Here is a 50,687-nt window from a genome sequence, read left to right on the forward strand (position 1 = left end):
ATGTATATAGTATATTTTTCTGTACAACATAAGCTGTTTTATTATTCCCCTGTTTATATTTTTTGTGAAATTAAAGTTATTTTATGTGAAGTAAAGTATGATTTTCTTAATTTCATGATATTCAGGACAGGAGGTTCATATGAGGTTATTCATGAAGTTAAGCGAAGAACAACTTTAGTCATGGATCGGTGACAGATCTTTTCACTGATACTGTCAGTTTGTTTCTACAGGGAAATTCAGCAACTCACTTCCAACCAATTTACAAATATTTAATCATGAAAATCAGGCAAGGGATTTAGTTGCTCATTGAGTTTATACAGCAAAATTAGCCTGCTGTTACTCGGCCAAGGTTTTGGTAAAATAATATACCTCCAATATTTGACTGTGGCGTTTTTTAGTCTGTTGGGATTTACATGTTATACTGACTTTCAAATCATATAGTCCTAATATTTACATGTTCTTCTGAATCATTTATGCTGCATATTAAGACATTGATTATGGTGTTTTAAATATGTCAATAGCTGTACCGTTTTAGTTTTGTCTGGCTGGTCAATGGAATAAAGCCAGTGTGATACAAATAAGACCAACATTGAATATCTAAGTATTTTTTTGTAAAGGTGTTTGAGGGAATGTGAAACTCGTGTTAAAGTGAAATATTTTACCTTTTTAATATTTTTCCTCTTGATCATTCCTCTCGACACATTTATTGATTGTATCTGGTTATTAATAGGGGTACTTTAACATAAAATTTGTCACTGATTTTAATGTTCAGATTAAAGATTTTAAAGGTTCCTAATTTTGTTGCAAGGTTCATTTCGGACCTTCATTGCAAGGTCCGAAAATAAGAATAATTCTCATAATATATATTATCTTATATGCATTAAACATTATACATATAACATACATACAAAATATGTAATTATAAAGAATATACATTATTATTTTTTCACAGTGTCTGAAACAGGTCGATCATGGATTCAGTAAACCCTGCCTTTCTGACAGTTTGCTCTGATTGGTCAGATGACCCAGACTGTTGGGATTGTTCTACTCTGCTCTGATTGGTCAGATGGCCCAGTCTGTTGTGATTGTTCTACTCTGCTCTGATTGGTCAGATGACCCAGTCTGTTGTGATTGGTCTACTCTGCTCTGATTGGTCAGATGACTCAGTCTGTTGTGATTGTTCTACTTTGCTCTGATTGGTCAGATGAACCAGTCTGTTGTGATTGGTCTACTCTGTTCTGATTGGTCAGATGACCCAGTCTGTTGTGATTGGTCTACTCTGCTCTGATTGGTCAGATGACCCACTCTGTTGTGATTGGTCTACTCTGCTCTGATTGTTCAGATGAACCAGTCTGTTGTGATTGTTCTACTTTGCTCTGATGACCCAGTCAGGGGCACGTTCAAGTTTGCATGCAACGTTTGCAACGGTTTCCGGGTTGAACATCATGTTTCCTGGAAACGGCGTGCACCGGTGTGCAACAGGGTTTGAGATACATTTTCTCTTGTTTGGTGGATGTCAGAACTGCAGTCCAATCAGCAGCAACATGTATATAAAGCATGCGGTATTAAAGTGAACTCGCACGATGGGTTCAAGGAAAGTAATTTACAAATGTGTTTTATGCAGCTCGGTATACAAAACAACTGAGGATATTAGAATACATGTTTGTCGTAAGTTTTATTGTAAAAATATAGGATATATACATAATGATGTCGTTGTTTATTTTTTTAGCTTCATTGCAAGTGTAAGACATTTGGTATAGAAATAAACAATGGTAATTAAGTGCTTTTCCTAAAAATGAGAAAGAAAATACAGGGTATTAAAACAGTATGAACTACAAATAAAGTCAGTATGTGAGGCTAAATAGCCTAGATGTGTTTTAGTCTGAATTAGGTAAGATGTGTGCTTCCATTTCAGTTTCAGCAATTCCTTCACTCGATTGGGATGTTCTGTTGTGTTCTGGGCGGCAGGTGCAGTAACTTCAACATCGGGGATATTAGTCAGATGAACCAGTCTGTTGTAATTGGTCTACTCTGCACTGATTGGTCAGATGAACTAGTCTGTTGTGATTGTCTACTCTGCTCTGATTGGTCAGATGGCTCAGTCTGTTGTGATTGTCTACTCTGCTCTGATTGGTCAGATGGCTGTCTGTTGTGATTGTCTACTCTGCTCTGATTGGTCAGATGACCCACTCTGTTGTGATTGGTATACCACTTACAACACGTGTTGGCAACCAAACCCCCATTACTGAATTATCTGAACTTCAGCTCTGGATCTTCCTCAGCGTGTTCAGTGCGTTACTGTTCACAAACTGGTATGAACAGTAACATTGGTGTCGGTTTTGCTGTATCAATTCGAGAAAGTCCTCATCCATTGGATGGCATGTCACAAACATTGGTTTAGGGGGGGTCAAAGAAAAAGTTGTTCGTAGGGAGCCAGTGAAGAAGCTTTATGCAAATTTGTTACAAACCTACTGACGACTCTTTTCAGGCAATTCAGAATAGTTTTTTTAGGACACAATACCTGCACAGAAATACTTGAAAAAGCATAATGCACATATTTAGATGTTGTCGCAGTGTTGAATAATAAAGTCCCTGAATAATATGTCAAACATCGTTATTCATAACGACCTATTGGTTGATAAAGTAGAATAATTTAATATGAATTAATAGTTTATTGCCATATGGCATTCCATAAAAGGATAGTTCACCCACAAATTAAACTTCTGTCATCATTTACTCACCCTCAAGTTGTAACATATCACACACACACATACACAAAAGATTTTGAAGAATGTTTGGAATTGAAAATATCTTTGTGTTTCACAGAAAATCATACAGGTTTGGAAGTACTTTAAATTAACAAACACATACATTAAGAAAGCACTTTTCTCTCTGGATAAACTATCCCTTTAATAACATATTGGACGGTGCATCACCATCCTACATGCTGAACTCATCTCGAAATGTTAAAATTAACCAGTAAACACACACTGTTTTTAAGTGTGGCATGTTTTCCAATGTTACCCTACTATTATATTGACTTAACTGTGACTCTTGTTTTTTTTTAATCAAATGCTTGAGAAGACAACAGCATTTCACATGAAGCTTCATTATGGCCGTTCAAAACCAAAGGCTTCAGAAGCAACAAATAAAAACTGAAACCAATTACAACAGAAGAGTGCAAATGCACATTTAGTGTGCATGGTGACAAATGCTGCTTTCAGTAATTTCTTGACAATGCATCAACACCACATTATTAACAAATCTCAATTAAGTGTAAAAAAAAAAAAGCATATAAATAAAATAAATATTTACCCCACTTTCATAGTTAACAAAAAACAACAGAAAATGTAAATATAAAGGAACAAAAAAACATTGTCTGGAGTTGGCCTACAGGTCCCTCTGCAGGTTTGAAAAGGCCATGACAACTGAAGCAAAACCAAAAATGTTCTTTAAACATTGTTACCCTTAATACCATAATAAATAAATGTGCAATACTATCACTACTTATCAAAAATAAGCATATCATTACACTGCTGTAACTCAAAGCCAATCACCTGTATTGACAACAATAATAAATGTGCTTCCTGATCCATTTAAATCAACTCAGCATTTCACACACACAAAAGTTTGAACGGTCATTTTCAAAATCTTAAAATATTTAACATCTTAATGTATAATGATGAGAATTAGTTTAGCAAACAAATACAAACTGTTTCCATTTATTGGAAATTAATTGTTTGAAATGGGTACAGTGAATGTAGACAAAATGTGACAACGAAGATTAAATTATTGATTCAATATTTCTGGGCACAACATAACCCCCCCAGTACGCGATTGAAAATATAAAAAACAAAGTTTACCAAAGAATTATATATATATATATATATATATATATATATATATATATATATATATATACACACACACATACATATGCCAACTGCAACGGTGCACTGTACTGTAAAAGCTAATATTGAACAATGTCTGATTTATTATTTGACCTGGAAAAAAGCAGAGGTGAGCTTTAGTCCAAGATCTGAAGCTTCCAGGAACGTGTTTGCACTTCACATCAATGTTGAAGTATTAAAACAACAGAATAAAAACAAAATGACCTGGTGGAGCAGGATTAATTGCCAAGAAGCAGAATTGCAGTTTGTATACAAAGACGGTTAATATTTGTTTTAATTTAATAATTTAAAAGTCCCAAGTGGTTTGGAAATAAAACCCCAGTTGGCAAGTATTTACAGTTTTCCAAAGCCTGTGGCTAAAAAGGCAGCAATAATCTTCAGTAACAACAGAAAGTATTTCTGTACTGTTTTAAAAGGTTACCCGATTCCTTAAGGAGTTTTCCATGTTAGCCGTGTTTTTCAATCACTATAGAGAGAAACACATCCTTCAAATACGCCTACAGTGACCTTCAACTGCAAATACACAACACAGAATCACCTCGCACAAGCATTAAGACCATCAACACACATCCATTCCCAATGCCTATTCCTGGACGCATGACACATCATGAGTCGAGTATGAATCCAGCCTTGTGCCTGTGGTTCCTTTGGAAACTCAATGCAATAAAATGGCATAATTTGAATAGACAAGTCTAAGCTAAATATAAACAACACAATGCTGAAACTTTCAAATAAGTTTTGTAAAGGTGCTTTCTGACCATCTACACTGGGGCTGGGCGACAATATCCAATATTCACAATGATTCTGCCTCCAATATTAATTAATCGCACTAGATTTAAAAGCACTTTTATTTAGCCATTAAGTTTAAGTCACTTCGCAATCCTTCATTTTCTCATTAGCATTAATAACATTACGACTTTTAATCTTAGTAGCAACAGGGGCATTAATGAGCAGTAATAGAAATCCAAGTGATCGGGAATTGCACAAGGCTGAAAGATTTCCCAAAATTTTCAAGTTGATCAAACGGATTTGGCAAATTGTCCAACAGAAAGATGCTCGTCTTGAAAGCGACTTTAATGGGCCTTTTTTTGGTTGTGCCACAATTGATTTAAAACTACAAATCAGCAATGTGTTTGCATTATCACTCAAATCGCTCACTGAAGCCTTTGTGTGGTGTCTTAATATACAGTTAGTGGGTAAATGTTTTATTACTATTGTTATATTGGTTAAAATTAATCAATTATTAAATTCTAGCCAACATTAAATATCATCAACTACTTTAAATAACCATCTTTGACCATCTTTTATATATATAAAAATAAAAAAAATTGTCTACATTTGAAGTTGATCAAAAAAAGTTCATCAAAGTTGTCATAAGACAGGAACGGGTATTGTTCAAAATTCATGTATAACTTTAGTGAAAAGTTTTGATCCACTTCAAATGTTGTGTGTGTGTGTGTGTGTGTGTGTGTGTGTGTGTGTGTGCGTGTGCGTGTGCGTGTGCGTGTGCGTGTGCGTGTGCGTGTGCGTGTGCGTGTGCGTGTGCGTGTGCGTGTGCGTACACACACACACTGAAAATATTTTATCAATTGGTCAAAAACCTGCTAAAATTCTTAATGTCACTTCTCTATTTGCTCGGAGATAGATTTTTATAAGAAATATTGTACTAAAAATGCTGCAAAATAGATCTAAAATTTAACTTCGCCCAACGCTAAACCTCACCATACTGTACATATTAAAATTTTCACAGTCTTCAAAGTCAATGCAACCTGATTTCACACTGATACCCTGAACAACTACAGTAGTTAAAAGTATCAAACAGACTGGAAATCTCTGAAAGAAAAAGGACAAAGTGTGTTGGAATGGCAAAGATGCAGAGAAGCGCTGATGAAAATATTTCCAGTGCCATGTTTGTGCAAACATGTAGGAAACAAACAAACAAACATCCACAATTAAGACAGTGTGTCAGACGTCTATGGCGACTCCATGTTTGGTGGAGATCACGTCTCTCGTGCCGGTCAGATACATGAGCACAGAGCACAGGTGAGGGAGGGTGGCTGCGATGGTGACGTACAGCCAATAGGAGATGGGCGCCGTGTTGCCGAATGGAAACACCCAGAGGCCGCGGCGAACGCCGTCGCGGATGTGGTGTGATGTCAGCGAGATGAACAGCATCCAGGGCAGGGAGCACCAGGAGTCCTTGAGCCGACAGGCCCACATGAGGAGGCGCAGAGACACGCACAGCGCTGGGATCAGGCTGGAGCAGTGCAGAGGAGGCCTGTGAGGCAGATTCACAGCAGCCTGGAGAGATGGAGAGGAACAACACAAACTTAGGATATTAGGATAAAGGTCCGTGTTTTGGTTTAAATTGCAGTGAAAATGTAGCAAAAGTTTTAAATTACTGATGTCACTGTAGAAACGCGGTAATTGCAGTCGTCAACCATGATTATTTCATCCCGTGAGCAAAAGTGATTAAACTGGTCAAATCCAGATGCACATTTAATGAAAAACTGATTTTTTTTTTTTGTTTTTACTCAGTGGTCACTTAAGCCCTATTTGCATGGGATAAGTATAACCTGGTGACCTCTAGTCCTTTGTAATAATTGCAGAGGTTGTCTGTGATCTTAATCCCGTGTTAATGAAATTCAGATGTGGGTGGGTAATTTCTAATTCACACGAGGTCCGCAAATACTAATCCCATGTGAATAGGGCTTTAGTCATCTTTAAATATATTAATATATATATAATTTAAAAAAAATCTAAATTAAAATGCTAGAAAAAAAAAACTTAAGATGTTACCTGAAATCTTTCAAATATTGTATTGGACAACAGGTGGTGTTCAAGTCAAAAATGTCTAAAGTCATATTTACACCATGGAGTTAAAGGGATAGTTCACCCAAAAATAAAATTTCTGTCATTAATTGCTCACCTTCATGTCGTTAAACAAATGAAGATCTTTTTGATCAAATCTGAGTGCTTTCTGTCCCTCAATTGAGAGCTACGCAAACATAGGCGCCGATACCGTGCTCCGGGGGTCGAGCACCCACGGAAAATACAGAGCACCCACGTGTGTGCCAGACTGCCAGTAGGCTACATTCATTTAAAGTTAAACATTGCAGTTGGTGCTATGTGAAGCGTCTGTCACACTCTGATTGGTTATGTCGCTGTCAGTCGCCTGCTCCATATCCTATCCACCAATCACAGCGTTTCTCGGATGAAAACGCCTCTGATCACGGTTAAGTGTCAGTTAAACTTTTGATCTCCAATCCTGTCTGTATTTGTGAGAAGTGCCGCTGTCCTGAGCTCTGGTCCTGAGTTGAAAGATAGCCTACTTTACGGCTTTATTATCAAGTAAATGGGTGTGTGCGTTCGCGTCAGCCGCTGTCCATTTCCTAAAAGGGGTCGCACACCGGACGAGAAGCACAGCGCCGCGTAGTGCCATGTCTTTTAAAATTCGAAAACATTATTCTCTATGAGTGTAACTTACACACACCGGCGGCGCCCAGCTATGGCTATAGGACCTTGTTCAAAATCCTGCCGTGCCACAGAGCGCGATGTACAGTTTTATATTAAATTTACATTTATTTGTCTCAAATCGTCGTTAATGTACTGACTTCAACCTGTGCTGCAATATACATTTATTTTACATTCATTTACAGAAATCAGCTGCTTGAATGAAAATTGCTGAAGTTATCTGATTTTCAGGTGATATTCTCAATTCATTCAGTTAACGGACCCCCGGTTGTATTTAATTGTACAATTGATCGGCTGGTGATCGGAATCGGCCGATTTTCACGTGATCGGCCACGACGGGGGACCGGCCGGTCAGTCTGATATATCCCGATTTTTTGCCGGTCAAATGCACTCGGGCGCCGCATGATTAACATCGCGCAACATCAGCATCACACATGCACATGGAACGCACATGTAGGAAACCTTGTGAATTACGGCCGTTTCACACCACAAGCGTGAACAGCGCGGGGTTTTTTTCCGGCATGCATGTTAATCAATGATTGCATTCACACCGAGAGCAGGAGCAGCGCGTGAGTGTCGAGCAGGAGCGTCGCGTGAGCAGCAGTGAAGTGCGGGTTTCGGCACAGTCTATTTTTGCTGCGCTGCTCACGCTCAATTGAAGTGAAAGCACACTTTTGTTGGACAAAATAAATATGATTTCACCCAAAAAGTGTCCAAAATGCACAGAATTTGCATGTCTGGTGTGTTTTAACAAGAACTGGAGGAGGCTATGTCAGAAAATAAATTATTTTTATTATTTCCCTGCACTTGCTCCACTTGCCCGAGCTTAGCTCGTGTTTAGCTGGCTGGACATGTGGCAGAGAGAGAAGAACTGTTTGCGAAATAGAACTTGCCATTGATGAACAAGTGATTGCAATAGGCCTGTGTGTGTGTTTTGAGAAATATCTTTATACTGCAAGGCTATATTTATTTTATTGCCATTACCTGTTTTCATACAGTAGTTTAGTTTCCTAAAGTAAATATATCAAAAATTTTTTAGTTGAATATTGGAAGTGAAAATGGTTCTTCCATACCATAACACTGCACTTAGATATGTGTGCATTTCCCACACCAGGAGTAATAATTTATATAGTTCTATTTTATTTTATTTGTTCAAAAAATGCTCTATGTTCTATGTAAAATGTTCTATTAAATTTGTGTTTGCTGTAAAGTGGTTAGAAAAAATTAAATCGGAATCGGCTAAAATCGGTATAGGCAGGCCAAACTCACGAAAAATCGGAATCGGCCTAGAAAAATTGTAATCGGTGCATCTCTAGCAAATACCACTTTGACTTCAAAAATTTTCATAAAGACATCTAAAATTAATCCATATGAATTGAGCGGTTTAGTCCAAAATGTCTGAAGAGACTTGATCGCTTTATATGATGAGCAGATCTATTTTAGGCTTTGATTCACATTTAATCATTGATCAGCGAACAAACTAAATCTCAACCGAACCTGCTTGACATGTGAGAACAAACCTCATTGGTTCCTGCTGAAGCTCAAACGTGTTGCGTAACACGAGAATGAACCTCATTGGTTCTTGCTAAAGCGCAAATGTGTTGCGTAACATGAGAATTAACCTCATTGGTTCTTGCTGAAACTCAAACGTGTTGCGTAATATGAGAACGAACATCAGTGGTTCTTGTTAAAGCTCAAACGTGTTGCAAAATATGAGAAAGAACATCAGTGGTTCTTATTAAAGCTCAAACGTGTTGCGTAACACGAGAATGAACCTCATTGGTTCTTGCTAAAGCTCAAACGTGTTGCGTAACACACGAGAATGAACCTCATTGGTTCTTGCTAAAGCTCAAACGTGTTGCGTAACACGAGAATGAACCTCATTGGTTCTTGCTAAAGCTCAAACGTGTTGCGTAACACACGAGAATGAACCTCATTGGTTCTTGCTAAAGCTCAAACGTGTTGCGTAACACACGAGAATGAACCTCATTGGTTCTTGCTAAAGCTCAAACGTGTTGCGTAACACACGAGAATGAACCTCATTGGTTCTTGCTAAAGCTCAAACGTGTTGCGTAACACACGAGAATGAACCTCATTGGTTCTTGCTAAAGCTCAAACGTGTTGCGTAACACACGAGAATGAACCTCATTGGTTCTTGCTAAAGCTCAAACGTGTTGCGTAACACACGAGAATGAACCTAATTGGTTCTTGCTAAAGCTCAAACGTGTTGCGTAACACACGAGAATGAACCTCATTGGTTCTTGCTAAAGCTCAAACGTGTTGCGTAACACACGAGAATGAACCTCATTGGTTCTTGCTAAAGCTCAAACGTGTTGCGTAACACACGAGAATGAACCTCATTGGTTCTTGCTAAAGCTCAAACGTGTAGCGTAACACACGAGAATGAACCTCATCTGTTCTTGCTAAAGCTCAGTGTGTTGCGTAACACACGAGAATGAACCTCATTGGTTCTTGCTAAAGCTCAAACATGTTGCGTAACACACGAGAATGAACCTCATTGGTTCTTGCTAAAGCTCAAACGTGTTGCGTAACACACGAGAATGAACCTCATTGGTTCTTGCTAAAGCTCAAACGTGTTGCGTAACACACGAGAATGAACCTCATTGGTTCTTGCTAAAGCTCAAGCATGTTGCGTAACACACGAGAATGAACCTCATTGGTTCTTGCTAAAGCTCAAACGTGTTGCGTAACACACGAGAATGAACCTCATTGGTTCTTGCTAAAGCTCAAACGTGTAGCGTAACACACGAGAATGAACCTCATTGGTTCTTGCTAAAGCTCAAACGTGTTGCGTAACACACGAGAAAGAACCTCATTGGTTCTTGCTAAAGCTCAAACGTGTAGCGTAACACACGAGAATGAACCTCATCTTTTCTTGCTAAAGCTCAGTGTGTTGCGTAACACACGAGAATGAACCTCATTGGTTCTTGCTAAAGCTCAAACATGTTGCGTAACACACGAGAATGAACCTCATTGGTTCTTGCTAAAGCTCAAACGTGTTGCGTAACACACGAGAATGAACCTCATTGGTTCTTGCTAAAGCTCAAACGTGTTGCGTAACACACGAGAATGAACCTCATTGGTTCTTGCTAAAGCTCAAGCATGTTGCGTAACACACGAGAATGAACCTCATTGGTTCTTGCTAAAGCTCAAACGTGTTGCGTAACACACGAGAATGAACCTCATTGGTTCTTGCTAAAGCTCAAACGTGTTGCGTAACACACGAGATTGAACCTCATTGGTTCTTGCTAAAGCTCAAGCGTGTTGCGTAACACACGAGAATGAACCTCATTGGTTCTTGCTAAAGCTCAAACGTGTTGCGCAACACACGAGAATGAACATCATTGGTTCTTGCATCAAGTGGCAAAGGACCACTATTTAACAGTTACGGTGCACTACACCAGTGATGGCCACATTAAGCAGAAGTTGCTAGACAACAAAGCTGTGTATGAGCCACAGACATCTAATACACAGAAATACCAGATAAACACAAATGTTGTAGCTGCTACAGTAGACAATGCCAGCAATATGGATGTTTCACTGAAGATTGTGAAGCTTTCAAAGGTTGAGTGCTTTGCCCATCCCATAACCTGGCAGCACAGGTGCTTTACAGCATCAATGCCATTACAAAGTGGTGTGCCAGACTTCGAGCTATCATGGTGTGGCTGAAGAGGTCCTCCATGGCTAAGACCGTCCTGCGGGAGATGCAGCAACTTCTCATAGCGTAGCCTTATAAATCTCAAAAAGTTGTGTTTGTTTCAAACATTTTCAGTAGATTGTAATTCAAAATGTGCCTTTGTGTTTCACATATGCCAGAAGACAACATGATTCTGGATGTCAGAACAGGGTGGAACTCCCTTTTTCTGATGTCGGAGAGATTTTTGGAGCAGTAACCAGCCATTATCACTTGACCAATGACTTAGGAAACCAATGGAGAAAGACAAGTGATAGACAAGAATATCATAAGTTGTGAAACAATGAGCAAGAACATAATAGTTGATATTTTATTCTCATCTTCACATCTTCTTTTTCCCCCCCAGCCTGGAAAGGCACAGATCACAACTTCCAGAGTAAACACTTGTAAAAAGGTTTACGCTGAAACATGCAGCGCTCATATTTATTAAATGAAATCATAGTCTTTTGAAGTTTAAAAATCGCATTAGGCTGTATCGCAATTCATGTTTGTCCATCCCCAAACTTAATGCATTGTATAATGATTATGAAGACGTTGTACCATTTAAGACTTAAATTTAATTTAAAAAAAAATTAAGGACTTACCTACACATGCTCCTAACTAAACATTTAGGAATCAGCGTACATAAGTAAATACAGTTTCAGTACAAGTGAAAAAAAAAAAAAAATCTGTTTTCAGATGCTAATAAAAGACACAAACAGGTCTCACTTTGAGCGACAACGATCCAGCCATGTAGAAGTGGTCCAGGTCAATGATAGAGGCCAGAAACCCAGCCAAGACGACTTCATAGAAGTCACTTTTCTTCCTCAACCCAATCACAATGGCCCAGGACCAGAGTCCAATGATGCCATGGGTGGCGTTATCAAGGACAGCCCTGAGCCACAGATGGTTTTGGATGAAGGGGAGCGTCAGAAAGTGGTCGGCGAGGAAGCAGAAAGCACCAAGGCCTCCGCTGGCTAACAGAGAGGCAGTGCTGAAGGTCTGGAGCAGGGCCTGAGCTTTCTCAGTCTCCACGGCCAGGTTCAGAGGCACAGACATGCCCAAAGATGAGGTATCCAGCTTGGAGTAAAAGCCCCTCATCGCTGACCTCTTCCATAGAGGGGTCAGACACCTGATCTGCTGGAAGATAAGCATACACAAATTAAAGCGCACGCCCTTGCTGATGAGATAGTGTTTAGGCTAATAGTTATGATGCTCTAAAAGTTCTGACTTGACTAAGGGCGGATGAGTGTTCAGTTTCAGTGCGCTTTCAGTTTTTCCTCTCAATTGCTGTTTTAAGTCATCTCATAACATATCACAAACGATTTTTAAATAGACAAAACTGTCACCATCAACAGATTGTCCAGGACTGTTTAAATAATCCATTAAACTGTGGATCATGACCACATGATCTTTTCATGACAACATCATCAATAAAGGCATTAACGGATCAAACATGTGTAAGAATATTAATAGCAGATTTATATACACATAGGCCTACGTAAACACATATGCATGTTAAGTAATATATGTGTGTGTAATATATATATATATATATATATATATATATATATATATATATATATATATATCGCTAAAAAGAAAGAAACAATACATATCGAAATCTTTGCATTAAAAGTACATGAAGGTTGCCGAGAATTGTAGCGTTGTTTTTTAAAGTCTCGCAAAAATGCACTACAATGGTGCTTTTACATTTAAATTGATAAATAAAATCAGCATTGCGATAGGATATATTTGCCAACCTTGGTTTATTTTTTATAGCATTAGCTTTGCTGCTAACTAGCTCATCAGCTAATTCACTGCTCAAAGCAAGTCACAACATGTATTAGCCAACATTACATATAGATAAAAACCTAAACATAGGTTACACTTTATACAATACTGCGAATAACACAAAAACACCCGATAGGCCTATAGTGTAACGTTATATTAATACATGCCGTTTCCTCACCTCATTTCATTCAGCTCACCGGTCTGACGGACGGACTGTTTGTTCTTTTAGTGATGTTTGATTCGTTATCGCGAATCACCGAATCGGTTCCTTTGAATTAAATTGCGAGTCGAACTGGAATTAATCCAAAACGACTGAGGGTGAACATGATTCTTTCCAATTCGACTACGTATAGCTTGCCCTCAAAGTATGTCGTGTTGTGAGAAAAAAGTAAATACCGTTATTTGTTTAAAGGGGTCCTATTACTTTCCGACTTTTTCAACTAGTGTGTTGCTGTTTGAGCACAAGACATCTGCAAGGGTAAAGCTCACAGTGCCCTACAGGAGAAATTTTATTTAACAGAATCCACTTTTCAAGAACTACAACAAAGTCCCTGTCATATAGCCTACTGGCTGACCAGTCTTGCAATAATAAAATTAGATAAAATATTCATGAATTAAAATTACACAACTTTTATGTTTAAAGTTTATGCCAAACCATTGTTTGTTTTTTTTTGTTTTGTTTTGTTTTTCTTCAGGTGATATCCGGACAGTTGGATCACCCTGACATTTTTGATAAGACAAATATCAAAATTAATTTTAATTCAGTAATTTAAATCATTATCCGTGTGGAAGCTGGTAAGGCCGGATCCAGGATGATGTACTGATCGAGAGACTCCCAGTTGACGTGGTTGGTCTGAGACTGGTAACCAGAAGAGAGGCTGACTGACACACCTAGGAGGGAGAAGAATGCCTTCCAGACTTGGAAGATGAACTAAGGACCTCATGCCTTCAGGAAGACTGGAGTGTCTGAATAGGGGCTTTTGCACCAGAGGAACCTTTTCATAGTTCCTAGAACTATTGGCGGAAGTTGTATGTGAGATCAGGCTCTGGCGTTCTCAACAGCATCAAAATAAAGGTCAGCCGCGCCGTCAAAATAAAAGTCACAACAACAAGCTCGACTTACGTCACTTCAGAGTTTCTACTGTTGGTGTGAATGCAACCCTATGGGAAACCATTAGTTCTCGGGAAACCACCCGTCTAGTTCCTAGAACTACCCGGTGCGAAAGCCACTAATGACAGAATAGCGCTTTCTTCAACCTCTAGAGCTGTAGGCAGTCTTTTCAGACATATTTCAGACACATTTTCAGACACATTTTCAGGCAGTCTTTTCAGACACCCGGAGGGGAGCCAACAGCAACAACCCTGGTGACATAGCTACGGCCCTGTGTGACCAGGGGTGATGTGGGACAGGCAACAGAGAAAGCTTGCTCATTGGAAGGTGGTAAGGAGACTTTGAGATTGCATATTCAGGGCAGCACTGAACTTCCTCGGACCTACAGGGCCACAAGTAACAGTCACGGAGGAGCGAGTGTGGGGTTAGAATTGTTCCATTATTCCAAATAAAAAGAAATGTGTTTTTTGTCACAAACAAAACTCTGCCTGGCATTCATTTGTGGATCACTACTTGTGGATCACCGCACACATTTGTGGACTTTGAAACATGTCTAGCATCAAGATATGCACACAGATCCACTAAAACCCCACCGTCGACTCAAGCCAATCAAATAACGGCAACATTGTGCTGACCAATCGTAGCACATTCTCACTACAACCAATCACATTTTGTTTAACACTTGGGGTAGGAACAGATTCATTTTGTATTCTAAGGGCACTTTGTTTAAATTGATGATCAATTTTTGTCCCACAAATGCACAAGTGATTTCTTTTTTTTTTGTGAATCTCTTGTGGATCATAATCTATGTATATAATGGAACAATTCTAACCCCATAAGTGAGAGTGTCTGATGGAAAAAGGAATTAAAGCCTGTTCACCCCAAGAACGATAACTATAATGATAATGACAAAGATATAGATCTAAAATTTGCACCACAGCTATAACGATAACGGCACAGAGAAACAAGATCGTTGTAATAACTTTCAGAACGATTTTATTTCTAGCCGACAAATGATAAAAACTTTGACAGCCAATCTGAATCCATCCTGCTTTAAAAAGCTTGAGCATTTAAAGTGACAGACAAGCATGTGCTTATAATAAACAACAATATCGTCCGCTGGTGTGGACGCTAATATAGTTAGCGCTATAGTTATCTTTATACCAGTTATCTACTTATCATTCTAGGTGTGAATATGCCTAATGCCCACCAGGCCAGGCGAGGGTTCAACCATCACACCAGAGATATTTGAGGTTTAGTACTTCATATTGGTGGGCCTCATTCCACAAGTCGGGCTGTTGGTAGGGTATCCGGGGGTCCGGTGCAGGTTGTTGGTAGCCTGGCAAGCCAGACCCACATCAAGATGTTAGGTCTGGGAACTCACCATTGGCATGCCTCAATCCGAGGGGCGGGATAAACGGTTGTCTTTCAAATTCCCTCTGCACGCAATAGGATAGCGCTACAACCAACCAGAGCAACGAAAGGTTGTGGCTAAGTGAGTCCCATGCGTTTTCCCACCAGCGGAGCTAGATGATATATTAAACTTTTGCCGTGTCCGGTCGGCAAAACTCCGAACATATCTTCCTTTTTTAAGAATGGCTTAAGTGCCGTTCTTTGTTCTTTTCTCAAAGAAAAGCTTAACTCCAAGTCCTCCAGAGTCGCGATCAAAGCCATTTCGAAAGACCGCTGCTCGTCATCTTCTTTGTTTTCAAGTAGCAGGGAATTCACGCGGAACCGTCACAACTATGCAGTCATTATGTTAAGCTCGCCCACCAACTCTATACACGATGTGATTGGCCTGACTAGAGTTTGGTTTTTCCAGCTCGAAAGCCAACGGAGAGTTGCTAGACTACCCTGGCTGCAAAATAAATTCTGCTGCCGCTAGGGTGCGTCTAGATTTCGAGGCTAGGTTGTTGGTTGAAATAGTGGGAATCGTCACCTCTTTTCTCCACTCTACCACACAAGAAAAGAGCGAGTTCTGCTTAACAGGTAGTGTTGGTGGACCAACAGCCTATTGATCCACGTTTAGACCCCCTTAAGCATCACTTAGCTGGACTAAGCCTATATTGTCAGTGGTTGGAGTGCATCTAATTGTAATGTTGCTGTATGCTGTTACAGGAAATGCCTATTATGCCTGCTATATGAAAATTATACTTAAAATATTTTTATTATGAAAAATAAATGCAATTTTGGACTGAAATATCCATTCATGCTAAATGAAAACAAATATGCTGCCATCTGTTGGGGAAACATTTGTTTTTTTTTAATAGAACTGGGCAATTTTCACATTGAATTTAATTGATATCATAGATTGTGACTTCCTGTTTTAATCATGATTATTATAAACTGTAAAATGGATTGATTTGTATAAAACTATAAGTGCATCCTCCCAGACTACAACAAAATACATTAATGTTTTTCATTACACACTGTTTTGGTTCTGATCAGAATCAGAAAGACCTGTTCTAAACACAAGTAGCCCATAATGTAACACAACATAGGCACCCATTGTACATAAACTTAGATATATGCAGTATCTGATAGTGTCACTTTTAAAAGCTTTCTGTTTATCATTAACCTAAATACACATGCAAATCAGTCAGAGGGGTTTTAATAGTTCATCGTCAGTTCAAGTCCTTAAAGAAGCTTGTAGAACAGACGAGCATTTTAACAGCATTGAGCCCTACTGCGCTTAGCTTATCACTGCGACTGACCGACATGACAGGGTTAACTGAGGTTATCATAGTCCTTATAAAAGAGAAGTATTCATCTGATATACTTGATGACATAATTGATCTTAGAGGATGAGTTTCGCATTTACTCCCTAATATTTCCCTGACAAAGTAAAATCCTTGGGCCTAATGAGCACAATTTCTAATGGGTGTAAACCATTCAAATCAAACAATACATATTACGCAATGAATATAATACCCTAGTGCATCACACATTGTAATTACAAAGGCTATATGTCATCACTGGTCCGAAATGCAGTCACATACAGACATGACCTAAGGCCAGATGAGATAACTGAACTATTACATTGCCACTAAAAAGTGCTGTAGAGATTATTGTAAACAAGGCTAAATGATGGTATTTTATAAAGCACTGGTATATATATATATATATATATATATATATATATATATATATACAAAGATACACATATAACAGATATATATATATCTGTTGTGCTCTGTCAGCATGTCCTTTATGTGACTCTGATTGTTTTGTCTGGGCTGCCCGCACTGGGTAGTGTGGGTGTGATTTTTGCAGCTCATGTTCTAGATTGTTTTGTTTTTAAATGTGGCCTTGGTGAGAGGTATTTGGAAGTCACTGTTCAGGACAAATGACTGATTATCCTCCTGGGACCAGCAAAACATGTTTTGGGATTTAGAATTTGTTTTTTGTTTTCTTTGAATAAACTATATGAGGGCACCATATTAAACACACACACACACACACACACATATATATATATATATATATATATATATATATGCAAAACTTAACTTTTTCATTCAGAATTAAATGTTAAGTTTTAGTTTAGTTTAATTTTTAATCTACAACATATGTAATACTGATAAAAACAAAACATTCTATGTGATATGATTGCTGCATGCAATGTTCTTTAATGTTGATTAAAGACCAATTAATACAATTAAATGTTTTTAGTACTTTGACACAGAAAATCTCAACTTAACAATATTAACTCAGCTACTTTACATCAACCAAACTTCGTACAAATTGTACAAACACAGGGCTCACAAGTGTCACGCATTGAGCGTGACAGTCACTCATTTCGGTCTTTTGTCACGCTCTCCCGCCACACATTGTATTTCTCACGCTGAAAAACTATTTGTAATACAGTATATTTAATATGCCAAAACTCTGGTCGCGCCGCTCTCACTGTGGAACCGGCAGGAATCAAGCGCGTCTCCTCTGGTGTTGTTCGTCGAGCTACACAATAGCCAATCAGAATATAGCACTATTGTATCTGGGTAAGATTTAACCCAACAACCAATGACAAAAATGTATCTGTCGGCTGGATGTCACTCTTGCCTGTCTTCAAAACTTGAGAGCCCTGCAAAAATTACATACAAACATAATAATATGTAAGCAAATATAATTAAATATACATATTTTAAACAATGTCACCCATAATCAACATATATATATATATATATATATATATATATATATATATATATATATATATATATATATATATATATATATATATATATATGTGCCTATATATATTTACTTTATATATCCTACCGTAATTTGTTGTAATGATGCATCAATAAATTCACCCAACAGAGGACATGAGTGAATTTATTTGTTTACTTTTTATTTATTGTTTTTTTTTTATTTATTACATACATACATACTATAAGTCTTAGTATCTCCATGAAAAGCCCTGAATTTAAAACGATGGCATCTCAGAAAAATAATAAAAATAAGTAAATAATAAATCTATGCCCCAAAAGAAATGAAATGTTAATCAGATATGCAGTAAGAATAATGAGCAGTGAAATTTCCACTCAAGTGTGGTTAAAATCTTTGTAAGCTTCACCTGTAAGTAACAGGAAGTTAAATTACATGCCGAAAAGCTGTCTTAAGTACTGACAGCAGACCGGCAGCTTACGGCGTAAGAAGATTAGGCCTACCATTTATTTCCTCATTTTCTGGCCTAAGACAGACACACACACACACACACACACACACACACACACACACACACACACACACACACACACACACACACACACACACACTGACACACACACACACACACACAATGTTTCCTTTGACTCACCGTTTGTGAGTATTCACCCTTGCAGGCTCATTACATCATTGGGCGTCACACGAACTCCACCCTCACTGGCGGGAAGGGCGCGTGCGGCACCAGGACGCGTCACGCATTCCGTGTCTACATGGCAGGATTCTCCACATTCCCTGGATCATTCTCTCAGAGATCACGCAGCCGAAGCCATGGATGTCTGCTTTCTTCTCCTCGTGTCTTTTCTCTCTGTGTTTCACTTCAGCACTGCTGACCAGCCTTTGGAGGAAATAATAGTTGTAGCAAGTAAGCTTGTTCTTATTACATTGGATTATTCACACAATTTCAAATGTTGTACGTGTTTTTTTTTTTTTTTTTTTTTTTTATCGTCGTGTGCATTAAATGTGAATATTTTAAATATTTAAAAAAAGTCAGAATTGCGAGATTGCTCAATTTCGAATATAGTACTTGACAGAATAGTTTTCCTATCTAAAAACACGGTATAATTGCAACATGGATAAAAAAAATCGTTGTTGTTATATATAATTTGTAGTAAAGTGCACGTTTATCGTGAACACAAACAATGCAAAAACATTTCTTTAAAACCAAGTGCTTTCATTAATATCCCCCCTCCGTGTCTCACAGGAAATGTGGAGCTTCTCGGTGGCTGGAAGGACGCCAACCCAGAGAGGGAAGATGTGCAAGAAGCTGCTAAAGAAGCTGTAGATGCATTCAACATGAAGTCCAAAGCAAAGAAATACTTCAAACTTATCAATATCACATCGGCTCGCACTCAGGTACAGATTTCATATTTTTATACTGTTCATGTATATTATGTGTACTAATCAACATTGAATAACAGTGAGTGAATGTTTCTGTGTAGGTAACAAATATGATACACTACAAAATAGAGGCCACTATTGGAAAGACAAAATGCCGCAAATCAGATGATGCAAATATTGGGGCTTGTGGAATGGCAAAAAAGGTAATTTATTTTCGATATACAGTACTTAATTTTTTGGTGATTGTTGCCAGTGTAACAAAAATGTACCGTTACTGTACTTTTCGTTTTTTTTTAGCAACTGGCATGCAAGTTTGAGGTAACCCTTAACCCACTGAATGATGACCACGAGGTGCAGAAGATGACCTGCAGAAGATCCTCTTGAATTTCTCATGGACACCAAGTTTCCACAGTTTTGCACTTTTGGATAGTTGACCAGACCACACATTCTTTTTCTTGACATAAACGATTTTTTTTTCTGATATATAGCTTATGTAGAATGGATAACTTTTGTAAAAACTTATAATGTGGATAAAAAAAACTCCCTTTGAAAGGAATTTTATATTTTGTCAAGTACCTAAAGTACTTAAGCTTTTTTATAAAAGGTGAGGATTTTATAGTGAAATGGGATCAGTATGTATATGTAAACTATTCAAAAACAAATTATGTAATGCAAAATGATATGTGATTTTAAGTGATACATTTTGCCAAGAATGGTTTTAAAGTTAAGTTTAGAATCTGCCGTTGATAGATGTTTTCCAGAATTCTACAGTAAGCCAGTTGGAACTTTTTTTTTCTTTTTAACATTTCCAAGAATACAATCTTAAAAGCAAACCACAGTATAGCAATAGAGCTATAGTTAATCCACAAATAAACTGCAAATCAAATACCAGTATTTTATTTGGTTTCTCGCATGATAAATATTGTAATTACATTTATGTGAAAAATATTTTACATTATATTTACACTACAACCACAAACTTAACAGTAAACCCATGTTTGAAATGGCCTGTATGCACTTTTGAACATCTCACAATCCTGATTTCTGTCCTGAAGACTCCAGTTCCCATCTTATTTTCCATTTCTCTTTGTACCCTGAGACTTCATGTGGAAAACAGTTTTCCATTGGCAAGACTTCATTTATACAGTTGTCTCGGTTTTGACCGGCATCCTTTTTTTCAAGCACTGCGACAACATATTCCGTTCCATTTCATACCTGTATGATAAAAACACACGTAAGCTTATCTGCCAACGCTAAAACCATTGGAAAAAAACATTTTCTTTTTCTTACTTTGCGATTATTCTTTGCTCTTCTTGATGCTCTTGCTCTTCCAGCTTCTGCAGTATTACTCTCAAAATGGGCATCTCTAAATTGAGGTACTGAGCGACCTGTTAAAGCAGTGGAAACAGGACATTAGTTTAACTTTATTTGAGTAGGAAATACAAATTTCTGTCTTGTCTGGAGAGTGAGTCTTACATCAAGGCTAACTTCCTGTTCGTCTGCATCCATGAGGAACATTTTCATAATTCTGTTTGATGGTCCATGTAGAACACGTTCCCACAGTGGCAGGTCTGAACTGCTCAACCTTCGTTTCTCTACCAACAATGGATTTAACAATCAGAAATGTGATTCTGTGAATGTCAGCAAAGTCTAAACTCTAGGACAGAGAATCTTGGAACAAATGTTGGATGAATGATGACATAATTCTTAACTAAAACTATTTTGTTCCTTGTGAAATTTTTTTTTTGAAAACATAAAACTGAATCTATAATTCTACATTACCTCCACTTTGATGAATGCAGTAGAGAGCAAATTCATTTGGACTGTTTTCTACCTGCATTTTAAAAAAGGTTATCTGTGAATTTGTCTATCAAAATTAAGGGTTGAAATCAAGAACAACAAAATGACTAAAATGACTTAGCAAAATGTAATTTTAATACCTACTTTAAATTTCTGAAGCAGCTCTGTAATGACTTCTTGTGTTGTCATCTTGCTGTCAATGTGCACATTTGTGGTTGCTCCATATGATGGAGTGAAAATAGATGTCTGCATAAACAAAATAAACCAGAATTCTATAAGAAGAAACAAGCACAATCTTCCCCTTTTGTATTCATAGAAGAAATAAATGTGTACAAAAGGGTGAAATAATAATGACTTTTCATTAATGGGGGAACCTTTCATTTAAATAGTTGGTCTGCTTACAAGACCCTTTTTTTTGTTGATTCTGTCATATTTAACTGGGTTTATTTTTAAGTACCAAAAATTAGTTCAATTTGTTATTAGCACATTAAAGGTGCATGCAGTAGTTAATGCTGATTTTAAAAAAAATGATCTGCTTTAAGAAATATTAAGCGTAGCATCAGTTCTGGCAGGTCACGTTAGTCAAGCTCGCATCAGCTGACTCTCAGCTGATCCACGTCTACCTATAGGAATATGACGCCTATCACAGTATAGCTATAAGCTCCTTCAGTATTATCAGCAGCATCATGTTTCTCAGGAGCTGATTACCCTCCTCACTCCCCAGCTCCTCCTCTCGTCGGTCAGTATGGCATTCTGATTCCCCTTGAATTTTTATTTTCTAGACAGGCTGTGACAAATGGACAATGGAAACTCCAAGTCAAGTCACCTTTATTTATAGAGTGCAATATACTATATACAAGATTGTTTCAAAGCAGCTTTACAGTGATAACAGGAAAATAATGCAACAAAGTTTGTTTCAGCTGTACAGCAGATCTAGAAGTAGTATTATGATAGTCCAGCTGAAGTTCAGTGATGGTTAATTTTTGTTATAAAAAAGTGATTAATTTAGTTAATTTATCTATGCAGCCGCTTTGGAGAAAATATTGATTTCACTCCGACACAAACACAAACTCCACTCCAACACCCTAAATAGGATTTTTTCAGTGCTGAAGTTTTTGCAGGAGAAGTTATCAGCAGGCACATGCCCCACCACTCTCAGGGTTTTTGTGAGCGCCATATTGGCTTGCCACGCCCAGATTAACGGGATGCCAGTCAGAAAGCACCCTCTGATCACACGTTTCATTCGTGTGGCCAGGCGACTGAAGCCTCCCGTTAGAGCAAAGATCCCTTGGTGGGATATAGCCATAGTCCTCGAGGGTCTGGTCGAGACCCCCTTTGAACCTCTAGACCCTCTAAATATGATTTTCCTCATGGCTATTACTTCACTTAAGAGAATTGGGGGTTTGCAAGGTCTGTCGACCTCAACATCCTTGGTAGACCTTGCCCCCGGAATGGTCAAATCTATTTTGCATACTCTAATTATCTACCTAAAGTTCCATTCTTGACTATGCATCCGATTATTCTTAAAGCCCTCTGTCCTCTGCCTTTCACTACACAGAAGCAGGAGAAACTTCAACAACTGTGTCTAATCCGTGCTCTTCAGACTTATGCCCACCACACTAGCCAGTGGTTTAAGTCAGAGCAACTCTACAGTTGCTATGGGTGTCGTAACCTGGGGGCGACCTCCACCAAGCAAAAATGTCACACTGGGTGAAGGATGCCATTACCCTAGCATACAAGATGTGCGGTCAAGCTTCCCCTCTAGGAGTTAGGGCTCATTCTACCAGAGGAGTTGCTTCCTCCAAAGCTTTGGCAAGTGCGCCCCCTTGCCACAAATATGTGATACGGCAGGCTGGTCCTCTCCACACACGTTCATCAGATTTTATAGCTTGAATGCTCATGCTGCTTGAGTGGACATTCCAAGCTGGCGTGTTTGCCAAACACTCACAACTGGTCAAACAAAAATGTTTTTCCATAGCGCTAAGAGTGCAGCATCTCGTTCCCACTTTTTCAGGGAATTGGGTTACAGTCAAATTACCTGAGACATTATTTTGTTATATTTTTCTGTCGATCTGAAAAATCAGGTGCATTTAGCAATATAGTGGGTGAATTATGTATATGATGTATTTGACAATGTTATGATAAACTAAATGCCTTTCTCCACTGACGTTCTAAGTTGTTCGAAGCGTTTCTAAGGATACTGCTTTTTAGATTTTTTTTAGATTGTGTTACATTATCAACACATTATTAAATGTTTGATAACGTAGTCAAGCAAAAGGCTAATCATATTCATTACTGTGATGTGCCCTATGCTGTACAGAGCAATACATAAAACGCATTACCATTCTGATGCATTGACGAGCCTGTAGTTCAGTCTTCCACTACTTCTTCTGAATCAGTTTCTGGTTCAAACATACATGGCTGTATGTATTTCCAAGTATTTCCACAAGACATTGTGCAGCTTTTTCTACAGTAAAGTTGGCCAAGTGGATGAGGTATTCTGAGCTTGTGTGATTGCATGGAGGCGGAGCTAATTTGCATATTCATGAGTCTGCATATACTAAATGAAGCATTCAATGTTAATTCAATGTTGACAAGACATTATTTCACCCATGTTGAAAGACAAGATGGTTCAACCTAAGTGCCTGGCATTTTCACCTGGCTTTAATGATATTTCCTCAATAAATAGGCAAGAATAAACCTGGTGTCCTCCATGATTCCTTTTCTTTCCGACAGCAAAGCACTTGAATACGAGTAGCTTGAAATCGCAATTTCAGAAGTGGGAAGTAGGAAATTTCCGATAACACATGAAGGCAGCACGATTTACATAAAATTCGACAATCATGTTAAAATACATTGATAGATGCTAGTACAAGTACAAATTTAAAGTTAAAAAGTTCACAAAACATGTTCCCCTATAGTGACTTTTACAGATGTATGTATGTGTATTTCAAAAGTTAAACTATATGAAATACCTATCAAAGCAATATAATACTAACAATATTATTGATAATTAACATCTGGCTTCAATGTTGGTTATGGCAGATAAGGTACAGACCTTGTAGTTGTAGAAGTGTCCATTGATGGAGAAGCGATTATTTCTGTTCCGCTGACTTTCTACCATCTTCTTACTTTTCACCCTCATTTTCACCAACGAGGCATCACTCACAGTACGGGTCAGATATGACATTTCCTCAGGGATAGGCACAGTCCGGGAAGGCCTGGGAAGGCCCAAAGTCTTGCTCTCGTATGTGATGTAGCCTTAAAGAGAGATTTTCTTAATTAAAGGTGTAATGCCATTTTTTTAATGCAGAAATCAAACTGTATGATATTAAGTAATTATAATTTATTTGTATAATATAAATGTATTTTCTGTAAGAAAACGTGTTTACAAACACGTTGCCATAGTGCTAATTCCACTGTTATCAAATAGATGGCAACAGTCGGGTTCCCGAAGTAAAAACTCCATTCGTTTTTTTCCATAGACAAGCAACATGCGGAAAAATATCTTGTTAGCTCCGCCCACTCCCATGAAGCACTGCAAATGGCTTAATTGAATCGATCTCCATTCGCTCTCAAAATGCTTAAATATTTGTTTTTAAGCATATTTTGCAATAATCTTAAAATATATTGTTTCAACATTTGTGATTGAGTAATTTTATATGTCTCCATTGTTTTTAATTAAATTGGGATTGCAGTTCTTTCCCTCACTAAAGCCGTAAAGTTCACAGTCTTGTACCTTTGTATTTTTGTTCGCATTTCAAATACTGCTTCAAATTAAAGCCTGTAACCAGTTGTGATTCACTTTGTTCTTGTATTGGTTCATGGCTTACAACTCTTTAACAAAGACTTTAAAATCCCTATTGGGAAAAATTAATGGAAAAAATGCTTCCAGAGCCAGCGCTTCTGAAAAAGGGGGCTGGCGCTGATGCACCTATTCTGACTGTACTTGGAATACAAGTATAAGAAATGGAACCTTGAGTAGGATTTTCAGGTTTTGTGGATTCAGCTTCCTCCAGTTCATCAATACGAAGATCATCAAATTCTCCCCATCGTGTCATACCCCTAATGGAACATAACATTTTATTAAATCACAAGCATATACTCTAATGAGAGAGCATAAAAAGACAAAATCCTCTGGGGTCCTTCATTTCAGAGTCACACTCAGGACCTTCGGGTCCAAATGGGCCGGAAGGGTGGGATTCATATTTATTAAAAGAAAATCATAATATTTTTTTTTACTTGTTTTTTATAATATTTTTTCTTTGCTTTTTTGGTGTTTTGATAATTTTATGATTCCAGTTTCCCCCCATTGAATATAGTAGAAAATTAAAAATAATAATAATAATAAAAAAAAAAATTGTTTAAAGCTGTATTTCATTTTAGAGTCAAGCCTAGACCTCATGAAAGCAATTTTTGAAATGAGATGGATGCCATCTGGTGGACAAACTGAGCATTTTAAAAATGCAAAACACATAGGTAATCTGAATTTATTAGTTTGTTTATGTATAAAAATGTGTTTGTGTGTGTGTGTGTGTGTGTGTGTGTGTCTGTGTGTGTGTGTGTGTGTGTGTGTGTGTGTGTGTGTGTGTGTGTGTGTGTGTGTGTGTGTGTGTGTGTGTGTGTGTGGATGTGTCTGTTTTGCTCTCTTGATGTTTTATAGATTCACCTCTTCACTGTTGTGTGCTTTTTTTCTGGATCGTGGCTGATTTGCAAATTGTACGCACAAAAAAACTCGGTATTTTCACATTTTAGACAATTTGCCATTCATTTCCTATCTGGGTCCATTTGGACCCGAAGGTCCTGAGTGTGACAATTTTTTTTACAACCACTTAGATTATTCAAATCCTGTCCCCAATTTTTTTGGATGTTCATATACCAAGTACCAAAAAAGTGACCAAATTTCAGACCATTCCGATGAAGCTATGATTTAAAAAATAATAATATTTAAATGCGTCGGGTCCATTTGGGCCGAAGGACCCCACAATGATTTCTAAGTCATTTTGTCATGACTAATACAAATGGCTTAATCATCTAAGACAGAAAGTTTGTTTTGTGTCCCCTGGCTTCCTGTTATAATCTTGCCTCACCCATTTTATTCAGACTTAAATGTTCAAACCTTATCTTCCCACTGTAGATATACTCATTGTTTAGATAGTTCTGTTCTGTTGAAAATTGGACTACAAGATTGTAATGTGAACCCTGATTCAATTATATTTGAACTTAATTCATGTAATAATTATTTAATGACTCGATTTTTAAAAGCAAACAACTCTTGTTTGGTAAAAAAAAAAAAAAAAAAAAAAACTGACGAGTTTATTTTCATCATGTAATTTACATTCAGAAGTGATAATTCAGTCATCATTTACTCACCCTCAAGTTGTTCCAAACCTGTATGATTTCTTTCTTCTAATTTGAAGAATGTTGGTAACCAGGCAGTTGATGACCCATTGACTTCCATATTATTATTTTTTTCAACTATGGAAGTCAATGGGGTCCATCATTGGGGTCTGGTTACCAGAATTCTTTAAAATATCTATTAAAATATCTAACAGGAAAAAGAAACTAGTACAGGTCATTTACATATGAGTAATGTTTTAACAGATATTTGAAAGTGTATAGTCATTCTCTTTCTGGAAATAAACCAAAAATATCACTCATCAAATGATTATCCAAATGTTGTTCTATCAAATGCTCTCTAGTATGAGAATGTCCCTCCCCTAATTCCACATACAAGAATCAAATCAATTATTCCAAATGCAAACTAAAACTAAAAACTAGGGATTATGTCTTCGATATGTCCCACTCCATCTTTGTTTCAGTAGAAAATACATCAACACAGCATCACTTGGTTACATGGGGTCTTTAAAGTCACCATGAACTCAAAATTGACAATTCTTCTTTTTTTATGAAATATTACAGTTAGTATAAATAATTATCAATTCATGTGCCTTGTAGTCTTTAATCAAAATCACTCCCTTCCCTCCAGCAACATCTCTTCTCTGATGATGTGTTTTTACTGGCGTGAGGGCGGAGCAACCTGTCACTCACATGAGATCCACCAATCGCAAACCACAACCATCGAATCAATTCCCCACGGACAAAATCAAGTTGTTCTTGTCTGAGAATCAGTTTCACTCGTATATACGGCACATTAGAGAATAAAAGACTCTTGCAACTTCTGTTTCATGCCAGATTTAAACTCTGGCCCCATAGAGATCCATTGTACAGTACAGGAACGAGTCAACTTTCCATGCCACTGATATTGTCAATAAGAGTTTAGGCTTCATTGAACCTGAAATATTCCTTTAAATAGACCAGAACATCTTAGCATTATTATTATTATTTATTTATTTTAACAGCTTTTCCTTACAACTCAAAAGATGTTACATGCAACACACCACTGATTTTTACATATAAATAATGGAATGTATTTTTTTTTTTTTAAATAATGCAAACCTTTTATTTCCGAGGGGACTCAGGGGGTCTGGTGACTTGACTGACGACTCATTTGTAAATATCGGTTTCTCATCTTGTATTTGTAACTGAATGGGTTTCTTCACACCCCAGGAAATGCCAAGGATGCCTTTAAATGTCACCTTCCCTTCATTCTATAAAAGCAGACATGACGCGGTTAATACTGATCTGCTACTGTTCTGTCCCAGCAGAGGGCAGTACAATTGCAGTTTAAGGAAAATTATGATTATAGGCCCAAAGTCCACACACAAGTGCAAAACCACATGGTAAAATCAAATAGTCAGTCAAAACAAGTCAAACTTTTTTCACATGTATTAATTGAGCATTAGTAATGTAATGAATGCATTATCTACATACAGATATAAGTATGATGTTTTACCTCATAGACAGTGAGCTGCAAGTGTGTTGTGTCTTTAAGAAAGCAGTTGTAGGTGTTCAATAAAGAGGAAAACTGAGCCCTTTGAATCCAGAAAAAAAAAAATTGCAAGAAAGTAAGAAAGATACTTATTTCGATACTCCACTTTAGACATTCGGTTGACTACATGTCAACCTATTCTATTAACCCAAACTCGAAACAGCTAAGCCTATCAGTCTACTAATACTCTAATGAGAGTTAGCTGACGTGTAGTTGCAAGGTTACTTATAGATAGTAAAATGTCTAAAGTGGACCATTGAAATTAAAGTGTAAACAATAATAATAATAAACGTTTTGAATGATGAAAACATGAGTAAAACAAAGAAATTTATGTGTGCAAGACTACTCACCTGGAGCATGATTTTCCGGCACCAATTAGAACAACAGAGTTTGACTGACCTGCATTCATTTCAACAAACCAACCCGGCCTATAAAGAAAGTATTTTTTTTTCAAGCACCATTAAAACATACTAATACACATTCAAGCCATGAAGACATACAAGTCAAGACTGCTGTATCCCTCTCAAGATATTTATTCAGATGAGTTCCAACTCTGCCCAAACACGTTTTCTTGTCAGCATTATTAGTCTCTGGTATTTGAGTGAAGGCAGCTGATGCGTCCACGTTAATGTGTTATTAGCAATCAGACCCTTTCAAAACACCATGCTTTAAAAACACTAAAGCCTGAGGCCATTGGAGGGAAAAATAGACCGGCGGTCTTGTGTGTTTAGGATTGTTTGAGTTGTACTTTCACTTTACTTGCTCAGTCCGACCAGGAACTTTGAGTGAATTTGTGCATTAGAGGGAGTGGTGTGGTTTTTCAAGTTAGAGCACGCTCTCTACAAACCACAGATACAAATGCAAACAGCTTTGACTGACAAAAGATCTGTGCATCTGTATGTAAATACGTTTTTCAGCAGTGCTTTGCCAATGCAATCACACAAACAATGGCTTGAAGCAACACTGCAAAGCCACAGTGTGTTTGATTCAATTCAGAATTCATTTTAGATAAAGATTTGAAGTCCCTTGTGTATATTCATAACATTAGCATGTTTTTAAATGCATTTCTTACTTCCTAAGTAACCTGGTAATTTCATAACACTTAAGGCTACTTTCTTATATATTATATTATATATATATATATATATATATATATATATATATATATATATATATATATAAGCATACTTCTCATAAACAAACTTGATTTAACTCGGTAACACTATTTTACATTACTTGTTTCATATGTTACATGTAGTTACTGTAGTAATAACTATAAATAATGCATTATTGTTGGGCAAGTAACCCTAAACCAACCCCTATTCCTAACCCTATGGTAAGTACATATAATTAATTTTACTCAGTACTTAATTACACTGTAACACGGAAACCTTAAAATAAAGTGTAACCGTAACTCTTTAAAACACAATACTGTAGTGGCACATGAACACTCTCACAGTTCACTCACCTGCTGTCTGCTTAGATCCAGTGTCAGTGGACTTTACCAAGGAAGGGGTCACATATCTCTTCCCAAACGGCCACAGCTATAGCAGTGTCACAGCCCGGGACAGAATGAAGAGCTACAGTCCCTGTCAGGTGTTTTCCTGGAGATTATGACAATGTTATGCTGTAACTTGATCCAACTCACCTCTTCTAAGGGCTTTCTGGGAATGCCTGTCAATGCAGTGAATGCATGAACACACCCATAGGTATGAATCCCATAGGTTTGAATTTGTCGGCGGAACAGGAAGTTTTTGATTTATTAGTGACGCAGTGGCTTTAGATGTCAATAGCGGGCTGTTTCTTAGTTCTAATTTGATTTACCTTAATGATTTTTGTGCAGGGTGTGAGATTTATGGGACATTAATTTAACGAAGAGGTCTGGAAATCTATTGCACACTTTCTTTTGATACATTTGTTTTGATTAATATAGTCTTTCAAACTTATTCACAAAGCTACATATTTGATAGGGTTATCATAATAGTAACATTTCCTCAGTCAATAATAATACCAGAGAAACAAATTTTGTAAAACACACTACCGTTCTAAAGTTTGTGGTTGGTAAGTTTCTTTAATGTTTTTGAAAAATGTTCCTTATGCTTATTAAGGCATCATTATTTGATCAAGCAGTGAAAACATTAATATTGTGAAATAGTAATATTTAAATATTTGTTTTCTATTTGAATATATTTCTAAATTATTCACGTAGAGCAAAAAAAGCAACAAAAAATAATAAAAAACAAATAGAATAAAAGTTATTCAGGGAGACAGAGATTATAAAATAATTATAAATAATAATAAAAAGTAAAATTAAAATACTTAAATTAAGGCCATACTTTTAATTGGTAACACAGAATTTTTTTTTTTGTCAACATAAACAATGATCAATACATTTTTAATATAATGTTTAAAAATGTTCATAGTTAGTTTAGTTCACAGTACATCAACTAATGTTAACAGATACAACCTTTTAAAATGCATTAGTAAATGTTGAGATTAACATTAACTAAATAAATGCCGTAGAAGTACAGTTCATTATTAGTTCATGTTAACAAATGAAACCTTATTGTACAATGTTACAGTCTTATTAGATTTGTGCTATGGTTTTAAATAATAAATATAACTTAAAATCATATCTTTCAAGTCATGATATAATACAACCCAATGATATATTGTATTTTAGACTCTTCAATCTTTACATTTAAATTGATCTTGACCTTACAAGTTCCTTTGCCTATTTGTAAAACTTAATAACCCTCTTACAGGTGAGTGAGTGTGTGTGTGTGTGTGTGTGTGTGTGTGTGTGTGTGCAGTTAAAGTGTTAAGTTCTGATGTATAAAACAAATAGACACTCCCAAAAGCTGCAATATTCAGAAAGAATGACAAAACACAAGTGCACTTTGACCCTCAACCTTTGTCCAGCCTTTTAAAGACCCATCGACAACTCCACACTATTTCAAAATATTGCGCAGAGGTTTGCAATATACCATGTTTTGAAATCTCTTGTTCACATACTCACTATGATTTTGCTTTAGCCATGCATTTTAATAATTAGAAAGTTGCTACATTACATAACATTTAAACTGCAATTGCTTCACACACACAGCTGCTAAAATGTAAAAAGTAAAAAAAAGCTGTGCAACTGATTGAACTTCATATTTGCACACATTACAGATTGGGATCCCTTTTGAAATCTATGAATTTGAAATAGGAATGTGACATTACTAAAATCTCTTCTCCAACTGTACAAGAGATGGCAGTATAACTTAAGTGATACAAAGACCTACAAGGAAACTATAAGGCACTGTGTTGGAGTTTTTGTATTTACTTACTATTTTCAGCCTTTCAGTGATTTACAGCTGGATAGATAGATAGGCCAACGTAGATTTGGACCTTTTGAAGGGTAGGTTTGGAGTCAAACTCTGGTCTAGTTCTGCCTCACTCATATTGTATTGCAGAATGTTTGTTGCGTGATCATTGTAATGTCTCAATGTCTGCCAAAACTCTGGGTGACTGTTAGGGTTACGAAAGGAACATCTGAGGAATCGCAGCTGTCTTCAGCCTCCAAATGATGTTAACTTTGCCGTTACAATAGACTCCATTTCATGAACCTCAGTACATACACTACTGTTCCAAAGATTGGGCTCATAAAGGTTTTTCTTAAATTAATACTTTTATAAAACAAAGATCAACTGCTCAAAAATTATTTTCAAATCATCATATTAGAATGATTTCTGGATCACGTGAGACTGAAGACTGGAGTAATGATGCTGAAAATTCAGCTTTAATTACAGGAATAATTACATTTTAAAATATATTACAATATAAAACTGTTTGTTTACATTGTTTTTTTCAATAATATTACTGTATTTGTGATAAAAAAAATGCAGAAATAGTGCAAATTCTTCCCTCTTAATTGCATGTATTTTTTATTTCTGGATATATTTTAAAAAATCTCAAATGTTAAGACTTTTGAAGTTTGAGACAACACTGACAACACTGGTATATTCACTGCCCGGCAAAAAAAAAAGTAAAAAAAAATAAATTAAAAAAAGTCGCTTTCTGGATTCGATCGGTTCATTATTGCAGTGATTATTATGTTTCTAGCATGTTGTTTGGCAACAGTTCTTCTAACCCTAATTGATGGAGTGTCTAGCATGAAGACACATCATGGTCTTATTCCATGACGACAATGTCAAGATTTATCAGGCTTAAACTGTGAAAGAATGGTTTGGAGGGAGCGTGAAGAATCATTTTCACACATGAATCGGCACCTCTGAGTCATCACCTCTCACGGTTTAAAATCTTGCTGTGGTGGAGGAGACTTTACAGAGTGCTGGACTCTTGTACTGTCAATACAAGTTCTTGACCAAGCATTAATACACCTCTTGATGGAAATAAATGTTGTGATATTATTTTCATCAAGAGTGATGCTTGTTGGCTGCACATCCATGATGAGAATCTCCTGTTCCACCACATCCCAAAGCTGCTCTATTGGATTGAGATTTGGAGACTGTGGAGTCAGTTTCAGTATATTATTGTCATGTTCAAGAAACCAGTTTGAGATGATTTGAGCATTGTGACATGGTGTGTTATCCTGCTGAATGCAGCCATCAGAAGATGGTCCACTGTGGTCATAAATGGATGGACACGGTCAGAAACAAATACATCAGAAGCAAAAACAACTCAGGACGGATGTGTTGTTTAAATTATGCTCAATTGGTACTAAGGGGCCAAGAAAATATCCCACACACCATTACACCACCAGCAGCCTGAACCGCTGAAACAAGGGAGCATAGATCCAAGCTTTCATGTTGTTTACAACCGATTCTGCCCCTACCATCAGCACTCATCAGCATTTTTCCAATCTTCTATTGTCTGGTGAGCCGTTGTGAATTGTAGCCTCAGTTTGTGATACAGGTGTGTCTTCTGCTGCTGTAGCCCGTCTGCTTCAATGTTTGACGTGTTGTGCTTTCAGAGATTTTTGTGTGTTCAGAGATGCTCTTCTGCAGACCTCGGTTGTAACGAGTTACATTCACATTAACATTTAATCATTTAGCAGACGCTTTTATCCAAAGCAACTTACAAATGAGGAGAACAATAGAAGCAATCAGACCAGCAAGAGGACAACAGTATACAAGTGCTGTAACATGTCTCAGTTAGTCTAACACAGTAAATATAGCAAGGTTTATTTTAATTTATCAGAAAAACAAATAGAATAGTATAGAATATAAAAGGTAAGCGCTAGTATTAATTGGTCAGGTGCTGACGAAAAAGATGTGTCTTTAGACTTTTTTTGAAAATGGCTAAAGACTCAGCTGCTTCGAATTGAGATAGGCAGGTCATTCCACCAGCTGGGAACAGTCCAGGAAAAGGTCAGTGAGAGTGATTTCGGGCCTCTTTGGGATGGCACAATATATTGGTGCAGAACAAGTGATTGTCTTGTAGGCAAACATCAGTACCTTGAATTTGATGCAAGCGGCTATTGGCAGCCAGTGCAAACTGATGAAGAGAGGTGTGACGTGGGCTTTCTTCGTCTTGTTGAAGACCACCCTCGCTGCTGCATTCTGGATCAGTTGCAAAGGCTTGACAGTGCATGCCAGAAGGTCCGCTAAGAGAACATTACAATAGTCCAGTCTGGAGAGAACAAGCGCTTGGACAAGGAGTTGTGTGGCGTGCTCTGATGGGAAGGGTCTGATCTTCCTGATGTTGTATAAGGCAAATCTGCAGGGCCGGGCCATTGTAGTAATATGGTCTGTGAAGCTTAACTGATCATCAATCACAACTCCAAGATTCCTGGCTGACCTGGAAGGAGTTATGGTTGACGAACCTAGTTGAATGGAGAAGTTGTGCTGAAATGTTGGGTTGGTTGAGAATACAAGCAGCTTTGTCTTAGTAAGGTTGAGTTGAAGATGATGGCCCTTCATCCAGTAAGAAATGTCTGTCAGGCAGGCAAGCTGAGATGCGAGCAGCTACCGTCAGATCATCCGGCTGGAATGAGATGTAGAGTTATCTCTAGTCAAGTTTCTGAATGACAGATCCTAGTGATGACATGTAGATGGAGAAGAACGGTGGTTCAAGCACTGATCCTTGAGGAACCCCAGTAGCAAGAAGTTGTGACTTAGAGACCTCGCCCCTCTAAGACACCCTGAAGGACCTACCTGTGAGCTAAGATTTGAACCACTTATTCATGAGGGATGACAGGAGAATCTGGTGGTTGACTGTGTCAAAAGCAGCAGACAGATCCAGCAGGATGAGTACTGAGGATTTGGAAGCTGCTCTTGCCAGTCTCAGAGCTTCAGTAACCGAGAGCAGGGCAGTCTCAGTTGAGGAGCCGCTTTTGAAGCCAGATTGGTTGTTGTCCAGGAGGTTGTTCTGTGCAAGAAACATGGAGAGTTGATTAAACACAACTCGCTCAAGTGTCATTGCAATGAACGGAAGAAGAGATATCGGTCTGTAATTTTCCAAAAGTGCTGGATTTAAAGTGGATTCCTTAAGCAGTGGGGTTACCCGAGCTTGCTTAAATGCTGTGGGAAAGGTAACAGTGCGAAGATAGGTGTTGATGATGTGAGTAAATGCAGGTATAACTGAAGAGGAAATGGCCTGAAGGAGGTGAGTGGGGATAGTATCAAGCGGCGAGGTAGTAGGATGATTGGAAAGGATAAGTTTGGAAATTTCTGCCTCCGAGAGTGGAGAGAGGGAGGAGAGAGAGTGTGTATTTGTTATGATGTGTTTGTCAGTTTGTGGTGTGGAGAATTGTCAGCTGATGGTTGTTGCTTTGTTTATGAAGAATGTTGCAAAGTTATCAGCTGTAAGAGTAGATGAAGGAGGGAGGGGGGTTGACAAAGAAGCGAATAGAAGGTTTTGAAAAGTGTGAAAGAGTCAGAACAATTGCTAAATTTGTTGTGGTAGAATGTTGTTTTAACTGTGGAGAGATTGTTGAGAAGGAAGAGAGAAGAGATTAATATAAACTAAGGTCAGTAGAGTTTTTTGATTTGCGTTACTTCCTCTCTGCAGCCCTGAGTCTAGAGCGATGTTCACGGAGAACATCGGACAGCCATGGGGCAGAGGGGGTGGCGCGGGCTGGTCTGGATGAAAGTGGGCAAAAGTTGTCTAAACAAGATGTTAGAGTGGAGCAAAGAGTGTAGTAGCACTGTTAGAGTCCAGTACTGAAAACGTCTCAGGTTACGACTGTAACCTATGTTCCCTGAGAACAGGGAACGAGACAATACGTCAACGACGCTATGGGGAACGCCTCAGGCGTGACAGGTGTCTGAAATCACTATCAAATCACGTCAATCATATTGACCGGCGACAGCCCGTGAATCATTAGCGTGAATGATTAACGTGCGACCTGGAAGTATAAAAGGGCGCCTTGCAAACATGACAAATCACCTTATCGTCTGAAGGGACTGTACGGTAGGCAAGCACCGCGGCATGGCAGGGAGACGTATTGTCTCGTTCCCTGTTCTCAGGGAACATAGGTTACAGTCGTAACCTGAGACGTTCCCTTTCGAAGGGAACTCAACAATACGTCAACGACGCTATGGGGAACGATATACCAACGCCGCCATGCTAAGGGGAGTGCATGCCAAGTGGCAGTGACAACTGTCAGAACCAGCAACTTCAAATGAAACGCTAGAACCACTCACCCTCAGGTCACACTGGGCTGTCAGTGACAGCATTCCCTACGGTCATAGCCCAAGCTACAGCCTCACAGAAAAACCTTCATAAACATGGTTAAATGAAAGGTCTACCTGGGCCGGCTCCGGGCCTGGAACCTCAGCTTCCAATTAGAAGGGGTCCCTTCTAGGGAATGTGGCTAGGGAACCCAAGGGAACCCCAGCCAGTCACTATTCAGGGGAACGTACTCACCCCGAAATGCCACCAGGACGGCCTGACCTGGCGCCAGTACATAGACACTTAGTCAGGCCAAATCCTGTCTGTCTGAAGACAGAGCCTCTGGACAAATGCCTTAAGTAAGGCATCCAACCCGAGGGACTGCGAAGCTGGCAGTGAACCACTCGGCCCGGATCTCAGAGACGGGATATCCCGGAGAGTATGACTCAGCATAGTGCTTTCCGACCCTTGCTAGCGAGGGGAGTTTCTCTACTCGATCCACGGGTCAACCCAGTGTCTGTGTTTCAAAACACTGAGGAGGCCTGTGAAGGCCTAAGGGCTGATCTAACTGGGAGGCCTCACGAGAGGCCTACGACCGTCTGACCAGACTCAGGAAGCCGCATGCTCATAGAGACCCTCGTGAGGGGAGCACAAGGTCTGCCTGGTAGGCAAACCAGGCTGTAGGCAGAAAAGGTTCCGGGAGGGAACCTTTAGCAGAGAATGAACACTTTAGCGAGCCAGGGCGCAAGCTCGCCTTCAGCAGCTGCCTATTAAGGCTAGCTGAAACTGATAGCAAGAGACCACTAGCTTCATAAACCCAGCACCACTAGGGAGCGTTACAGGGAGGCCCGGAGAGGCCTACTACCTGATCCTTTAGGGAGGCACGTGAGGCCTACTACCTGATAACCACAGTACGTGGGAACTCACCTTCAGGGAGGCCCGGTGAGGCCTGCTACCCTACGACCACAGTATGTGGGGAGCTCACCTTCAGGGAGGCCTGGAGAGGCCTACTACCTGGTAACCACAAACTGTGGGAACTCACCTTCAGGGAGGCCTGGTGAGGCCTACTACCTGACCGTTCTCAATCAAGGAGGCCTGGAGGAGCCTACTACCTGATAACCCCAGTATGTGAGATGCTCACCTTCAGAGAGGCCAAGAGAGGCCTACTACCTGATAACCACAGTACGTGGGAACTCCTCCTTCAGGGAGGCCCGGTGAGGCCTGCTACCTTACAACCACAGTATGTGGGGAGCTCACCTTCAGGGAGGCCTGGTGAGGCCTACTACCTGGTCACCACTATCTGTGGGAACTCACCTTCAGGGAGGCCTGGTGAGGCCTACTACCTGACCGTTCTCATTCAAGGAGGCCTGGAGGAGCCTACTACCTGATAATCACAGCATGTGGGAACTCACCTTCAGGGAGGCCTGGTGAGGCCTACTACCTGACAGCCAAAATATTTGGGAGCCCACATCCAGGGAGGCCCAGAGCGGCCTACTACCTGACAGCCACAATATTTGGGAGCTCACATTCAGGGAGGCCCAGAGAGGCCTACTACCTGATAGCCAACGTAAGTGGGAATTCGCCTTCAGGGCGGCCGGGTGAGGCCTACTACCTGATAACCATCTTAAGTGGGAATTCACCTTCAGGGAGGCCTGAGTGGCCTACTACCTGATAACCACTGGTAGCTTTGAGCCCTGAGTCCGGGTGAAAGTATAAGGTGGCCTGCTAAGGCCAGCCAGCTGGGGACTCGCCTATCAGGGAGGCCTGGTCGGGCCTACTAGCTAATAGCAAGTCATATTCTGCCATAAAGTACACTGTTGGAAACCATACTACACAGCATAATTCACTAATGGGCTTCCAGTAGCGCTATAAGGTATGTCCCACAATGTTGGGACTCACCTCCGAGGAGGCCTGTTTAAGGCCTACTACCCATCAGTGAGTCAACTGCCCGAACCACCAAGGCCAACCACGTAAAGTGAGCTGGCCTACAGTGCCCTCTGGGGGGCTGTCCAATCAAGGAGGCCTGCTGAGGCCTACTACCTAATGGCGCAGCCTTCGTTGGCAGAAAAACTGTTTACACAGCGCCTACAGCATCCTGGTGCCTAATCACATTGCCCATGGCAGTGTACTCCGCAAGAAAGCTAGCACCCTTAAAACAAGGGGAGTACAACATACACCACTCTGCCTCAACGGAGGCCCCAGTTAGCCAGGGGCCTACCATCTATGCATGGGCGTCAGCTCAGGGCAATGCTCTGGCTTCAGGGGAGCGTACTTCGACCAAAGAAGAAGTGAAGCTTACTTCATACTCGACCCGAGCCATAGTGGTGCGAGGTGGGATAAAACAGAACTGGGAGTGAAGTGCTCAGACCTACCCTGTATCACAGGGGAATACTCACACCTCACCCTGAGGTTATCAGGGTGCGGGCCTGCCAGCGGCTCTAGGGGTGACAGAAATGTATCTGTGCCCAACCTAGGGGAGTGGGGCTTGAATGAAAGCCAACCACCTACAACCTAGCGCTCGAGCAGTAGCTCAGCGAGGTGAGTGAAGCCTAAACTGGCGGCCTAAATCCGTAGGCCAGTTCTGCATGGCAGGGTCGGGCAGGAAACCCAGTCTTCTTCGTGAAGCGAAGACGGCCTAACCCTGCTCAATAAAGACATATGTACCACGGAGGCCTGTTTGAGGCCTACCATGTCCTTACAAACCATCCTCAGCACCACGCTGCATTACTCTAGTCACCCCAGAATGCAGAGAAGGGGGCGGGCCTTGGCCTAACGACTCCCACGGGAGGAGGCTGTTTATACAGGGATGCTAGAAACCAACATTCACACAGTGAAGGGTCAGAGGAAGAAATGCTAAAATTTTTAGGAGAGCGCCTCTATTATCCCTGGCACAGCCTAGGCCAGCTACAGAGGCGGCCCTGGTAAGGGCCAGCCTGCAAGCATAGACCTATCTGAGGGCTCGGAGGAGCCACAGCCTTACTAAAGAATATAGTCTGTATTATTCCATACAAAGGGCTGCAGAATCGCTCAGCCTAATGAAAACCCAAACAGAGCTCAAGGGGCGACATACTCAGGAAGAAGTCAAACGGACCTGTGGGCCGGACATAAGATCTATCTGAAGCTCTAGCGTCAGTCAACACTCTAAGTAAAACAATTTAAAGAGAGAGACCAACCACTCTACCCTGAGGTGGCTAGCAGCCCGAAGGCTAACACAGTTACCGTTCTGGCCACCTAACGGGGAACTTCAGGGCCCTGATAATCCAATAAAGTTCTCTTACCTTATTACCTTGACATGACCCCATGACTCTATACAGGGAACGAGGTCTGTAGAGAGATACATTTCGGAATTTTAATTCACAAAAATTTACTCTTGAAAAGACCAGACAGCTCACCTGCGGCGTGCGGAGTGAAGACTCGCCAGATAGTTCTTTATGAACCTGGGGTCCACCACTTTACATGCCTGAAAGAGGCGTTTCTACTAACCAAGCCTAGGCGGGCCATTGGAACATCGTTCTTATCATAGGCCCAGCGCCAGGCCTGATGTAATGAACGTCTGGGGAGTCAGAAGAGAGGAGAGGGCTGGATTCTCTTTTTAATGAAGCCCTCCGGGGAGATTATCCATCAGCGACGCTGTATGCGCTTGTGCTGGATAACCTCCCTCAGATCCCTCTTCTAGCGGGAGTCACGCCTTTCCTGCGCAGTGTTCCTCCACAGAGGGGGCGCACGAGAGGCGACACTGGCTCTCTGGCCCTGTCTACGGTCCTCAGATCGTGAAGGGCCAGGCCCTCCCGCCTGCCTGGGCGTGGAACCGGATCTCAGCGGTATGTAGGTTTTTTCCTAAAAGCAGCTGAGCGCGCCTTCGCCTCCCTGAACTTCCCAAGCCCCGCCTCCACGGCGGGGCCAAAGAGTTCAGAGGGCGAAACCGACGAATCGAGGAGAAAGTCCTTCTCTTTCTCCTCAACGTCGGCCAGGTTTAACCAAAGCTGTCTCTCCGTGGCCACCATCGCCGCCATCGACCGACTGATCGTGGCAGCAGTTTGTTTGGTGGCCCGGAGCGCAAGAGCCGTGGTTCGGCGCGGCTCAGTAACTGCCTTAGGGGACAACCCTGCCCCCTGGTCGAGATCCTGCAGCAGGTCGGCCCGGTATGCCTGCAGCACCGCCATGGTGTGCAGGGAAGCACCAGCCTGAACTGCTGCCGTGTATGCTCTGCCATTCAAACGCGCTGTTGTCTTTAGCGGTTTGGATGGCAGAGTTGGAGCTCTCAGTGTCGACGCCTGCCCAGACACGAGATAGTTTGCAAACGACTCGTCAAATGGGCGGCATCGACACATACCCATGCTCTGCGATCCCATCAACATCAGCGAAATTAACCCGCTGATGTCAGTGAATACGGGCAGAGCATGGGCTCTTCCATGCCCTCTCGATCTCCGTGTGAAGATCAGGAAGGAATGGAAGGCTCCCTGAGCTGATGGTGTATGGCCGGGGAGAAACCGATCGCCGAGCCTACCGCGAGCGGTCTCTCCTCTAGCGCGTTGCCATGGCAGCTACAGCCCCACAACATCCACCAGACCTGCATACACGGGGCAGGGTGGCTGAGAGGGTTCAGGATCTACCTGATTATAAACCTCCTCAGCCATCTCCTGCACGTCCTGAAGAGCAGCAACTGCAGGAAACCGTCGGTGAAAAATCCTCGTCATCGACCTGCAGTTCGCCCTCGTCAGCCGTCGAATCATTTGAGAGGTTTACAGCACTCTCAAGATGATCGACGAGCTCTATCTGGAAGCCCATGATGCAAGCCGCCGCTCTGCCTCGGCACGAGCGGGACCATGAGAACCAGACGTTGAACCCCCTTCACTCAAGAAGAGGGCCAGACGAGAGCGAGCGTTTTAAGAGAAAAACGCTCACAGTTCACACAGAGGATTCCCTCGAGAATCTCCCGTGCGCGCTCTTCTCCCAGGCAAGAAAAGCACACTCGTGTGCTGTACATTTAATTTTCTTACCGTTTCATTGAATAGCGTTTTCAAACAGACAGTCCCTGAAGACGATGAGATGGTTTGTCATGTTTGCAAGGCGCCCTTTTATACTTCCAGGTCGCACGTTAATCATTCACGCTAATGATTCACGGGCTGTCGCCGGTCAATATGATTGACGTGATTTGATAGTGATTTCAGACACCTGTCACGCCTGAGGCGTTCCCCATAGCGTTGTTGACGTATTGTTGAGTTCCCTTCGAAAGGGAACTGAGTGGGTGGAGGAAGTAAGGATGAAACCATAGATACGCGAAAGGGAGAGTGTGAGCATAGGAGTCAGTTTGAGGTTAAAAGTGATGAGGGAGTGGTCTGAGGTGTGCAATGGAGTAACTAAAGTTTTCTTCAAATCTTCAAAATAAATAAAAGTGAACAAGAACGTTCAAACTGTCAACTCATTGTTAACAGGCAAGTGTATTCAAGGACAATGATTGTTTCAGTAACTCCGTATGTATTTTTCACGACTTCACACATGAAATCAGATATAGTAATTTATGCCTATTTGGCGTGCTGTCCGGGAGAGGGCTCCAAGCTCAGAATTTTTCCTGAACCCAGAGTACTCCCCAAAAAAGCCATGTAAGCGGAGGACAGCAATTTTAAAACGACGAATTAACCCCCCAAAAAAGTGAAGGGTATGAGAAGGTATTTGCAAAACCACGCTTGACCTTTCAACCGGGAGGACTCTCGCATTATTAGGGCTCGCGGCATCAGACGGGTAAGCCCCGCCAGCACTTGGACTGTAAGCTCTTGAGTACTGAGCGAGATTATACAAGCGTGATTCAGAATTGAGTTTAGCCGTTCGACCGGGAGGGCCCTCGCAGTATCCGACTGGAGCCTGAATGAAGTGCCTGCGGCATTGGACGGGGTAGGCCGGCCTGCAGTCGAACAGAGGGTGCTCACTGTGTTCAAACGGGAGGACTTGACCTGTGCTTTGAAGGGGGCTGGGACATGGGAATAGACCCCTCGTTGGCCAACGAATGGGGAGCCCACATGGCGACACAAACGCGGTCTTCCGATGACAACTAAGTCAGGCTCTCACTGCTATTCGAACGTAAGGGCTCAAGCAGCGCTTCGGAAGGGGGACTGAGCACAACCCACGGACGGGGAGCCCTCACTGCTTGCGAACAGGGGAGCTTGCAATTGTTTGTAAAAATACACTGAAGCAAATTACAGATTTTTGTTTTTGCAGGCGTAAATACGTCGAGCAAAAATGGGTAACACTTTTATTTTTATTTTGAATGAATGAATTAATTAATTCAAGGATGGAATTCAGTGATGGGAATGAACAATTTAATTAGTTACAGCTTGGTGTGCGTTTCTGATGTGGAAGGGGCTAGATCTGATGTAGGTTTTGAAGGCTTCTGATGACCAAAGACCAAGGGTTTGAATTTGTTGTTGGGTAAGACCTTATTGGGCGACTGTGGTTGCTGCTCCGATACGAAAAAGAATGACTTGAAAATGTATTTGCTGCGACCCCGGACAGGATGAGAATTGCTTTAAGATGTTTTTGGAGTTTGTGGCTGGATGATTGTAGTCGTCTGCGAAGAGTGGATCGAGTGGGGATTTGAACATGTAACATCCATACTGCAGGTAATTTATAAGAGAATGGTACGGTTATTAAATGGGAGTTGGCAAATTGAAAATGTGAACGAAGTGACCTTTTTTAGCTCGATCGTTTTTACATTGTTTAATAAAGAAATATATGGTTTTGTTATCTACAATCTGTAAATCTGAAATTTTAGGCTGGATATTCGTGTCGAAGTTAGATGTGATTCGGAGCAGCGAAGATAACCGAAGAAAGTCAGGATGATCACTGCTGTGCGGGCGGTGTTGGTGGAATGGTATCCGAGTGTTGAAATACATTTGGTGAGTATGTAATTTGTAATAGGTTGTCTGGTATCTGGGTGGGTGGGATGGATTTTTTGAATTCCTTTGATGAGAAGGGAAGTTTGAGAGTTATTTATGGTGGGGGCAGGCTTACCGTAGCCTAATTTATGGAAAAATGCTGCTTAGATAGCTTTTATGGACCTGGCTTGGATACTTTTTTTTTCTGTTAAAGTGAGATATGAAGGACGTATTGGATAAAAGAGAGAAATCGGGAAACGGCAGGTTGTGAGAGAGGTGAAATGTTTTGAAAGATTATTATGCTGAGTAACACATTTGGAGGGTTCTAGGTTAAACTCCTTGGAGGATGGAATTGATAGAAGTGTCCAGAAGGGATTTTAGCTGATGATTTATGGGAAGATCAGCTGAAAATAATGATGGACTGGGGTTGGAATTGGATCCGCTTCTGACGGGCATCCTGAATTTCTGAAAAGAGAAACTGGAGAGAGAGTCTGCGATTTGATTTTTATGAGCCTGGAACGTGTTTGGCAGTTATTATAAACTGCTTGCAAGCGGAAATCCAGATTAGGCATTTTAGAAGTGGCATTAACGCAGGTGAACGAGAATGGCCTTTTTTAATGCAGTGCACAGTTGTTTCGTTGTAGCAATGGACCAGCCCAGCTAACAGGGAACGCTCCCATAACTTTCACTAACATGTAAAAGTTATGTAAATGTTAGTAAAATATGTTCCTAAAATAATGTTTCTGGAACAGTCTAATAATGTTTATATAGTTAAAAAAACCATTCTCGTAACGTTGAAAGAAAACGTTCTTAGAACAACGTTTTTAGAACGTCTTTGTGATGTTATTTGTTCTTGATTAATGTTCTCATAGTGTTGAGTGAAAACGTTCTTATAACAACGTTCATGGAATGTCCTTGTGACGTTATTTGTACTTGACTGATGTTCTCATAATGTTGAGTGAAAACGTTCTTATATCAACATTCATGGAACATCCTTGTGATGTTTTTTCTACTTGACTGATGTTCTCATGATGTTGAGAGAAAATATTCTTATAACAACGTTCATGGAACGTTCTTGTGATGGTATTTGTAGGTTACTTGAATGATGTTCTCATAATATTGAGAAAAAGCGTTCTTAGAACAACATTCCCAGATACCAAAAAAATGTTCTTAGAATGTTTTTCTAACATTCCCATTAAGTTATGAAAAAGTTATTTCTGAATGTTTTCTGGACGTTCAAAACATCAAATTTTTTTTAAAATGTATTAGGAACGCTTTTATACTCTGGAAAAATGTAAACACTCTGGACAAATGTGTCAACAGTGATTTTGCTTCAAGGAGGAGGACTCCATTCTTTCCGGACATCAACGAGCATGTGGTGAAGTCGTGGTCTGCACCCCAAGCGGTGCGCACTCACTCTGCCACGCCGGCTATGTTCGCCCACGTGGATGGGGCGGAAGCCTACGACTACGTGTGCATGTCCCTCGTCGAGGAGCCACGGTGCGCTTCTCCGAGACGCAGAAGTGCGCGAAAGTGATGACCCACGTGATGCCCCGTCGCTCGCTCAAGCCCTCGTCTAGATCTCACTCTTCCTTGGCGCCTCGCCCCGCTCAGGGACCGGCTAGACAACCCGCTGCTGGGAGGAAGCATCAGGGTCAGAGGAGAAGTCTGCGCTGCGAGAAAGTCAACACGCCATCCTCGGGTACCAAGCCTTCATCCTGACAGATCGGTCAAGAGGAGGAGAGAGTTCACTGAAGGTTCCGCCCCCAAGCATCGTGTTCTGCATCATGTCCTCTATGTCCCTGCAGGTGAAAAATGCAATGTTTGAGTAAATGCTGTGTCTGTTTGTGTGAGTTCCATTAAAAAAACACATATCCCTTCACAAAAAGAGCCAAAGAGCCCCAGAGCAGCGTGGAGTCGCAGCCCATAACTATAATGGCCCCCGTCGTGCACGACACTGCAGTGTTACTCTCCGGCCGAGACGGGGCTACGTGCCTTAGTCACTCTCTACACCGTTCAAAGCACAGGTTGTTTCCCTGCCCGCTTTGTCTGCTGAGCCATCATCCTCGTGTGACGCTGATGCTCAGAGGGCTGTTTGCCCTGTCAGGGCTTTGCGGATGAATGTGAATCGCTCGGCCATCTTTCGTCAGTCGGACCAGCTTTTTGTGTGCTTTGATGGATGTACTAAGGGACGTGTATGCAATGGTTACCACTATGTTGTTGACTCTGTACAGCATATGGCTACTAGCGTTTAATACAGCTGTCACAGCTACCACCATTGATGCTGTGTTTATGCCTCATGATTGAGTAGTTGTGTTGTGTCTGCTCTGGATCAGTGCAGCCTTCACTTTCATTGCATTTGGATATGTACATTTATTTAGGTTCTTTTTTATAGCTGATGTCTCATTGGTCTAATTCCACCTATCAGATGTGAGCCTTCCTAGTGGCGCGGCTATTGGCTGACTGTCTGTCTCTTCCGTGGTTGGTGTAGCTTGACCCCATTTCTCTCGGCTTATCATCACTACTGTGGTAGATTTTTTAATTATCAACTAATATATATATATATTTTTTTTTGCAGGAACAACATTCATATGCTTTTGAATTTGAAATGTATGTTTCTCCTTTAGTTGAAAACTCAAGACTTTGGTTGTGTGATGTAAAAATAACACACATGGGAAATGAAACTAGACAGTGTCACAGATCAGAACGACACAAACACACAGGTAAAGTAGTATAAAAGTTTATTAACAGCACGGCAGGTAAGTTGATGAGATGAAGGTTGTAAATGGATGAGGAAATGGATGAATGAATATGACCGAGTCTCTTATCTGTTACAGGATGAGCGGAGATGAACTAAGCAGAAGATGGCAGGCAGGCTGAAGACAGGTGGACCGGAATAGCAAATCGGGGTTCTCATGAAGAGCAGGTAAATACACAAAGCAGGTAAGGTTGATAGCTGACTGGTAAATGTCTCAAAGGAGAGAGTCAGAAAGTCGATGGCATATCGACAAGACCAGACAGTGAACTGAATGAACTGGTGGTGTATTTAAGGTGTGAAGTGAGTGCAGATTGCCGGCAGGTGATGATGACAGATGCAGGTGATTAATATTCAGGGGATGCGGAACGAGTGGGCGGAGTGTGGAGGTCTGGCGCTGACGATGGTGCATCCGTGACAGACAGGTGTCTAAACTTGAAACCTTGTTATTAATAATCATTAACAGAATTTGCTCCTACAGGATAGTTTGCATATGAAGAACCAATCAAATTGGGGGGAAATTATGTAATGTTTCATGTCATTTTGCCATACCCTTATTCTATAAAAACTGAGGTATTCATGTTTACTGGTGGGATTCTCAATGGAATTTGTCTGAGATCCTCCGGCCTTGCTTCTTCTTGGGGGAGATTCTCTGAGAACTGCTCGAGTACTCTCCCGGCCGTGATTAAAGCATTTAAAGGACATTTGCTGAAGTCTGTTTGTCGATTATTCCTGCGCAGGAAAGCAAATAAGTTAGTTAGAGGAACAAGTGATAGTATTAAACGTCGATTGGAGACGTTCTGGGAAGTCGATTGGAGACGAGACCCAGATAGAATGAAATGTCGATTGGAGGCGTTAGGGAACTTCAATTGGAGACAAGACCCGGGTAGCAGGTACGTAGTTAGGTTTAGGGAAAAATCTACCACACTACTCTCAAGGCAGGATTTAATACACTTCCCGCAGCGTTAGCTACGCAATGTAGAGTTACCGCTCTCGAAAGGGAACGTCTCCGGTTACTATCGTAACCTTGGTTCCCTGAAAGGTGGGAACGAGACATTGCGTTAGCAGCCGTGTTAGCTGTTTGATCAGCTGTGCAAGCGTTCAGTCGTGATTCTGACGCAATTGTCGCATCCATTCATTTTATACTGTCAGCGAGCCTGTCAGTATTTGCATACTTTATAACAATTGGCCATCTGTTCCAAGATGGCGTTAGCCCATAAGATTTCAACAAAAGTGGAGAAGGGAGGAGTTCCCGTAACGTTAGCTACGCAATGTCTCGTAATTAAAATATATTAAAATACAAAACACATACACACTAAAAAAACAAAAAAAACATAAAAAAACTCATTCATTAATTTGTAAAATGCCATCTTCGGAATTACATAGAACATCATTCAGAGCCCAAGTAAGATTGAAAGTATCAAGATCTCCAACCATTTTATAATTTGTAAACTCAACAGTAAGCCGTGCAGATATCAGACCTCTTAAAGTCATATTAACATCAGTAGAAACACCCCCATTCAGCTTCGCTTTTCTTGTTAGCCACACAGCTAACTTTGCTTGACCATATAAAAAAATTAATTAACACATCTCAACACCGGCGATATGGACCCTCTATGGTGGACGGCACTGATCCTCAACAACTCGTCTCAACACCGGAGTGATTACTTGGACTTCTAAAAGATGGAAATGGATAAATTTCCTAATGTTCCGATCCAATCTGCCTTGTCATGCTGCCCGAATCATAAATCATGCACTGTTCCTTCGTTGGCCAGAGGAGAACTGGCCCTCCGACTGAGTCTGGTTTCTCCCAAGGTTTTTTTCTTCATTCTGTCACCTGATGGAGTTTTGGTTCCTTGCCACTGTTGCCTTGGCTTTTGGCTTGCTTAGTTGGGGACATTTAATATTCAATAATATTATTGATATGCCTTACTTAAGGTGGACGTTGACTCAATTTTCTTTTAGAAACAAACTCTGTTATATTATTTTCATGTTATCACTGTGAAGCTGCTTTGATACAATCTGTATTGTAAAAAGCGCTATATAAATAAAGGTGACTTGACTTGACTTGACATCTCTTTTCTATGTTTATACTTATATTTAGGCCCATAAATAATGTAAATTTTAATGTAAATTCATAATTTTTATTCCATTCTTGCAACAATACAAACGTTGACTTTAATCTTTCACACTGCAAGAATAAGTGATGCACATCTTCAGACTCAAAACAAAATGGGCATTCATCCTTTACTGTAGGATCGATATGGGCCCAATGTCTATTGATTGTTATTACTCCATGTATTATCTGCCATTGGAGGTCACCAGTTCTCTTATCAATAGGATCTTTATATAAAATCCTCCAGCTACCTTTAGGGGATAAATCAAATTCCCCTATTTCTTGCCATTTAGAGTCTGAAACAGATTTTAATTAATCAAAATGCATCACTTTTACACAAGTATGATACAGTGCTCGCTTTCCAGTATCACCGAACAAACTAAGTTCTGGAGTTTTAAAACTCAATAACTTTCCTTCATCCTCTGGCTGTGTCTCCACAGCTGCCCCTACTCCTAAACTTGGAAATTCAACCATCTATTAATATATTTTTGTTGTTTCTCCTCCTCCTTCAACAACTCTGTAAATGTTGATGGAATTACAGATAAAAATTCAGTCTTTATGTTTTCTACTGTACGGAGTGATTTAAAGCAAGCTTTGCTGCAATATCCCGTGAAGACAACCAGTCACTCTTACTCCAAAGATGAGAGACTTTTATAAACCGGGCTTTCTCCATAGCAGCCTGCATTGAATGAGAATTCAAGATTTTCACCGGTATTAAAGGATTGTAAAGAAGAGGTTCCTCTTTAATCCACAATCCACTACAATTCCCTTTTCTCGAATAATTCCATGATTTTAGAACTGTCTTATAAAAAGGAGCTAATTCAACTAATGCCACATCCTTCAAATTCAATAAAAACAATTTGCGGTCTAGTCCCAGTCGTCCTCCTCTCCTCAAGAGACCACAATCCACATCAGCCCAACTGTCATCTTTCCCATACAAATGTCTCTGGGGAGCTTGTAGCCTAAAGCAGCAATCCTACATGCTATGTCAATTAGACCTTTGCCCTCCTTCATGAAGAGGCAGGTACAGTACAGCAGGTCTCAACCAACGCTGACCAGTCCAAAAGAAGTCAACAAGACATCTCTTAATGTCCTTAATGACAGCAGTAGGAGGGTCCAATACAGTCTTTTTATGCCACAACGATGAAGCAACACGATTATTGACTATTAAGACCCTTCCCCTATAGGACAGCTGGGGAATTAACCATTTCCAGTTAGATAACCAGGGACATACTTTTTCCAATAGTCCTTCCCAGTTTTTTTCCTTGTATATCGCAGAACCTAAAAACACTACTAAAAACTTGAATCCATCTCTTTTCCATATTACATTATTAGGCAGCTGTGGGACATTTGACCTTTCCGAACCACACCATAATGCCTCACTTTTTGTCCAATTTATTTTTGCTGATGATGCTCGTCCATAACATTTAACATTTTCTAAAACACTTTAATATCATTACTGTTCCTAATTATTGCAGTTGCATCATCGACATCATAGGTGGATCATTTCACATCATTTGAAAAACTTGACCCCTCAATATGTAATCCAGTCAACTGCTCTCTTAATTTGCACAATAGGGGATCAATTGCAAGGCTATAAAGTTGTCCTGAAAAAGGGCATGCCTTACTTTAATAGGAACACTTTAACCTCCAGCTATTTTGACCATAAATTCAGCTTCATTGTACAATAAATTAACCCATGAAATAAAACCATCTCATCATTAGCCTTCAGTAAATCAAACAAATAAGCGTGGTCCACTCTATCGAATGCTTTTTCTTGATCAAGAGATATCAACCCTAAATCATTATCATTACACATAGCATAATCTATTATATCTCTTAATAAAAATAAATTATCTCTAACACATCGCCCCTTTACACAATATGATTGTTCTTTCATGATTAATACACTCATATAATTATTTAATCTACTGGCAATATCTTTTGAAAAAATATATAATCCATACACATTGATGCAACAGGTCACCAATTCTTCAAAGAATACAAATCACCTTTCTTCGGTAACAAGGACAACACTGCTCTATTACAACTCTTAAGTAAAGACCCAGTCTGTATTGAATTTAAAAGCATTTCAAAATAATCCTTTCCAATCACATGTCAGAAACACTTATAAAATTCAGATGGAAGACCTTCTTGACCAGGAGATTTCTCTGATGCAAGATCTACAGCTTTTGTCAATTCTTGAAAAGTAATTGGTAAATCATTAACCTCCTGCTGCTTAGGCATCAACCTCTTAAGACATGGAAATAATTATTCTTTACATTCAGGATCTGTGTCACGCTTGTACTGATGGACGAAGACACAAAGATAGAGTGACTGGATCTTACTGAAGGACACTTGAACAGTCGTAGATCAGTGCAGGTGAAACACAGGAAGGTGATCGTGAGTATCAGGAAACCCAATTCACGGCCGCTGCAGAGAAGATATAAATAGGACGTTAGCATGGAGTGAAAACCACTTGAAGTCAGGCAATAACTGGAACCAGGCAACGAACACAAGGAACCAGTGAGTCACAGGTAACGGATAGACGAGACCGGACACTGAGTGAGAGGAGACTGAAGCTTATGAATGGTGTGCAACAAGGTGAGTAATGATGATGAGCAGGTGGAAGCGATTAGAATTCCGGGGATGATGAGCGAATACCAGGTGCGCTGAGTTGCGATCGATGGAGTGGTGTTATTGATGATTGAATCCGTGACAATCTGTGAAGGCAGGCATATACTGTGCGAATTTCGTCCGATTTTGAGCCGAATTCTGACTCGTGCGACTCTTTTTGGGTCGGGCCGATTTTCAGCTTTGTCGTGCGTCGTTTGTCGTGCAGTGTTCGTGCAGTATACAAGGGGAAACGAGAGGCGATTAACCTCTCCCGATCGGCAATCGGATGGTCGGATGAATTTCTGGCATGTCAGAAATTTTGGTCGCTCCTTGTGACTATATCGCACAGTTGAAGCAGAGCTATGAACCGATTACCCTAAACTCAGTGTTTTATCCCTCACTGCGCCTGCGCGAAAACAGATTTTAACCATTTCAATCTGCAGAAAAAAAAAAAAACGAAAAGAGGG

The 50,687-nt window shown here is 40.2% G+C and overlaps 4 protein-coding genes across 6 annotated transcripts in view; 2 read left to right on the top strand and 2 right to left on the bottom strand.

Moving 5' to 3' along the window:
- Window positions 1–95, top strand: part of il11ra (interleukin 11 receptor subunit alpha) — a 55,049-nt gene extending 54,954 nt beyond the window's left edge. For both annotated transcript variants that reach the window (XM_077243268.1, XM_077243267.1), the window contains exon 12: window positions 1–95. This exon is cut by the window's left edge. The gene's annotated coding sequence lies outside the window, so the exon portion shown is untranslated.
- A 4,057-nt stretch (window positions 96–4,152) lies between these two features.
- On the bottom strand, window positions 4,153–13,123 carry tmem267 (transmembrane protein 267). 2 transcript variants are annotated; one of them, XM_077243246.1, is made up of 3 exons: window positions 13,052–13,123; window positions 11,809–12,219; window positions 4,153–6,212 (listed from the first exon to the last, which is right to left on the bottom strand). In XM_077243246.1, exons 2-3 carry the CDS (start codon window positions 12,178–12,180, stop codon window positions 5,877–5,879), a joined length of 708 nt encoding a protein of 235 aa, XP_077099361.1. In that variant the 5' UTR covers window positions 12,181–12,219; window positions 13,052–13,123; the 3' UTR covers window positions 4,153–5,876. The 2 variants fall into 2 exon arrangements, with proteins under 2 accessions (XP_077099361.1, XP_077099362.1); XM_077243247.1 differs by having other exon boundaries at window positions 5,472–6,212; window positions 11,809–12,216; window positions 13,052–13,118.
- Window positions 13,124–18,604: 5,481 nt separating this feature from the next.
- LOC143750311 (cystatin-C) lies at window positions 18,605–21,634 on the top strand. The gene is made up of 4 exons (XM_077243274.1): window positions 18,605–19,073; window positions 19,413–19,564; window positions 19,651–19,752; window positions 19,847–21,634. The coding sequence occupies exons 1-4, from the start codon at window positions 18,980–18,982 to the stop codon at window positions 19,931–19,933; spliced, it is 435 nt and encodes a 144-aa protein (XP_077099389.1). The 5' UTR covers window positions 18,605–18,979; the 3' UTR covers window positions 19,934–21,634.
- Window positions 20,431–29,928, bottom strand: rassf6 (Ras association domain family member 6). The gene is made up of 11 exons (XM_077243271.1): window positions 29,710–29,928; window positions 28,592–28,669; window positions 28,206–28,284; window positions 27,809–27,960; window positions 25,326–25,414; window positions 24,408–24,610; window positions 21,490–21,595; window positions 21,332–21,379; window positions 21,026–21,144; window positions 20,840–20,937; window positions 20,431–20,764 (listed from the first exon to the last, which is right to left on the bottom strand). The coding sequence occupies exons 2-11, from the start codon at window positions 28,648–28,650 to the stop codon at window positions 20,689–20,691; spliced, it is 1,029 nt and encodes a 342-aa protein (XP_077099386.1). The 5' UTR covers window positions 28,651–28,669; window positions 29,710–29,928; the 3' UTR covers window positions 20,431–20,688.
- Between the last annotated feature and the right edge of the window lie 20,759 nt (window positions 29,929–50,687).

This window comes from Siphateles boraxobius, unplaced genomic scaffold (assembly GCF_051911475.1).
Source record: "Siphateles boraxobius isolate OS27281-9 unplaced genomic scaffold, OSU_SipBor_1 25, whole genome shotgun sequence".
In the NCBI taxonomy this organism is placed as follows: domain Eukaryota; kingdom Metazoa; phylum Chordata; class Actinopteri; order Cypriniformes; family Leuciscidae; genus Siphateles; species Siphateles boraxobius.

Coding starts and splice junctions, on each gene's coding strand:
- tmem267 (XM_077243246.1), bottom strand. CDS start 12,180: ATGAGGGGCTTTTACTCCAAGCTGGATACCTCATCTTTGGGCATGTCT. Junction 6,213..11,808: donor CTGGATCGTTGTCGCTCAAA/GTGAGACCTGTT, acceptor CCATCTCTCCAG/GCTGCTGTGAATCTGCCTCA.
- rassf6 (XM_077243271.1), bottom strand. CDS start 28,650: ATGAATGCAGGTCAGTCAAACTCTGTTGTTCTAATTGGTGCCGGAAAA. Junction 27,961..28,205: donor TGCAGCTCACTGTCTATGAG/GTAAAACATCAT, acceptor CTGCTTTTATAG/AATGAAGGGAAGGTGACATT. Junction 21,596..24,407: donor GACACTTCTACAACTACAAG/GTCTGTACCTTA, acceptor TTGTTTATGCAG/ACATCTATTTTCACTCCATC.
- LOC143750311 (XM_077243274.1), top strand. CDS start 18,980: ATGGATGTCTGCTTTCTTCTCCTCGTGTCTTTTCTCTCTGTGTTTCAC. Junction 19,565..19,650: donor TCACATCGGCTCGCACTCAG/GTACAGATTTCA, acceptor GTTTCTGTGTAG/GTAACAAATATGATACACTA. Junction 19,753..19,846: donor CTTGTGGAATGGCAAAAAAG/GTAATTTATTTT, acceptor GTTTTTTTTTAG/CAACTGGCATGCAAGTTTGA.